The 72,089-nt window shown below is 35.0% G+C and overlaps 4 protein-coding genes and 2 pseudogenes across 4 annotated transcripts in view; 1 reads left to right on the top strand and 5 right to left on the bottom strand.

Moving 5' to 3' along the window:
• Positions 1-4,365: 4,365 nt before the first annotated feature.
• LOC113754186 lies at positions 4,366-14,840 on the top strand (annotated as a pseudogene).
• A 2,850-nt stretch (positions 14,841-17,690) lies between these two features.
• LOC113752266 (probable LRR receptor-like serine/threonine-protein kinase At3g47570) lies at positions 17,691-18,580 on the bottom strand. The gene is made up of 2 exons (XM_027296386.1): positions 17,758-18,580; positions 17,691-17,698 (listed from the first exon to the last, which is right to left on the bottom strand). The coding sequence occupies exons 1-2, from the start codon at positions 18,578-18,580 to the stop codon at positions 17,691-17,693; spliced, it is 831 nt and encodes a 276-aa protein (XP_027152187.1).
• Positions 18,581-25,420: 6,840 nt separating this feature from the next.
• On the bottom strand, positions 25,421-26,005 carry LOC113752267 (cytochrome P450 71A8-like). Its single transcript, XM_027296389.1, has one exon. The coding sequence runs from the start codon at positions 26,003-26,005 to the stop codon at positions 25,421-25,423; it is 585 nt and encodes a 194-aa protein (XP_027152190.1).
• Positions 26,006-52,210: 26,205 nt separating this feature from the next.
• LOC113753768 lies at positions 52,211-52,682 on the bottom strand (annotated as a pseudogene).
• Positions 52,683-67,925: 15,243 nt separating this feature from the next.
• On the bottom strand, positions 67,926-70,054 carry LOC113754512 (cytochrome P450 71A8-like). The gene is made up of 2 exons (XM_027298957.1): positions 69,022-70,054; positions 67,926-68,838 (listed from the first exon to the last, which is right to left on the bottom strand). The coding sequence occupies exons 1-2, from the start codon at positions 69,979-69,981 to the stop codon at positions 68,230-68,232; spliced, it is 1,569 nt and encodes a 522-aa protein (XP_027154758.1). The 5' UTR covers positions 69,982-70,054; the 3' UTR covers positions 67,926-68,229.
• A 1,861-nt stretch (positions 70,055-71,915) lies between these two features.
• The window catches only part of LOC113751520 (cytochrome P450 71A2-like), a 3,990-nt gene continuing 3,816 nt past the window's right edge, over positions 71,916-72,089 (bottom strand). The window contains exon 2 of the mRNA XM_027295557.1: positions 71,916-72,089. This exon is cut by the window's right edge and continues 514 nt beyond it. Coding sequence (XP_027151358.1) covers positions 71,992-72,089 — 98 coding nt within the window. The 3' untranslated portion in view covers positions 71,916-71,991.

Consider the following 72,089-nt stretch of genomic DNA (forward strand, 5'->3'; position numbering starts at 1 on the left):
GATAGCAAATAAGCAAAAAAAAGAGTTGTAAGTAATAATTTAATACTTACAAATTATAATGATAGATATTAGATGAATAGAAAGAATTAAATAATTAATAAAATATATAGAAAGTTCATAAAATTTAAACTTTCTTAAAACCTATTAAATACAACTAATTTTTTTTGAATTATCTCACTACTTATATTAATTATTTTTAACAGTTCTGGAACCGGCGGTTCTGGTTCTGGTTCTATTTTTTAGAGAACCAGAACCGGAACCTTTATCCAAGGTTCTACCACGGTTCTGGTTCCATGGTTTTGGTTCCGGTTCTGGTCCGGTTCCAAGCAGTCCGGTTTCGGTCCGGTTCCCGATTCCAAATGGAACCATGGCCATGCCTATGCGTATGTATCATTAATCAGCTAAACAATTTTTTTTATTATTATTTGTTTGGTTGAGGAAATTGATCAGCTTAACACTTAGTCAAGGCTCTGTCTCTACAAATAATACATGGGATAATTTCAGAAACCCTCATGAGGTTTCTAACTATTTTAATGGCCTCCCTCTAGGTTTCAAAAATTACACTAGCAAACCTTGAAGTTAATTATCTTGTAACATTTAGACCCAATTAATAATTAAAAGTGATATTATGAGAGAGAAAATAATATAATATCAGTACCCCTCATCTACTACATTATTTAATTAATTTAATACTAATACACACGTTAAATAAAAACACTAAAATTTGCTATTTATCATTAGGGATTAAATCAAATATATCATCAAAAATATATATATCATTTATATTTTCCACTTAATACAAGATTCAAATTACCCGTTTCAATTACATATCCATTGTCAAACATGATCAACAATAAATAATTAAAAAATTGGCAACCAAAATATTACAAAGAACAAACTTTAATATCATAAATATTCTTGTTAGTATATTAAGGTTAGTTGTTAAGATTTTTATGGTATTAAAGTTCACTTTTTATAATATTTTGGTTACAAATTTTTTTTGATTATTTGTTGCTAATCATGTTTGACAATGAATTTTGTAACTGAAAAGAGTAATTTTGGATCTTAAATTAAGTGAAATATATAGAATGATATACTATTTTTGATGTCATATGTGATTTAATCCATGATGATAAACAGAAAATTCTATTTAATGTTTAGGTTGCTATTAGATTAATTAAACAATTTAGTAGATGAGGAGTATGGAATCATATTATCTTCTTTCTCCTAATATCACATTTTAATTATTGGTTGGATCCAAATGTTACAAAATAATAAATCTCAAGGGATGCTAATATAATTTTTAAAACTTGAATCGAGACTAGTGAAATAGTTAGAAACCTCAAGGAAGGTTTCTGAAATTATCCCATAATGCATTCAGAGGCTAACTTATTGCAAACATGACACTTTTTCTTTTGCAATCAGTCACAAAGTAAAAGTTTTTTTTTTATTATTGCTACACAATAATAAGAAGCAAAATTTACATCACATTGTTTTTACCAATTTTTACACTTGCCCGGCCCGTGTTTGTAAACTGTTGGAAAGAGTCATGTTTACATCAGTCCAAACAAAAGAATCAACAAACTAGTTTTCGGCCAAGATTTGTGGAGGGCATCTCTTTGGCAACGTGAACTCTTAAGGCAAGAAGCATAGATTGGTTATTGGTACTGTTTTTTAATGGAAAATTGGAAATGGAAGGACTTAGTTGCGAGTAAACATGGCAACAGAATAATAAGAGAAAAATGATAGTTGAAATTTTCTGTGATTTTGTGCAATTCAAGGGGTGGGGGGTGGAGGGTCCTATTCTGGTCTCAATCATTTGGAATTGCCATTATTCATGCCAGGGCGAGGTTTGGCCCATTGGACCTTTAAACTGCGCCTTTCAGCTTGCAATAATTAAGGTTTAGAGTTAAAATATTTTACCTTTCTAACTTCTGATTATGACACTTCATCAAAGATATAATATATTGATTGCAAAATCAAATTTTAAGTAATGAAATTATAATTAGTATCACAAACATCTTAGAAAATAATAATTTTTTAGATAATAAGTAGCATATAATACAATAGTGATATATATTGATTGCCTTATAGATGTGGTATTTCAAGAATTAAACATGTAATTATACCAATTGTACCCTTTTCAGTGTTGTGCTCCAAACTCGATGCATGATCACAATGAGCCCATTTTGAAACCCAAACCCAGCCCAACATATAGGAAATTCAAACCAGCCAAGCCTACCATTTTGACAACCTAGTTTGATATTTTTTAGTGATCAAAATTTCAACATGGTGGAGATGGCATGTGACGTCCCTGTTGGCTTCACTAGAGATTAGGAAAAGATGATAAAATTTTCTTTATTTTTCTTATTTGTAGATGATAATTTATCTATAATTAAGGAAAAGATTAGTCCTTAACTTGAAATAAAAAGGAATGTCCTTCAACATGTTATCCTGCAGCTGTTAAGGTCAAGAAGGTCGATATTTATGTGCAAATGAAAAAAAATGTCCTGACTAATTTTGTTATGCTATGCAGTACATGGATTCAATAAAGACTATGAAAAGGATTACAACCTTGTAGCTACTTACAAAGCATAATGACTGATCAGATGGCATTTCTACTTGACCGCAGCTAGTTGAGATTTCTCCAAGCCTTGTAAGATACAACACCAATACAAAATTATTTTACCCAACTAGAACAAAGCAGGTTGGGGGATATATAATTGCAAGAGGTAAGAAAGGCAAACTGATTGGCTCATGGGCATGCCCCTCAAAAGTATGCAGAGAAACAAAAGCGGAGGAAGCATTAGCACTAAGAGCAGCAATGGTTCGAGGAAGGATCGAAGGCTGGAGAAATGTGGAATTTGAGACAGATTGCAAAGTGGTGTTTGACAAACTTGGCAAGGAAACTGTGGAGGATGCTCAACTTTGCACCATCATAAAAGATAGTATTAAACAACTAAGTTTAGCTTTTGATAAGTGTTGTTTCTCCTTTACTAAAAGAGAGAACAACCATGTTAGTTGTAGATTAGCAAAATTTGAGGCTGTTTGGAAGACTGACTTCCCAGCTTGGCTGACTGAAGCAGCAAAAGCTGATATCGAAGAGCAGTTGCTCTAAGTTGTGTGTTTGACTATTTTTAATCAATGAAATGCTGCCGCTTTTGATCCAAAAAAAAAAAAAAACAGAGCCACTTGGAAAAACTAGGAGAGTTGGGAAAACTACAAATCTCAGAGAGAACGCACACCTTAAGACGTCCTTGAATGGAGGGCACTTATGTACTGAAGCCTGATCTTATGTACTCGTTGATAAACACAAAACAATAGTAGTTTGTTAATATATCGTAATAAAATCACAATTCAATTAATTAGCTTGATTGGTTATGTGATTTTATAGATAATAGATCAAGACTATCAATTTTAATGATCGAATTCTCTTTGGTAAAGTTGAATTCTCTTCCTTCTTCTCCGTTTGTTAATCACGTAAAAAAGTTAAAACAGAAAATTTGATAAAGCGGAGAAGCCCTTCTTTTACCGTTGCGTTTATTCAAACACACAAATAGAGTACAAAGACATAAGTTCGTTTAAAACACTTATCCTAGTTAGATATTGGAGAAGGTAAACATCCTTGTGTTGAGTTTAGTTTGGATTGGTTTATAATGATCCAACTGTGTGGTGGATAAGCAAGTAAAGATAGGTAGAGTAGATTTGAGTTAAGTGAGGCCTTGTGGAAGCTTAGTTCATATTAGAATTGATCAGTGGGCTTACATTATCAATACAAAAATGAGTGAGTTATAATTAAAGTTTTATTATAGAGTTAATTTTATATACATTGACAGTGTAAGTGAGTTTTAATTGAAATTTTATTGTAGAGTTAATTTATATTATAGTGACAGTGTATATAGAGTCATGATTAGATGTATAGTATATTATACAAAATTTAAATTTTGATCAAGTATCATACATCCAACAAAAGTAATGCAGATATATTGTAGGTATATAAAAAATTAATCCTTTATTATATGGTTCAAAGATTCTCCCGTAGTCACTGGATAACTATTTTACATGGACATTAAATTAGCAATCCAAACAAGATTCCATTGAACAAAAATGAGCCCTTAAACTTAGGGGGCTATGGTGTCCAATAGTTTGAAACGTCAAATCAATGGTGTACAACAGATTTTCTTCGAAACTTTTAGGGTCTAAGGATAGTTCTTCAAAAAATAAAGGGGGTGCAATTTAAATTAACCAATTCTTTCCCACCTTAAAATTACAAGAAGGAAATTAATTTGCAGTAAGCCCACCTTAAAATTCCCAACAGGAATTGGATTTTGAGCCTTCGAGTCTTTGACAGAATCGGGGACGGAGATGGAAACGGGAAAGGTGGTAGTGGAGAGAGTGGGTGGAAAGTCAACTGCTACTCAAAGTATCCTCTTAAATTCATCATCCCCAATAAGGTTCCCTCTCTATTGATGCCTATAGTGGAAACCAACATTCTAAAGTAATTATATTGACATACAAGAAAGAACATTTGATTCTTGATATGGGTTTTCATTTTTATGATGGTTTTGGCAGGTAGGTCCTTCTCAAACTGACGCTGTTTGGATTTACACTATCACTTATGGTGGTGGAATTGTGTCGGTATGCACACTCTCCATTTCCCTGCATAAAGAGATGTGTATGGTTTTTGTGCTTTTCTATTTTTTGTTAATAGTTGAATAGTCTGTAATAGTTATATGTTTTGATTTGAGTGATTAAATTTGTTGTGTGTATAATAGGTGATTCTATAAAGTGTGAAATTTCAGTTGGTGATGGCTTGCACCACAGTGTTAACCACTCAAGCTTCAACAAAGGTCAAATCTTTGATGCTATGTTCCATCTTATGGTTTTTGTTTTGCGTTTGCTATTAAGTATTGTTGGACTCTGTAATGCTTTATTTTTCATTCATTTTTTATGATGCTTGGTTAATTTGGTCTACACTATTGGTATATAGGTCTACAAATCTGTGGAATCAAAGTGCTCTGAACAAGTCCTGGAGGTAATCACCATTTTGCTTGATGAATAAGCTAATTCAGCATTTATTGGTGCTTGTGTTTGATAATGTCTGGTATAACTTTTAACAGTTTCCCCACGACAGTGATTTGATTGTCACCGTGGAGTCTAGATTGGTCAAAAAGTATAAAGGAAAATTGGGCCTAGGCTGCATTTGACATGCTAATTTGGGATTGGAGTTGAACATGTCTGTCACCTAATTAAAGATAGTAATTATCAAGAAACGTTTTCAATGATCTCGTACATGAAATGCTTTTCCAGATGGTGTTTGCTTTTAATTGCCTTCAAAGTTTCTTCAGCTGTTCCTGATGCTTGCAGCATTGTACCATTATGTTACCAACATATTTGTTACTAGCATTATGTTGCCAACATTATTCTGAAGCCAAGTTTTGTATCTTTTTAATCAACAAAGTGTTAGAGGGGAAAGTGCTATTTTCTTAAGTCATATTACGTTTACTTAAAAATTTTGATGTGGGAAACCTGATTCATGAGATGGGCCAATTTGTTTTTATAGAAATTATGGATACACTCAAGTTGTCCAGTTGTCTCACTTGTTTATGGGGATACACTTCATAGTTCCTGTTAGATCTGTTCACCAGAAAAGGTTTCTAGTCCTGAATGGTCTATTTCTTTGGACATCATGAAGTAGATCTACTCGAGGAAGATCTTGGGATGGAGAGGATGGTTTGATTTTGAAGTGTAAGAGGTTGGGACAGAATAATCTGAATTTGTGGAAAAGAGAGGACGTGCAGGCTAGAAGACAGCTAGAATAAGGATTGTGATTGGAGCTATACAGTTTAGAAGAGAAGATGCTCAATAAGAAGAAATGCTAGGATGCATTTATGTTCCAAGACAAGATTAGGTCAAGCATTCAAGGGCCACATGAATCCCTTTTGCAAGTTATTGAAAGAGCACATGGGTCACATAGCATTAAAACTATTAAAAGCTAATCTATAGATAAGGACCCTGATACAAAAACTTGCTAGATTATTCTACAACGCTTTTCTACCATTCCTAAAGGAACACCTAAAACTTCACCTCATGAAATGAGGTACCTGCTGGAAATCTGGAATCTAGATTCACTGCAAATAAGTAGTATGAGGATGTCTGACTCTGAAGTAATAAGATTTATCCTAGCTTAAACAATATCAAAATTCGAATAAAAAGTTAGTAGTAAAACCATTGTCTAAACTGCTTCTTTCATTTTCTTTGTATTACTTTTCATGAACCTTTAATAGACTCTCGTAGCCCCTTGTTATGTTTAAATCACCTCTTGGATTTACCATTGGATCTGAAATACAAAAATTTAGTACTTTATGCAAGCAAATTTTTCTGATAGGCAACAGGTGGAAGTAAGATGGGTCCGAGACCAAAAAAAAAAAAAATTACTGTGCATGGCTATGAATTGTCTGTGCTGACATAGTGATGGAATTTTCATCTTGGCTTGTTCTTGTTTTGGACCAAAAAAAAAAAAGATATTATGGCTATAAAAACCTGGGTGTTTCATTTTGCTGCTTCAAAAAATAGTGTTATTGGGGAAGAGTACTTTAGCTTCTCAAGCCAAGTTTGTATAATCTAGTATCCCACTTATACAATATCTTTCCTGAGTTTTAAAGCTATTGGTAATAGCAGCTTTTTTGTGCCACACAGTAGGCAAGAATTGGAAGTGATGCACTTTTGGCTGTGATTCCAGATCCAGTTACATGCTTTTCAACTGCAAAGTATTCTCAAACTCAAGTATTCAAAGTCTTTCCCAGCTCCAGCTTGCTCATTGTTGATTGGATAACTAGCGGCCGTTATGGAAGAGGTGAAAAGTGGGACTTTGAACTTTACAAGAGCACTAACAACATTTTTCTGGAAGCTGATGAGCCTTTGTTTCTTGACACGGTATTGTCATCCTCAAGCCATGTTTTTTAACTGTGCTAGCATATTGTATGCTAAGCGTGTGATATTGAAGAGAGTGGTGAAACTGAAGTATTTTAATCTTATAAGAAATTTTTATTTTTTGAACTATTGCTTGCAATAGATTCATGTCAATCTTGAATATCTTTAGATTTTTGAAGAATGTTGTATTTTTTTTTTGTTTTAATTGCTTTTGATCTTTCAACCTGTGGTCATTTAATGTCCTTTTAGTCAATTTATGCGTATACGGCCTTAATCCTGGGAATATATGCCATGTTGGATAATAGAATATTGTAACCATGGCAACTGCAGTTTACAGGAACATGGTAAATTAATTTTGTCAAATGACTTTGAGCAAATGTTGATTAGATGCCTCAATGATAGGAAACATCTTTGTGATGAATTCCCAAAAATAAAAAAAAAATTTGGAAAATTGCTTTATTCTGATGGACTGAGCCTGGAGAATTTGTTTCTCGATGGCAATTAATGTTGTTATTAGTTGAAATAATCAAATGCAAACATCTCATGGATATACAAGCTTCAGATCTTCAAACTGATTTACTCGGAACTTTGGTGCACTTTTTGAACTTTGGCTTGCTTAAAGATCATCTTGCACTTTGTCATGGACAGGTGTTATGTTACCCAATCTTCTATTGTCTTCAACATGGAGATCATTTAGCTAATTTTTTTCCTCTATCAGGAATCTTTTGTTTTCCTTTTTCACACATGAATAATCATTAGTTGTTGGTGAAGTCTCAGAATGCTCTCTGCATTTGGGTTTCTTGACTCCCTTGTGTCGGGAGACTCTTGCTTTCGGTATTTTCTATACATCCGACTCTAAAGCAAACTCATTTTGTTTTCTTTACATCTGAACTAATTAGAGAATGTTGATCCAAGAATGGTTATCTTTAATTCAGTTCTCTTCTCTGAAAATTTTCCTTCTACAAGATTGACTCTGTTGTATCTAGATGATGGTTATCCTTCTTATTTAAATGGCTCAGATTGTTTTACTTTGATCACAGATATTGCTAGAGCAGGGAAGGTATAGCAGTATTGCTGAACGGATGCAAGATTATCAAGTAATTGCGATGGTTATACTTTTGGGGTATGCGTTGACTCGATGAATTAATTTAACCAGTGCTTTTATTCTTTATATGATTATTTCCTTTCCACTACTTAATCTTGGTTAACTGAGAGACTACAAATCTTTTTAATTTTAGGCCAAAGCTGAAGTTCATTCAAGACCAAATTCAGGAAAATGTGAAAAACTTGATGTCTCAACAATTACATATTCCTTCAGGTAGCTTTGGACGATATGGAGATGTCGATGACAATCCTTTCTTGACCAGACCGAGCTTTTTGGCCTCCTGCAGCGTCTTTGGTCAAAAGGTAGATTTTTTTCACATGGGTGTTAGTTTTCTTGCAATGGTAGGCTCTTTTTACAGTCAATATTCAATAGGTTCTGTTCCAGGGAAATTTTATTTTAGTGCTTGTTTAATACCACTGACTAATCTGCAAGGCTTTACATGTACAATTGCAGTCAGGGTCTTCTACTAGTCGTGTCATACATGCTTGAAGATCCTAGTGGAATTTTTTATGTCTTTGGATAGCTCTTTGAGAATCTTATATCAATTAGTGGGTTACACGACATGAGCAAGTATATTGCATGATTTTGCTATTAGGCATTGTGGTATATGTGAAGACTCGTAAAAATTCTTATTTTTAAACCTCTATTTTTGGCTCAATTAATTATTTATTTGGATATTTGCCCCGAATAATATTTTCTACCCATATTAGACCTAAATACATGGAATTATAGTTTCATTATATTTTTAAAGTGACTTATTTCAAAAAATTAATTTTGGGAGCTTGTTTAATGAAAATAGTGAAAACGTGTTTGGAAATCTTAACCGATTGAGAGTACAATAAGCTTGGAACTCGGGGACATGTACATTATTCCTAAAATAGGTATTTTTATGTTTAAGAGTTTAAATGTTAGTTAGTTATATTATCGTTATAAGAATTTCTTGGAAGTTTCACTTTATCGCGCTTAAATTGGAAGTACGCGTTTTTACGCGCGCGATTAATTGGGAGACTTTAGACCTTCATTTTATATCTTTAAGAGTGAATAATAATAGTATGAATATAAGTGCATTGGAGGTTTAGTGCACTGGTGAAATAAACTCGAGAGGAATCGAGCACGAAACGCGCGCGTATGCGCACTATTGAAGAGTTGACTTTAGAGTGAATTATAGCCACACATTAAAGCTTCTTTTGAAAGCCTCATTTAGATCAAAATTCCCTCTCTCTTCCTCTCTAAGACAGCCGGCCATTGAGCTTGCAAAACAACACCAAAGTTCTCCAAATATCTTCACAAAATCTTCATCAATCTTCATCCAATTCACATCAAATTTCATTCACACTTGGCTCATTATTTGGAGAGTTTATCTAGCTAAGAAAAGGAGCTACTTTCCACGGGTTTTCTTGGACAAGAGAGGACCGAAAATTCTGCTTTGGAACATCAAACCAAGTAAGTGATGATCAAACCTTGGAAACTTGATTTATGGAAGTTATCTTACACATTTAAACTCATACATGTACATGGGTAGCTTGAGTATGATGGAAAAATGGTAGTGTGGGCTCTATGAACTCCCACTTTGGTTTGAGGGACTGATTTGGTGATTGATGGTGATATTCATGTCGGTTTAGTGTTTAAATTAGTGGAATAATGTTAAATTGTTGATAGAAACTCAAGGATGGTGCAATGACCAAAAGTGACCATTTTGCCCCTGTTATGTTCATGCACTTTGATGCAAAATTTTGAAATTCCAATGGATTTTTTATGTTGTTTACATGTTATAGTGAGTGTGTAAAAAGTTTCATTGAAAAATAACTTGATTTGGTCCCCCAAATGTTGGAATTACGAAAGCTTAGAAAACTGGAAAATGTTCCCGTCACTGTTCTGGCAGTCGTCTTGTTTCAGCTATAACTCATCGCTCCGATGTCGGAATCAAGTTCCGTTTATGGAACTGGAAAATAGACATTCCCAGATTTCCGTTGGTATAAAATGCACGTCCTGGTTTCACTTGAGCAAGCCAAACCATTCATTTGAAAATTGCTGTCCTGTTTCGTTGTTTCCTGGAAGGTAGCACATGAGTTATAACTTGATGCTCACGAATGAGCTGGTTATGGACAGATTTTGATAATAGTTTCTTCTAAGAAAATATATCCTTATGAATCTACTTTCCAACCCCATCAACCATGCTCCATTCTGAGTTGAATTGAGTGAGTTGTGGCCGAAATCCCAAACTGACTCGGAGATTTCAAACCCTCTTATGGCTAGTTCAAGTCTTAATCGTTATTGGGACTTCTTGTTTCAAAATTTTTGGTGTTAATCACCTACCAAATGTATCTTGGAATTCTCTTATACATTATCTACTGAAATGAACTGTGTTTGAGGTGTTTTATTGGCCAAACGTTTTGAAAGCGGAAAAAACGGAAGTCCAAGGCAGATTTGCCGAAGAACTTCTTGGAACTTTAGTGGTTTCGTTAACCAACTTTCCATACATATTTTTCTATGAAAATTGGTATAGGAATAGTCCCTATATGGTAGTATTATACTTCTAAATTTGGTACCATTCCGAGTCCTTTTCGCGGCTCAACTAAACTTCCAAAATTCATGATTCTAGTTTGGAAAACCCTTGATTAACAAGGAAACTTTAGTAACTTTGAGCTACCATATCTTGGTGCTCAAAACTCCAAATCTTGTTCTGTTTGTTTTTTTTTAAAACTTGGATTGAAACTCTAATAGAGTTCCAAATTTTAGAGGTTAGTTCGGATCAAGTGAATTTTGCCGAATTTTCAAAGTTGGCCAAAAACCAACCTAAACCTGTCTTTAATGCCTAAAACAGCAACTTTGAGCTAATTTTTGAATACTTTTCGTTTGGAATCATGGGAAAGTGTATTCTAGGAACTTTTAGTACTTTGGAAGAGGATTCCAACGGTACAAAGTTTTCCAATTTTGGACTTGTAAAGAGTGAGATACGATTTTTCAAAAATCTCGTATCAAAACTGAAATTTCTGAATTTTAAGGAAATGGAGTTTTTTGAATTCTCCTTATTCCTTCGATATTACTTGAACGTTTTATACTTAATTTCAAAGATAAAAACTCGATTTCTCTTGTACCTTAAAACCCTACTTTTGAGCCTTAGTTCGCGAGTAATTTAGACTTATTTTAGTGAAATTTTTTAGGATTGTAGAAACGTGCAATCTTTCTCTATAATTGGGGTTTCTAAGTGACTGTTCACTATTAATTGCTCAGACTCGCACGAGAACCTTCAAGAGGATCCTACGGTAGACGCTTGAATTTCAAGTAACATTTCTCCTTGGTTGACTTAGTGAGTGTCAAGTGTATGGTTACTTGAACTCCTGTGAATTGATATATGCTTACTTGATATCCATAACTTGAGATTTTAAAAATGGAATCGAGTGTGTACTTTATCACACTCGTTCTCACTTGAAACGAATAACTTGCTTGACAATAAATGAATGACCTGCTAGACCTGACATGAATGCTTGAATGTATTAAATGCTTGCTTGACATGAAATAGTATGCTATAACTACATACGTCGCTGGAGTGAATCTCCTCAACACACACATGTACTTGGGGGACGCCCAAATCTCATCGGCTGACCTTAGATTCGAGCCGGCATGGGTTTGGTCGGGAACCTTGGCGAGCCATGAGAATCACACGATAAGCTTGATCTATTGGAGAGATCTTGCTTGGCATACTCGTTGAAGTTGACGGGTATTTTACATACGTGCAAGCTAAAAAATACCGAATTACACCCGTTCACTGCAAGTATACAGATCAACTAGTAGTTTAGGGTATATATCGGGTCGATCCCACAGGGAAGAGTGAACAATTACCGGTATTGCTAAAGCTTCTCTATTATTTAGACTATCAATTAATGATAAGAAATTTAACCTACTGCACTTATACAAGAAATTAACAAATGAAAGCTCCTTAGGTTGTGGTATCCCTAACTACTCATGCAAGTGTTATATTTGGATCATTGAGTACTACATCTAGGCTAATTATGGTGTAATTTCCTTATGCATTTGAATCCTACTTTCGTAGTGAATCAATTATACTTATAACTAATCCATACCTATTCTCATGGTTATGAAATTAGCTACAAGTTCATTTCTTCAATGAAATTACATGAAATGAATCACTAAAAACCACATAGATGCACCTCTACTTTCGTGAGTGTACTCCCTATGTTTAGCACTTCTTGAACTAGTGTTAAATCTCAATTTCCATTGCAGAAACAACACCTTAGATAATCACAATCAATGGTACCAGATTAATCATGATTTAAGAAGCCAAAATGCTAAATAACTTGCTCAAATCATAGCAGTCAAATAACCAAATAATAAACACTAACAATTATAGAAAGTTCAACCAAACCCAAGGCTTAAACTTTAGATACACATATTAAACACAAAATCCAGAACTTGTATATTAACTAAACTTGGAATCAAGTACAAAAGATAAAGATTTGGAAGGAATACAACCCTTGTCACATGAGCTTTCTTCCTTGCCTTCTTCATCCTCCATCTTCTTCTTCATCTAGCTAATAACAAGAATGGATGAACTATCCTACTCTATACTAAGCTAAACTAACACTAGGAAGATGAAAGAGCTACATTTCTGCAACTTCAAGCTTCTCCCGTATGTCTCTCTCTCTATTTTTCTGCTATCGATTCCCCCAATCTATCTTCTTGCAATGAATTTGGCTATTTAATGATGAAAGGTGGTCAAGAAATGAAGCTTTACACTTTCTCCTTACAGCTGGTAATGTTTCTCACATGTCTAGCATTGCATGTGAGTTGGTGGAGGTGAAATTGAGTTTTACGCGTACAAAGCAGCCTTTTCTGACCACAATCCGGCCACAAATCCGGCCAAGTTTCGGCCGGATTGCTACAGTAAATCTGGGCTGCTACAGTGATCCGAGCTGCTACAGTGCCTCGGATCCGTATGGATCCGAGCTCGGGTCCACTAACCCAGAAACAGCCGAGGGTTCGGATGAATAGTGGATCCGAGTGTGGATCACTTGCTCTGTTTTTGGCCCAACTTCAACCGATCTTTTCTTGATGTTAAAGGCTGAACCAGCTCATGTCTAAATCACGAAAGTTGTAGCTTTTTACGTTATCTTTCCAATGCATCAAGAATCACCTCATTTGGATCTGTGTAGGCTGAGATATGACTGAAATACCCTTGCCTGCTCCATGCCTTGTTCCAGCTTCGACCAGTAGAAATTTGCTATTGTAATTCGGCATTTTGACCTGGAAAACCTTCAAACTGGATTCAGATGTCTTCACCAAAGTTGTAGATCTATCTCTTATCTTCAAATGGGTTCAAGAATCATCCCAATCCGATCATTGTAACTCAAGTTATAGCCGAAATATGAAAATATGTCAAAACTGTCAAAATACACAAAATCCAAGTAAAATGTGATAAAAACCTCATCTAATCACTTAAAAACATTTATTCACCAATTATAGCCAAAATGATTCATTTTCTTCCAATATTATAACCAAAGTGACTAAAAATAATATAAAATATTAGACAATTATTACGTAAATTAGTCACTTATCAGAAGTATCGCCTTATAAATGACGTTTGGGCCCGGTGGGGGTATGTACGGTGGACGGATGGAAGTAAGTGGTGATCTACGGATTGGAAATACCAACCCGGTTGACGGAGTGTCATCGCGGGAAGGTATACGAATGACCTTGGCAAAGCAAGTGGAACTTAGTTCCTGAGAGCTACCATATCCTTGAATTGTTTCTGTTTACATTTTATTGGAATTGTCAATTAATTGTACTTTATCAATTAACCTGTTATTTTGGGCTTGTTACTTGGACTATGTGCTTGCATGTGTGTTCTTGGCCTCACGAGCGTTTTGCTCACCCTGTAGATTTGTTTTCCTTAACAGGATTGGACATGGAATGAACTTGGAGAAACCCCTTTTTATGTATTTTTGGCTTAGGGTTTCTAATGTAATTTAGGTTAGACCTCTTATTGGTTGTACTTTTGGGAATCTAATATATGATTTGGGTATTTGATGTATCTGGATGTTGTATATTTTAAGAATTGAAGTATCCTTTAGATATTCGAGGTAAGGTTTAGATAATCGTTATAATTGTTAAGTTGAAAGCTTCCGCATTATTTGACTTGTTGCATCTAGTTGTGATGTCTAGTATTGCATTAAACTTGAATGAAATTGCTTGAAACCTGACTAGAGTTGGGCAAGCGTTTCGCGGATACCCTTTGGTTCGCCTTAAGGAGAAGTGGGGGCGTCACAGTATATATATATTTTCTTTTATATGTTAATCTTTCATGGATCATCGTATGCCTTGTTGGAGCTTGATTAATGTATAGCCTAAATCTGCCTCGCCAAAATTTTGAAGATTGACATGCTTTCCACCTTGCGGTCATGCTTTCTCTAGAACTCCTTATTGTGAAAAATGCTTCTTTTCTTAAACTGAAGTAACATTTTCTGTAAGAGTATTTGGCATAGCTTCTGAAATTTCTGCTTCCTCTATTCTGACATTAATGTAGTGAAAATTCCATCTCTGCATTGTCAAGTCAAGGAAATTTTAGCATTTGTACAAAGTGTTTCATAAGTCAAATTTTGTTTAACTGAATATACGTGTTACATTGTTCATTTGAAGACATGCCAACTCCTCCCTGTTTTTAGCAGGGAAGAGGTGTTGTGGTTCGAATTGCTGCAATGACGACTGAGTTAGTTTACAGTTTTCTTCAATGTCAGTTGTTTGGCCTAGACTCACTGGTTGGCGTGTCACCATATCGATGATTGTGGAGGGCCTTTTTGTTGCTTAGGAAACATCATAAAGCCATCCAAGATGCTGGAAGAGGCTAATTGCTCTGTTTATATTTTTTTCTTCTAAAGAAGATTCTCTTAATTTAGTGGTAATATAATCTAAGATATTGTATCTGGCACATTTTGAACTTCTGTTATAGTGCCTAATCTTTTTTTTTTTTTTCCGAAACGATAGGATATTTTCATTGCTTTAATGAGAATGAGTACATATACGAGCAACGGCTCGAGAGAAGCTATACAAGAAAGTGTTCTAAGAACACTGAGGAAACAGTCTTTCCTCATCAACAATAACGCCTAAAGCATCATCACTTAGTTTTTTGCTAACTAACATATGTTCTTGTCTACACAAGTCAAAAGAGCACATGCAAAACAACCTCTGTAATTTAGAGATGTCTTCCAGTACTGTTGCCATCTTAATGTTCGCAGGGCTCTGCTATTTGATTTGTCGCCACAGCTCCTTGTTACAGAACTTCAGCTTAACCTTACTCCAGTTATAGTGCCTAATCCTGGTTGCAAAATTTGTAGTTGGGATAATTTTGTAAACCTCCCTTTAGGCTTCTGACAATTTTGCGTAGCAACTCTCATGTTTTGAGTGCTGTAATAATGTAAACCCCTATCCCAATAAGTAATATTAAGGATCCGTTTGGGGTTACGGTAGTTTATTGTAAAGTACTTTCTTAGTGGAGCTTTTAATAAAAGTATTTATCAACTGCTTAAGTGCTTTTAAACATACTGTTGGAGACATAATTCAACAAGTACTTATTGTATTTAATAATGTGTAATTTAAAAATTTTTAAAAGTGCTTATCTCTTTATTTGGTTTATAATATAGTATAAGATGATTAAATTTGATGTTTTATTTTTTAAATCACAAAATTTACTCTAAAAGCACCAAATTTTAGTTTTTACTAAAAGTGTTTTGAACACCAAAAGCTCTACTACTTTAAAAGTGTTTTATGAGATGATATTTTCCAAACACTTTAAAAGTACTTTTAACACCTAAAAGTATTTTTTTTACCAAAAGTACTGTAGTCCCAAACAAAGCCTAAAAAGTCGTGGGAAATGTAGGTATGTGATATCAAAATATTCATAATTCATTTTAAGGTTGTAAATGAGTCGAGTCGAATCGAGTTTTGATGCAATTGAGTCGAGACTCAACCTAAGTTTATGAAACTTGAACTCAAACTCGAGCTCGATGACCTCAAAATATAAAACTCGAGCTCGAGTTTAAAAAAAAATGATTATTTTATTTTTTAAAAAATAAATAAAATATTCATTTTTTTAACAAATAATAAAATATTAGGGATATATATATGTAATTTTATTATTAAAATAAAAAATTAAAAAATATATAATCGAGTTCAAGCAGCTCACGAGTTAACAAGTTTAATATTTTTTAACTTGAGTTTAAATTTGAATTCGACTTGATCAGTTCGACCTCGATGTTAACCGAGCTCGAGTTGAGCTTGGACTCCGATCATGAGTAACTCGATTCGTTTGCAACCTTAGTTTACCCTTTTGAGCCAAACACGAAAATGAGTTATATTTTTGACCCAAACTTGTGCATTTAAATGTTTCAAAATTTGGAAAAAGGAATGGCCCTAATTGCAACCTATCCCTTTACTTACTAATTGCAACTTTTTTGACACACTATTTATTATTTCTTTTTCCATCTATGGCTCAAAAGTAGTTTTATTATGCATGACATGGATTCAGTAATGACTCACTATGAAAAGGATTACAAGTCCTTAGGTACCCATAATAGGATTGGTGAATATTGTGAGATAACTTTATTATTACAAATTAAGGGCGATCAATCAAGTGCAAAGAAAAGAAATAAGAAAACAATTATTATAGGATTTTTTTAACGGATGTCCTATGGGCACTCGTTAAGACACTTACATTTTATCCAACTTACTATGTATATACACACATACTAATAATTACTACTTTCTCTTGCATTTATACACTTTCTCTAATTAATCTCCTTGCATTTATACACTTTTTAATTAATCTTATATTTTTTTAAATATAACACCTAAAATATATCTTAACGAGTGCCCATAGGCACCAGTTAAACAGATCTATTATTATATAGGGCATAATTGCCTAGTCTACTGTTTAATTGCTATTCTTACTTGGCCTAATCTTGTTGTCCGCCCTGCAAATTTATAACTGAGACAGTCAAGGAGGTTGCAATCTTGCTTAGAGAAAATGCATGCACCATTAAGTCCCTGAACAGAGGAGACTCATGTACTGAAGCTTGATCTTTTTCAGCGCAACAAGAACATCTTGTATGTTGCTTCTCTCTCTTGGAGACTCCATCGTGCAGCCTAGAGCCACTTTCATGATTGAGGCTATGCAGCTTAGCTTTTCAACAAAGTATTCATCACTTTCCTTTAGCAAATTAGCATCGATGACATTAGCTAATCCATCAAGTATTGAATTAGCAACCCAGCTCTTCAGGCTCAATTTTTCACCAAACATTTCACTGTTGGGATTTGTTCTCGTGAAGACTTCCATCATCATAATTCCAAAACTGTAGATGTCGCATTTTGCTGATACCAATCCTTCCAACCCATACTCTGCAAAACACATATAAATTCATCATATGTTCTTAAATTGATTGTGTTTTTTAGTTTGGAATTTGCAACAGCAAACAACTGAGGAAATAGTACTTTAGTTGTACGAGAAAATTCTTCACCTGGTGCGAGATAGCCAAGTGTGGCTAGTGTTTCGGTGTATGTGATGCTGTTCTCCTCGCCAAACAACTTTGTAAGGCCAAAATCACTTAGATGGGCAACCATGTCTTGATCCAGCAGCACATTACTTGGCTTCAGATCATAGTGAATTATTGGAGTTGAATACTCACAGTGGAGATATTGCAATGTACATGCCACATCAATCAATATGTCCAATCTCTGCGTCAGATCGGGAAAATAGTTGTGCGAATACAACCACTTCTCAAGACTCCCATTAGGCAAGAACTCAAGCACTAATGCCTTAAATTCAGGGGTAGAGCAGCTACTAATGACTCTTGTGAGGTTTCGATGGCGAAGATTGCGCAACACCTCACATTCTACATCAAAACTCTTGAACGCTCCATCGACTTCTAAATTGAACACTTTAATAGCCACAACCCTTCCATCATCAAGAGTACCTCTATAAACATATCCAAAGCTTCCAGCCCCCAGCAAATTGCTTTCATTGTACCCGTTAGTTGCTTGTAGAAGTTCAAAATATGAAATTCTTTCTGGCATTGCAACTAAGGATAAATTTGCTCCACTGGAAAGTGTATCTTTCTTTCGATATCTCAGGTAAACAAATCCAAAGGACAAGGCTCCTACTGCTATTATTACCCCTAGTAGAATAAAAATGGTTCGACGCACTCTTTTTGTTCTTGATCTGTGAGCCGAATTATTTGGACATGGGGGCACATGAAACCTTTGAGCTCCACAGAGAGCTTGATCTGAAGTGAAGGATTCGGCAGTGAAGTTGATAAAAGGCCCTCTGGAAGGAACTTCACCACTTAAATTGTTAAAAGAGACATTGAAATGTCTAAGATATCGAAGGTTCTCCATTGACATTGGAATTGATCCAGAGAGAAAGTTGTGTGATAGATCCAATGACTCCAAGCTTAACATCTTGCCAATCGATTCTGGGATTGATCCTTGCAATCTGTTGTGTGCTAGAGAAAGATTTTGTAGGTTCTGCATATCTCCAATTTGTTGGGGAAATCGGGTAATTTCCCACTCAAAAATTACAACTAGTGATTAAACCGATTCAGTAATTCCCAGGAAAGATCGTCGAAACAATCTCCTTAGACAGAATTACCATTCCAAGTAAATTCCCAGGAAAGGCTGGAGGGGTCACAAGCGGTCCCACTTAAAACCCAGTCTCCTAAACAGAACTTACGTGCACGGTGTATTATCACAACTATACCCGTGTATACATAAATAATACGTACATACGAATAAGAAAAATACACCCAAATGAACCGTATAAAACACTACAAATATACCCGACAAATATAGACAAATATATTGAATACTATACTACAATAGAAAAGAAACTAATAAACAAATGCGGAATAAATAAAAAGAGATAAGGAACGAACGCACCCGAAAATTGATAACGGAGTTCGGCCAATTTTGCCTACTCTTCGAGCACCACTCAAGCAGCCTGCTTTTATAATTTAGAAGAGAAGAAAGAATACAAAGAATTACAAAATCCTTATGGGTAATTCTTTATTGTTCTTGGTACAATTTAATTAGAAGGACTTGAGAGCTATTTATAGCTTTCAAGCTAAGGTTCTTCCAATAATCCCACCGATGTGGGATAGATATTAGGCCACCAAATTCAACAATTGTTGGCCTTAGAAAAGTCAACAATTAAGGCTTGAAGAATTCAAGACTTTGAATTCAACAAATCTCCACCTTGGCATAATTTCTAATCCCACCCAAAAAATACAAATCTTCTCCCTCAAACAAAAATCAAACGGTCCTTGTGGCGCTTCCAAATTTGCGCGCTCAGGCGCCAACTCAAATATGCAGGATATTGACCAAGTTTAAATAATGTTCAAATTTGGACCTTGTAACCACCTTGGTCAGCATATCTGCAGGATTCTCCGTAGTCCGAATCTTCTGGAGAAAAATCTCATCTTCTTCGAGAATTTTCCGCACAAAGTGATAGCGAACATCAATGTGCTTCGTTCTTGCGTGAAAGACTTGGTTCTTTGCTAAGTGAATAGCACTCTGACTGTCACAAAACACGTCAATGTGTTTTTGACCAACTCCCAAGTCTTCAAGCAATCCTTGAAACCAAATTGCCTCCTTCACAGCCTCTGTAATCGCCATGTACTCTGCCTCCGTTGTTGACAAAGCTACCGTTGACTGCAAAGTAGACTTCCAACTAACTGGCGCCTTGGCAAATGTGAACAAGTAACCAGTTGTAGAACGTCGCTTATCCAAATCACTTGCATAGTTAGAATCACAATATCCAACTACACATTGACCAAGTGATTTATCCTGCTCAAATACTAATCCAACATCTACGGTATTTTGGATATACCGTAGAATCCATTTCACAGCTTGCCAATGACCCTTGCCCGGATCATGCATAAACCTACTTACTACACTAACTGCCTGTGAAATGTCGGGTCTCGTACACACCATTGCATACATCAAGCTACCAACTGCATTAGCATACGGGACTTTCACCATGTATGCTCGCTCTTCATCCGTTTTTGGAGATAATAGGCTACTAAGTTTCAAATGAGGAGCAAGCGGAGTACTTACAGGTTTTGAATCTTCATTCATGCCAAAACGTTGTAGTACTTTCTTCAAATACTGCTTCTGTGTCAGACAAAACTTGCCTCTCGTTCTATCCCTGCTTATCTCCATGCCGAGAATTTTCTTGATTTCTCCCAAATCCTTCATCTCGAACTCTTTACTCAACTGAGCCTTCATTTTGTCAATTTCAACTTGGCTCTTTGACGCTATTAGCATATCATCAACGTACAAGAGTAAGTAGATGTAGGAATCATCTCGTAGCTTACGCAAATACACACAATGATCGTATTTGCTTCTTGTGTACTTCTAGCCCATCATGAACTGGTCAAATCGTTTGTACCATTGTCTCGGTGATTGTTTCAATCCGTACAACGATTTGCTCAGTTTACAAACCCAATTTTCTTTACCAGCAACTTTGAATCCATCTGGTTGAGCCATATAGATTTCCTCCTTCAAGTCACCGTGAAGGAACGCGGTCTTCACATTAAGTTGAGCTAACTCCAAATTCAACTGCGCTACCAAGGCCAACAAAATTCTAATAGAGGAATGTTTAACAACTGGAGAAAATACCTCATTATAATCAACTCCCTTCTTCTGAGCGTAGCCTTTAGCCACCAATCTTGCCTTGTAACGAACATCATTCTTGTCAGGAAATCCTTCTTTCTTTGTAAATATCCATTTGCATCCAATTGCCTTCTTGCCCTTCGGTAATTGTGTCAACTTCCATGTATTATTTTTTTGAAGAGATTGCATCTCTTCTTCCATAGCATCTTTCCATCTATCATTTTCTGTACTTCGAACTGCTTCAGAAAATGTGGATGGAACATCATCAATAACTGGAAGTGCATAAGCCACCATGTCAACAAAACGAGCAGATTTATGAATTTCTCGTCTTGCCCTATTGACGGCAATTGACTCTTGCTGCTGTTGAGGTTCTTGGGTTGAAACCTCTTCCTCATCTGACTCCTCTTCTGCCATGGGAGAGTCACTGATGGTGCTATTTGCTGGACTCACCATTATTTGCTAAAACTCCACCTGTTTCGGCGTACACTCCATCGGTTGAGGAGTACCACTGGTTCCATCTTGTGTTACCTTATTCAACATGGCAGATTCATCAAAGATAACATCCCTACCGAATAATGGTTTTCTTTGCTTTCTAGACATCACAAGGTACTCCTTTACTTCCATACTAAAGCCCATAAAGAGAGCCTTCTTTGCACGTGGATCCAGTTTTGATTCATTTACATGATAATATGCAGTAGAACCAAAAATACGCAAAAAATCATAATCTGTTGCAGGTTTTTCAAACCATACCTCTAATGGAGTCTTGCCACCGATTGCAGATGATGGCAAGTGATTGACGAGATGTTGAGCGTATGTCACAGCTTCAGCCCAAAACTTTCTACCTAACCCAGCATTAGACAGCATGCAACGTACTTTCTCCACTAGTGTTTTGTTCATACGCTCTGACACCCCATTCTGCTGCGGTGTTTTTCTAACTGTGAAGTGCCGAACTATGCCACATTCTTGGCATATCTTCTGGAAGGGATCACTCTTGTATTCTCCACCGTTATCTGTTCGGAGAATCTTGATCTTTCTTCCCGTCTGGTTTTCAACTTGAGCTTTCCATTTAAGGAAAATTCCTAGCACCTCATCCTTGCTCTTCATAGTAAACACCCAAACTCTTCTGGAAAAATCATCAATAAAAGTGACAAAATAATACATGCCACCAAGGGATGGAGTCTTGGCAGGTCCCCACACATCTGAGTGCACATAATCCAAAATACCCTTGGTATTATGGATACCAGTGCCAAATTTCACTTTTCTTTGTTTTCCCAGAACACAATGCTCACAAAATTCTAATTTGCAAACTTTCGTACCTTTCAATAATCCTTGTTTGGCAAGATTTTGCAAGGATTTTTCACCAGCATGTCCCAATCGCATGTGCCACAACTTTGTTGCCTCTACATCTTTCTTGCTACTGGAAGATGTTGCTGCTGCTGCTGTCCCAACAACTGTACTACCTTGGTAGTAATACAGATTATTCTTCCTCACACCTTTCAACATCACAAGTGCTCCCGAAGTTACTTTAAGAATTCCATCTCGCATCTTCACTTCCAAGCCTTTTGACTCCAAGAGTCCCAAGGAGATGAGATTCCTCTTCAAATTCGGCACGTACCGAACATCTTTCAGGATTCTGGTGGATCCATCATGATTACGCAGCTTGATTGAACCTATCCCAACTGTTTTACATGGATTATCATTTCCCATGTACACAACTCCACCATCAAGTTCTTCAAATTCAAAGAACCACTCCCGCATGGGAGTCATATGGTAGGTACAAGCTGAATCCAAAATCCACTCATCTGGATGGGATGCTAAAGGTGATACAGCTAAAGAGAAATCTGATTCCGCATCACTTTTGCATTCTGCAATATTTACGTCTTGCGGAGCTTTCCCTTTCTTCTTTAATTTTGGACAGTCTTTCTTCCAGTGCCCTTTCTCACGACAGAAAGCACACTCATCTTTGGCAACTCTGCTTTTCGATTTGGACCTTCCTCTTCTCCCCTTTGATTGACTTTGTTGACGACTTCTTGCCACTAACGCTTCATCTGCTGCAGCTACTTTCTTTTTCATTTTATCTTGCTTTCTCAATTCACGACTATACAAAGCAGAACATACAGCATCTAAAGACACATTTTCCTTCCCATGAAGTAACGTAGTTTCCAAATGTTCAAATTCATCAGGAAGGGATGACAACAACATCAAAGCCAAATCTTCATCTTCAAAATTTATATCTAAATTTAACAGATCTGCTACTAATTGATTAAACATAGTGATGTGTTCATTCATAGTAGTACCTGGTTGGTAATCGAATCGGAACAATCTTTTCTTCATTAGGAGTTTATTCTGACCACTCTTCTTCAGAAATTTCTCCTCCAATGCCCTCCACAATTTCCATGCAGAAGTCTCGTTTTTGAAAGCATATTTTTGCTCTTTGGACAAACACGATCGAATAGTTCCGCATGCCAACCGATTTATGGTACTCCACTCCTTCTCTTCTATATCATCTGGTTTCTTTTCTTCAATGGCAATGTCAAGACCCTGTTGGAAAAGGGAGTCCATGACCTCGCCTTGCCACATGCCGAAATGGCCAGTACCGTCAAATGTCTCCACCGCCACCTTCAAATTTGACATTGGAATTCTCGACCATGTGGACGAGGAAGCTGATGCCCCAGATATGATTCTTGACGTGGAATTGTCTGATGCCATTACAGACTCAAATAATAGTATTCAATATAACAAACTACAAACAAGTCCAAAAGGAGTACCTTCGGCGCTGAATACGCTTTTGGGGAAATCGGGTATTTTCCCACTCAATAATTAAACTAGTGATAAACGATTCAGTAATCCCAGAAAGATCTCAAAACAATCTCCTTAGACGACTAACCATCCAAATAAAGTCTCAGGAAGCTGAGGTCACGAAAGTGTTTCCACTAAACCCATCTCTGACAGAAATTCGTGCACGTATCATTTAGTCCAACATTACCCGTGTACATAAATAATACGTACACACGAATAAGAAAAATACACCCAAATGAACCGTATAAAACACTACAAATATACCCGACAAATATAGACAAATATATTGAATACCATACTACAATAGAAAAGAAACTAATAAATAATGCGGAACAAATAAAAGAGATAAGGAAAGAACGCACCCGAAAAATGGATAACGGAGTTCGGCCAATTTTGCCTACTCTCCGAGCACCACTCAAGCGACCTGCTTTTATAATTTAGGAGAGGAGAAAGAATACAAAGAATTACAAAATCCTTATGGGTAATTCTTTGTTGTTCTTGGTACATTTTAATTGGAAAGACTTGAGAGCTATTTATAGTTCTCAAGCTAAGCTTCTTCCAATAACCCAACCGATGTGGGATTAAATTGTGCCAAAGAGAAGTCAACAATGTTGGCTTCCAAATTCAAGAATTGAGGCAGCCAACATTTGTTGAAACTCAACAAAGCCAACAGTTAATTAAGCATAAATTAGAGAGGCTGGAATAAGTTTCTACAACCACAAGAAACTACCATATTAATTATGTTAAACAAGCTAACTTAAAGAGTGCGGTTTATTTTAGGGATAATTTTAGAAACCTCCCCTGAGGTTTCTAACAATTTCACTGAGCTTCCCTGATGTTTGAAAAATTATAGATACCTTCCTTGTCATTTAAAATGACAATTTTACCCTTACATCCTTATACTATATGAGAATGAGTTGTGGTCTAAGGTTGTATTTGAATTTCAACCGCAAGGCCAGGGAGAGTTTGGAAATATGAAAATATTTGGAGTATCATTAGAGCATTTGATAAAAGTCATGACAGTTTTAAATTTGTTGTAATCACTGCAATGACCTTTTAGATATTTAAGATTGAGAGAAGTTTAGAAATATGAGAATGTTTGGACTGTGATTGGAGCATTGGGTACAAGTCATTCTAACTCTTATTTAGTTGTAATTACTTAAATGTTGTTTTCATCATTAAATATAAGAGTAATGCTTTTTTTGCCGTTTAGTGATTGAATTAATATCTTGTTATTTTTGAGTAACAGTTTTCGACTGTTACGCAGATCTGTTCTAATGATTACTTCTCCACCTTCTTCCGTTAGATTTTCTTCATCTTCTATATATATATATATATATATATATATATATATATATATATACTTGTAAATATTGGTATCCGCTACAAAAAAAAATTCTACAATAGATTAAATGCAAAGCGGTTTGTTATAAAAGCCTATAAATTTTAGCAACCGCAAAAGCATATAATCTATAGCTGAAACTTATGAAACTAGGCACAAAGGAGCTATACTCCTCTACTATAGAATGCTACCCTACATGATGGAATGGAACTTACGGTATGTGTTTTAGGATTCTTTTCCTACTAACTTTACTTTTCCTGCCTGTTGAATAAGTTGTACATGAAGTTCTAGACTGATCTTAATATCCTTTAGTGATATATGAGTTCCTGAGAAAACCTTTTAGAAAATTAGGTGAAATCCTTGTTGTTACCATCTTAATATATATTCTTATACTACATAAAAATGAGTTGTGGTCAAAGGTTGCGTTTGAATTTCAACCACAAAGCTAGAGAGAGTTTGGGAATATGAGAATATTTGGAGTATCGTTAAAACATTGGGTACAAGTCATGACAACATTAAATTTGTTGTAATCACTGAGATGACCTTTTACACATGTAAGGTTAAAAGAAATTTGGAAATATGAGAATGAGTTGAATTAATATCTCATTATTTAGATTCTCTTCATCAAACATATCAAGAAAATCTCCTCTGCTTACGCCATCAGCTGTCTCACCACTTGATCTGCAGGAATGTTTTTCCACTGCACCATCCAACCTTTCTTGGACCACGCCCTCCAAGAACTCATCAATTTCTCTAGCAACACGATCCACTCTGGCATCGTAACCATTAACTCGATTAATCCACTTGAGACAGGGCACAAATTCAAATAAACTTCCTTCATTCAGTAACTTCAAGAATTCATCCAACAGCTGCTTGAATTTCTTTCCAATTTCACCTTCACCATATTTCCTCCCAAAAGCTGATCTGCATACAATATCATTAGTCAGTGAAAAAAAAATTTTGCTCAAATTCACAGGTGTTGAATCCAAAGAAGCGTCTTTAATCTTCTGCATCATAATCGACATTTCCTGTTCCCTTATATTGCGAAATGAATGAACTTTTTGGTTGCTCAGGAGCTGAAGAACACAAATGCTCTTTAACTGTCTCCAATACTCGCCATAGGGTGCGACCGATATACCCTTCATGTTATAGAGAAGTTTACTAATAGTGCTCGAAAATGGCCTATTGGAGAAAATCAAATCATCATGATTAGGCTAGCTCCATCAGCTGATGAAACGACAACCGTTGGAACACTACCAAATTTAAGAAACATGAATGGACCATATTTTTGGGCTAAGGAGTAGAGGGAATGGTGAAGCAGTGAGCTTAGCTGATGAAGATTTCCAATAATTGGAAGTCCTGGTGGCGATGGTGGCTCATTTTTCCTCGAAGTTGAAAATAATTTGAAGAGAAACCACAGTAAGATTAAAGGAAAAAGCGAAAAGAAGATTGGATAAAACATAAATATATCAATCTTTAGCTCCGATACCAAGCCTGATGAGCTTGCCATTGCTTTTAATCTCCCTTGTATTTTGCTCAGTATACAATAAGACTATGATTTTGGACCAAAACAGGAAAAGAAGTATGGGACAAGTTTGTTTCAGTTGGCAGTCTAAAGAGGCTGCAGGGCTTGGTATCTGTATGGATAGATTTGCAGAAATGAGACAAAGGAGGAATCGAAAAATAAGGACAAATCGTCACGGAAACCTCTTCGGACATAGTAACATATGAGAACAAGGACTCCTACTTAAGATTAAGTATTCATCAATGGGCTATTAGTCAATATTATTCAATTTCTATTATGTCTCCAATAATGTTCCTATATGATATTCTTACAGAAAGGGATATCTTTGGAAACGTGTCCTGAGGTTTTCGATAATTGCTGATATATAGTTCTCCTCCAATTTCAGTAGTTATAGTTACACCCTTATTTTCATATGTTTTTGTGACCAATACAAAATTGAGTTTGTTTGATGTGAGCCAAAAATACCTGTTAAATATTATAAAGAGTCAACCTATAAAAGGCAACTGAAAATTATGATATTTCTAAATGACAATCGACATGCACAAATATAAGAATTCTAAAATCAAGAAGATAAGATCATTTTTTAGTTTGATTTTATCAATTAATTCGTATGTGGTTTAGTGTAAAATTCTCCTATCCTGAAATGCCCCTTATAAACCATCATCACCTACATCCAATTAATCCTCGCATGATTCTCTACTATAGTTAGTGCCAACATCCTCTATCACCACCACAACTATTGCCAATTGCCTACAGATAGGGCAATAGTGTGAGTATATTTAGTTTATCTTTTTCTGTTTTTCATGAAAAAATGAAATAAAACTTGTATACATTCAAGGGTAGGATAGTCATTCAAATTCCTCAAGGGAAACAAGTCTAATTATCTCAAGTAACTTAAACGACGGCTACTTTTATTTTAAAAAATTGAAGGATTGTTTCTAAATTTATCCCTAATAAATTTGCTGCCTTTTTGGCTTGTTACTTGCAATATGTGACATTAGAATAATTAATTTCAAATTTAACTTTGAAAATATCCATTCACTATCATAGTAAATTGAAAGTTTAGTAGCATAAAATAAAATCACTACAACATGAGAAATGGTTTTTCCCTCTTTTCTTCTTTTGAGGAAAAATGACCAATTTAGTTCCTAAAATTTTTTGATAGTGCCGATTCAGACCCTAACTTTTATTCCTATCCAATTTGATACATGAACTTAGTTTGTGATTTTAATTAAGGACCTCTATGTTGGCACGACCACATAAAATTGATCGAACTCCTAATTGATGAACTAAATGGGGTATTTTGAGAATGTCACTCACGTGGTTTTAATAAATCAAGAAAATCATGTAAAAAAAATCATAAGATTAAACATTACGAAAGTTTTATTCGGAGAATTTTTACACGATTTAAAAGTTTTATCTAGTAGTTTTTTTACACAATTTAGTTGCTCTATTACAATCCCATGAGTAACCTCTATCTAGTTAATCAATTAGGAGCCAAATTAGATTTAGGTAATCATGCCATCGCGAAGGTCCTTAATTGGAATTGCAACATAAATTCAAGTATCAAATTGGTCAGAAATAAAAGTTAAGGCCTAAATTGATATCATGAAAAAAGTTTAGGAATGAAATTAGCTATTTTTCCTTAAGCATTTGAAGAAAATTTTTTCCCAGTGAGCAAACATGTACGCGTTGACCTTTTCTTTTTTTTTCTTTTTTTTTCTAGACCAGTTCTTTTAGGCAAAAGCAAAACAAGTAAAGATTATGAAAGAGAACCAATTTTAATCTATTCTAAATTGATAATCATACAACTTAAATTGAATATATAGTTGGATTTGGATTAGGAATAAAGAGAGATTAAACAGCATGTACGATTTCAAGAGGAATTAAAACACATTTAAGTCAACTATATCAATTAATTTAGAAATATGTAACGATATATAACAGAACATGGAATACCACCATAATCCTTTATACGCAAATTACTTAAGAAGAAAATATATTATGCTTCAAGATTTTATTTGGAATGAAGTAAATTTATTATCAGAATATACACTACAAGAAATTTGGTCATCAGTGACAACATTTCTTAGTGACAACAGAAAAGTTGTCACAAAATGAGGTCCTCTACCAACAACTTTGAAAGTCGTCACAAATGTCTCATAGAGCTAACTAATTAGTGACGACTTGTATTTGTCATCACAAACATATTCCCTCTAACAAGATCCAAGAGAGCCGGAGTTATTGGTGAATACTTTTAGTGACGACTTGATGAATATCATCACTATTACTAGCTCTATTTTTTTTTTGACAACTTTGCAATGTCGTCACTGAAGCTTGTGTACTTTCGTTACTGGCAACTCTCTGTTGTCACTATAATAATGGATAGCTTTAGTGATAATTATATGTTGTTACTAAACTATCTTAGAATTTTTACAACTTTGGCAATATATTAATATTAATATTGATTTGTTTCTAATGAAACCGTTTGACTATCATACAATTTCGAGCCTCTTGATTTTCATATGAATTCGCAATTTGACTAGTTTAGTCAAATTGGTCATATTAATTTGTCAAAGAATGACTTGTTAAAGGAAAAAAGACTAAAGAAATTTTGTAGTTAATTTCCCAATACCTGAAAAATGTTAAGCTGTAAGAGTTTGTAAATTGAACTAGTTATTAAAGCAAATAAATCCTAAACTCTTTAGTTAATTAATTAAATCAATTTATTGCTTTAATTATTTATTTTTTAGTCAAAGGTAATAAATTAAATGTGAAGTTTTATGTTTGACTAATAGTAAATGAATTATTTATGAAAAAATATTTTTCCTATCTAATTGATCTTTTTTTAAAAAAATTTTTAATAAGAAAGAGTTGACTTTAAGAACTACGGTATTGCAAAAGGTACTTTTTATGACAAGGTAATTTTTGACAAAAGTCTAATTCACTGCAAAAAGTCATGTTTTATGACAAGTTTCAGGTTATCGTACAATAATTTAAAGCAAGAATAGCCATCAAAATTCGTGCTTCTCAATGTAAAATAATTGAAAATACTACTGTACTATTAGGCTAAAATAATGAAAGAAACATAAATAAGTTGTAGTAATTTCACAATTTCTAGACAGTGACGTGAATATTAACACTGGATGAGCTATTTGATATCATGAAAAAGCGAACTATTTGAAGTAGAAAAATGTACATTTACCACTAGTATTAATGCAGCAAATTTCTCATCCTTTATGAATAGTTTCAAAAAAGCATAAACAAATAGAAATTAATAATATTATATATTACTAAAATTATACTTCAACTAAAAAGTAAAACTAAAAAACTTTATTTGAAATTTTGCAACTAAACAAGAAAGGGGGGAAGCTAAGGAATTGAAATTTCATTAAAAGTGAGTAAACAAAGAAGAGGCGCGGGTGTACATAAAACACTTAGAAATCGAGACCGGCTCCTAGTACTCTTTCACTATACACTATACGCCCAACACTTAGAACCAAAATGAGTTTCTCCCTCTTCATCTCTTCATCTTTGCCAAACAAAATAGAAGAACTTCTCCTCCTTATATCTGTTGATTGATTATGGCTCTGCAGTGCTGAATCGAAGACTTCCTCTACCACCAACGCTCTACAATAGAAGGTCCGCCCTTTCTCTTTTTTCTCCTGAAATTTTTCCCAAATTTTTTGCCCTAATTAATTTTTTGCTAAAAATTTCTCTCCAATTTTTTTGGGTTTCTTTTGATTTATGGATGGAGTCATCTCATGATTGTGGAATTTGTTTTGTTGTGGATTTCTACCCTAAAATTTTTTCCCAACTTTTTCTTATACAAGACAAGGGGCTTTAGAGAGATTCGATTGTGGGTACATACCGATTTGTGATGGGCCTAGGAGGGCAAATTTAGTGTTTCATTTTTTGTGTTAGTAAAATGGAAGAGAATTAGGAGTGATTTTGTGAATTTTTTGCTAGTGAGTGGTTGCATGCGAGAAAACTAGTTGGTAGAATGGTGTTGGGTTAAGAGGGAAATGAAAAATAGTGATTCGGGATTTAATTAAGTGGATAAGTAGCTCAAGATCTAGGTACAAGGTTTGGTGAAAATTTTTGTACTGTCAAAGATATCTTTTGTTTTGTTGAAATTTGGTTAACTGTAATGGGAATTTCACCAATAAACTATTTATTTAGTTGGAGTGTGCTTTCTCCTTCACATTGCCAAAGCGTGTATGGCCCTGTTTCTTGTTTGTTTGATTTGGAGTGGTAATTTTTTCCTATTTCCCAAAAAGCGATCTCATTAAGAAAAAAAGGAAAAAATAGATTTTTGTAAGATGGATTTGATGGTGGGCTTTATGATACTAACTTCAACCATTACCATACCAGTTCTTTGTGTTCCGCCTGTTGTTCTAAACATCTAAATATATAGTCAAATTTGTCACTTCACTTAATAGTTAGGTCAATCTGCATTATGTCTACCATACGAGTCCTTTGTGTTCCTATTACTGCATTATGTCACTTCACTTAAAAGATGTTGGAAATGATACAAGGAAAGGCAATTGCTATAGACCTATGGCTATCCAAACAATATTAAGTGATCATGATAATCTGCTGATTCATCTGGGGTCTTATGAACTTAAAAGAATCACTTGAAATAGTCTTGACAATAGGAAAATAGTGGAGCTGATATGGAATTAGTCACATTTTAGTTGGGTCTTAACTTGTATGCCTTGATACAAGAAAAGCTTGAGCACATTAACCTAAAATGGAAAGCCAGTTAAAAGCTTTCACAAGTTAGTTCAATTTAGTATTTACCTACTAGGAGTTTGGCTTGTTATTTGAGATTGATATATAGTGCTGCTGTAATTTCACTGTGGATAATTAACCAACTCAGATTGAATCACTTAAGAATGAGGCATGAAGTTTAAGATGAGATGACTTTATAGATAGATACATACATAGTTGTGTCTTATAGGTGGATCATGGAGTTCACCTTTGCATATTCTGAGCGGTGAAAAATTCATCCTTATCTTATTTTTCATTAATTAATTGAGAGCTTATCAGCTCAATAGCTTTTCACTTAACTATTAGGTACTTTTTAGTCTTAGGAAAGCAAAGTTAATTTGTTACAACTCTATACCAGAGTAAAGTGATATATGCTAAGTGGCAACTAGAACGGCTATCTATTTATTTAATGTAAATACAGCTTTGAACAGAATTTTTGTAGAAAAGTTGCATTGTAGTATAGACTTTCATGTAATTACGTATGATGCCTGACCTTTGCATAATCAATTAATCCACCGGCTTCTTGTACAGATTGGATCACTGAGTTGAGTAATTCTTTGCAATTAACTTGTCCATTTTCTGCTGTAAATTTAGCTTCAGTCAACGAGCGACTTATGGACAAGGCCTACAAAATACCATGAAGAGCAAAAGGTATTGGTACCAGGACATGCCTTGATTTGGTTTTGACAGATTAAACTAAGCACAAATAAGTTTTGCAATCCATCTATTTACTCTTAATTTCTAAAAAAGTTGTGCAATCCATCTAGCAACTTGTTTGGTCTATTTTGTCTCATTTAATCCTCTAAATGTTCTATTTTTTGCTTGTTAAAAAGACATCTCTGGAGCATAGATTATTTTGATTAGTTGAAATAATCTCTAGAGCATAGTCATCCCTAGTTAATAAAAATCATTTACGACTGGTTAGCTCAAATATAGATTACGCTTGACTAAAGATGATTGTAATGACTATGCTTGACTATCCTTTAATTTTTGAGCAATAATGCTCTATTCAGATTGATAGTTGTAGGTATTGCTAGATCAACCTGCATATGTACAATTTGATGTGAATTAAACTCCCAAAACTTAAATTGTTTGTACTGTGATTATTAGCTTTTGCAGTGATTGAAGCTACGGACATAGGCTCAATGTCTCACTAGGAGATTGTCATATAGCTGCATTTTTTACTTTAAGGTGAGTTAACACGAACTCTCTTTTTTTCCTTTTTCCTTTGTTTTTGTGATCACATGCGCACTTAATTGGAAATGACTATCCAATCTCAGCAGCAACTGATGGAAACACTTGTGAGCCAACAAACTTAGATGCAGAAACAGCAGAATGAAATGCAGAGCCTGCTTAAATCTCTAAACACAACTGGAAGCTAGGCAGCAAGGTAATGAGAGCACATATGCTCGAAATTCATGGCAAAACCTTTTTCTGATCATACTTTTAATAAGGTAGATTTGTAATAGTACAAATCAAGTGCAATATGAATCATGGACATAATTTTCTGCCCAATTGACTTAATGAGGGCATTTATATAGATGGTTTAATTTTGGGTAGTAAGCTAATTTAAAATAACCTTTTACGGGTTGAAGAATGAACTTAATCAAGTTATTGTAGCACAACAATTTGCAGCGAATCATTGTTTTATGTTATCCATGGCTAATTTTTATAAGTAACAATCCTTTGTCTTCAGTAGAACATATAGAATATAAATAAGTTATTGACATTACTAATACTTCAATAGCTAACTTTTGAGTTCATTTGGGATATTGTTCTTGTTATGACAATTAATCACCTTCTTTATTCTTTTCCTTACTAATTTCCTACTCATTATTTGAGTTTGTGATAAGTAAATCAAAGATTTTTTTCCTTTTCAAAATGCTTGTTACTTACTATTGTTATACTACTTTATGCAGACAAATGCTACTATGTCAGATTTTGTGCAAAATTCATAGCTACTAAGTGGACTCAAGAAGGATGAAGATAAAGCTGCTTTTTTGGCTCGTGAAGTGTTTTGGAAGTTTTTATGACTTTTCAGGCTCGGATGCTTTTTGTAAACTTGATTGACTTTGCATGAACAATTTGGGTTACACAGTACCACTTCTATTGTAGTATTTGTAGGATGACATTGAACTTAAACATTATATTTTGGTCCTTTGTAGCATAATGGATGCTTTTAGCTATTAATTAGCAGGCCTTTTATGGTTCTTTTGATTTGATGAATTGTTGGATTCCTTTTTAGTATAATGGATGTTTTTAGATATTAATTAGCAGGCCTTATATGGTTCTAATTTGATGTATTGTTGGATTGGTTGCTTTTAGGACAATCGTTTGTATCAGGTTTTATAGTGACAATATATTGTTACTAATCAGATTTCTCCACTAACAACAAAAAGTTGTCACTAAATAGGGTGTATAACAAAAAGGTATATAGTGATGATAAATGTTGTCAGTAAAGAGCCATTTTTAGTGACGACTCTAAAGAGTTGTGAGTAACCAATCAATACCAACGGCAACTATGAAAAGGATTTTACTGACGACACTACTACGAGCATCATTGATATGGTGAAATGTCGTCATTATATATGTATTTATTATTGACAAAAAATATTGTCACTAATGAATAACATTTACTGACGACATTTAATGTTGTGACTGTGTACCTTTACCGACAGAGATTCACTGACGACTTTGTGACAACTAAAATGTTGTCAGTAAAACACGTTAGTGACGACTTTTACATTTTCTGTGATAATAATCAGTTGTCACTGATGACCAAATTTCTTGTAGTGATATTGGAACTCATTAGAATTGAAGAGAATAGTTGACTGGTGAATCTGATTGATCATTCCACCTATCCTTCAGTTAAAATTCCAGCACTCGTATGCCTTATTAAAATTTCCCGAGCCAGTAGCAAAGGGTTTTAGCCCATAGGATAATAGTAGGGACTATCATTATTTTTTGGCAAAAATGTAAAATTCTTAATTACGGAATGGGGATTGGGTATCTAAATTTTACAGTGGGCTTTTACTCTCCTTTTGTGTGCTTACATAGTGTCCTAATTTGGGTGTGTTCATATTGACAGGTTGTCAGCCTGTGCAATAATAAAAACCTGCTCAACTAAAGTTAATTTCTGTAGATAGTGGTAAGTAGGGTCGAATCCACAGAGATTAGGTGTAACTGTTTCTTTTCAAATTCACAGTAACAAATGTGGTGTTTTTGTGCAGAAGGTGATAATCAAAGAATTTCAAATAAAATCTAAGAAGCTACTAAAAATTAAATAACAAATTACTAAAATCAAATGGGTGATAATTAAGAATCTAACAAAGAAATAACTTCAGCAATGGTGCATCTAATTGATCATCGAAACAAAGGCAATTCCAATTATTTACTAAAAAATATGTTATAACTGCCAAAGAAGCGATGACAGTCAACCCCTCCTTACTGTGTCGGTGATTAAGGTACGCCCGTTAATCACTACTCTAATTGAGAAATAATCTTAGGTACGCCCGTAAGATTTAATTTTCCAATTGCCTTACATATTAGAGGAGCCCTATTCTAACCAAATAACACACTACCAGGGTTATTTTAGATTAGTCCGCGTATTCCCTTGACACAAACCTAATCATGCCAATTATCACTATTTTGAGACAATTAAACAATTACGGATTTAACGTCCCAATTGACAATAGATTATCAAATTAACTAATTATCCGGATCCAAGACAATCAATTAATTAAACAATCATAAGCACTATAATCAAAGAATATGCGGATACCAATAAATAAAAAGAAAAGATAAAATTAAATTGATCTCACAGTTTTTAGGCGAATCAAAGCATCCGTTGTTTCTTGACTAGAGTGAGGAGATTAGTTCATATTGATGAAGAAAATCCACAGAAAATTGAAGGAATAACTGCGGCCATTGTACTTCGAAACTAGGAAAAACTCAATTCGTTTAATTGGTGAAAAGCTCTTGGCATGCGCAGGGGGCAACCACAAAAGACAAAAGGAAAAAGTCAAAGAAAGCGAAAGGAAGTCCATTGTTTTTCCTTGTCATCACCAACGAGAGAACTACTACTAAAAAGCTAAGAAAGGAAAAATCAAAGCTACTCTAATGCTTGGCTCCTGTGCGGCGGCCCCCCTTGCGGAGAGGACGACCCCCAGCCCTTCGTTCCTTTCCTCCTTTTATGCTGTCTTTCGCAAATTACCAAAAAAAGATCACGCCTTGATATTCCAAAAATACCCCTGGATGCCTGCCCTTTGAGCTCTATTTTGAAAATCATCAAATTGACTCTTGTTATGATATTTTTTATCTACTCTCTGAAATAAATGCAAATTACGAAAAGTGAGTAGAATCTAATAATTAATCCACATCGAGTTAGATAATAGGAGAAATTAACAATAAAATAATTGAATAAATCGCAACCTATCACTTCCCTCCACACCTAAATCATGCTTGTCCTCAAGCATGAGAACAGTAAACAAACATCAGTATTTGACAATGACTATTGCTCTATCTACCATATTGCCAAGATACCAAGAAAAATAATAATCAAGAATCAATGGCCAAGTCCAAGAAAAATCACTCCGGTTAGCTTCTGAACCATAAATTCTTCCAATTTCAGGTTAACTAATCTAAGAAAAAGGAGTGGTCGCTCAACATTTATCAGTGAATGGTCCAACTATTAACCAAAATCTCCATATTAAATCCATAAATCGGCAAGCTGACTTTTATTATACACTAACACAACCTTCACTTTTTTATCACGATTTTTTGCTTTTCTCTTTTTTTGATTTTTTTTTGCTTTTCTCAATAGTAACAAAAGATTTAGTCGCTAGCCATTGGAGCCTTTTGACGCGAACTCTGACATTTGTTAGATAAAAGAGCCCGGTTACTCAGTTTCGATCGCCACGTGACCACGTACTCATAGCAATTACTACTTTTTGACGCGAGAATTGACACTTTTGGTGAAGATCCCCTGTTACTAGGTAGTAAAGACTAGCGGATTACAGTCAACTCTTATTCACAGCCAAATAACACAAAAACTCAATATAACACAAAAATTAAAAGAAAATTTGCATCAGCTAGCCTCATTTTCTAACATGGAGAACTAAGATTAATAACTGGACCAATTCACATGAAAATGCCAACAATCATTCCCTATACTTAGGAAAGTTAACTAAAAATTATAAAAGTCACACAGTTGTCAATATTCACCACAGAGATATTCTTAGACTCAAGCACATTCACTTGATACACTTCCATTACTAAATCTTGGCAATAGCAGAAATAGAGGCAACAATCCAACATCAAACTTGGCATCACATACGAGCTAATCACTAAAAAGAAAAAAAAGAAAATGAACGAAAGATGGACAAATAACAAACTAAAAAGAAAGAAAAAAAATCTAAAAACTCAAAACTAAAGACACTAGCACCATAACTGCTCCCCTCACACCTAAATCCTACATTGTCCTCAATAGAGGAAATAAAGTAATTAAAGTGAAGAGAACAACGAAACTTCCCTCTCGAGTAGATAAGGGGTAGGCAGGAACGGTGGAGGGAAGCCGATGTGGTGGAAGTACGCGGCCAAGTTCTGAGACATCCTTGCCACTTGGCGGGTGATGTTCGTCACTCTCTCAACTACGTGGTGAATCTCCACCTTGACGACTACACGGAGTGATGGTGTGGCAAGGGGAAAGGCCGGCGGCGCTGCGGCTTGGTTGCGGACAGGAGCTTGCGACGCATAGGTGGAGAGCGGCGGCGGGTAGTTTGGGCAGCAAGGTAGTGGCGGTTGAGAGTGAGATCGAGGAAGAGGGAGCAAGGTGAGCTTTCCTACGAACATGACGCGGGCACGTCATGTAGGCACAAAGTGAAGAGCTCTCCAGGTTACTTGACGCGGGCACGTTATGAGGATAAGAACCCCTTCTGACGAATCTGACCATGAGCTCTTCATGGGATTTGACGCGGGCACGTCATGAGGGCAAGAACCCCTTCTGATGATTCTGACAATGAGCTCTTCATATGTCATGATGCAGGCCCGTTATGAGGGCAAGAACCTCTTCTGACGATTCTAATCGTGAGCTCTTTATACGTCATGACGCGGGCACGTCATGACAGAAGGACACCTACAAATCATCAAAACTAAAATTGAAACCCGAAATCAGTCAATCTCAAGGAAAACATATTTAAACTATCACACGAAATCAAACAAACAATTAAAAGAAACAATTGGATTGCCTCCCAATGAGCGCCTTTCTTTAATATCTTTGGCTAGAGATTGTCATGTTTGTTCAGGGAGGATAAAATCTTGTGGCTCGTTTCAGTGCTTCATACTCTATGTAATCCTGATAGCCCTCGTAAGTAGAGTAATCCTTGAGCACACGAGCTACGGTCTTCCATGGACTAGTAGATGGCGACAACAAGTCAACAATGATCTGAATCTCCACTCACTCCTCCATCACACGCATTTATCGATTCAAGATATTTTGCCATCGCCACTCTTAACTTATTTCTGTCATGAAATTTAAAATTTTCTAGTATAATAAAATCAATCTCAGTAACAGGAATTGAAGAATAAGAGTCAGGAGAATATTGATGAATGAATGGATGAGATGTCACCGCATTTGAAGATTGTTCACTGGATTCATTCTCTTGAATGAGTTGATACTGGGGTCTCATTTCTTGCACTTTAGTTTCCTTTTCAACAGCAGCTTTAGATCTGTTTTCTTGAAACTCTTGCAGTTCCATGTCATTTGGCCGGACAATTGCACTCTCATCTTCCTCAAGGTTGATATTGGTTTGTGCGGCAAATTCTTCAAGGTGAGAAGCTAATCACGTTATCCTGGATGAGAAGCTAATCACGTTATCCTGGATGTAGAGTTGGCAATTTGTCCCAAGTCCCAATGGGTTACCCAAGCCCAAAGGAATTTTGGGCGGGATGGGTATTATAATTTAGTATTGGGTTTAAGTTGGGACACATCCCAATTATACCCAGCAGTGAATGTGAAAGGATGGGAAATACTTGGGTACCCACTGGCCCAAATATCTTCCTAAAAAATATACTTCGAAACTCCTCTCCTTTCTTCATCCGCAGCTCCCTCAACGATTCCTCCACCTCCCTTTCTTCCTCCGCTCTCCACGGCTACTCCGACCTCCGCTCTCCCGGTAGTTATTTCATCCTCATATACCTTCCTTCCTAATTTACTCAGTTTTCTTGTTTATATTTGGGTATTTTCCTATTTGATGTAGTGGGAATTGCTGTAAATGTGTTGTGAAGGATAAGAAATATGTTTAATTGAGGAAATATAGAAAAGCACCTGCTGTGAATTGTCTGCTTCGCTATTTGATGATGTGGGCATTGCTGTAAATTTTTTGTAGAGGATGAGAAGTATGTTTATCTGAAGAAACTTGACAAAGCAGCTGAGATGATAAAAGTAAAACCCTCTTAATTTCGGTACTAAGCATTGGTACAAATATACCTATATGCTTTGATCTGTTATATACAGCTGTTTCTATCATCTTTTTGGATTGTGAAATTGATGTATGGTATATTTCAAAAACTAGTTCGATTCCAACCTTTTTCTTTTCAAGGGGACATATTGACGGATACTTGCATACTAGCAGGATGTGTGGCAGTAAACCGGAGGAACCAGGTGAGAAAATCTTCTGGAAGACTGAATATTCTGAGTAGGACTTTGCTCAGGCTCGCCAAACACGACTCCGAGTGGCTAAAACCCACAAGGTCACGGCTTACGTTGGTCCTTGACGGCTCACACAAATTCACACCTCATCCAAATTCATTTAAGTATACAACTGCTTCTAGCCTTCTACTACTAGTCTGCTAGTAGCAGTACTATAGTAGTATACTTTAAGATAAATGGTGTTTATTTTTCTATATGCCACATTTGTTTGCTGCATTCTCCTTTCAAACCAGTGAAAAGGGTTACAAGCCAACCTTGTTCTGCTGCAAGGGAAAAGCAGAGGAAAAGGACAGTGGCAGGTGAATATCCAAGCCAATGCTGCTGCCTGCCTAATGCCTAATGTTGATCAACTTTTTTAAGTTTAATTTCCAAGTGCACTTGGGTTGGTTAAATTTTAAAGTTTGATCTCCAACCACTACTCCTAGGTTGGTTTTATTTACTCAATACGTTCGTTTTTGGCAATGAATTACATATTATATTATTTGACCAAAGAGGTGCTAGGTGGTTGTAATTTTTTGGGTTGTGTTCATGCTATTTAATAGGTTCCAATGGATCAACAAGGTAGTTTAGAACCTGAAGATGACTATAGTCAAGCAAGCCATGCAAGTTCTTCTAAGCGAGGAAGATATTCTAAAGTTTGGGATGTTTTCAAAAAAAAGGAGGTTGATCCTGATGGAAGACAAAGAGCCGAATGTATGTTATGTGGTGCTGTATTACTGGTAGACGGCATATCAGGTACATCAGGAATGAACCGTCACATATCTAGAGGATGTTCGAATAGCAAAGAACAAGCAGCACAATACTTGATGGTTGACCATGACGTGTATCGAGAGCATATATCTTTGGCAATAGCACGGCATAACTATCCTTTTAGCTTTGTAGAACATCAAGGTATAAGGGACTTGCACAAATTTTTGAATCCAACTGTCCAAACTCTCTCAAGAAATACAGCCAAGTCTGATATATTAAAATTATACAATAGGGAAAAGGAAAAATTAAAAAAGGAATTAGAGATGATTCCTGGTTGGATTTGTTTAACTTCAGATTTATGGAGTTCGTTAACTACAGATGGCTACATGGCTGTGACAGGGCACTATATTGATGAGAGTTGGACTTTGAGAAAAAAAGTATTGATTTTTCGCCACATACCTCCCCCACATAATGGTCCACTTTTAGGTGATCAGTTGATTCAGTTTTTGAAGGAATGGGGTATTGAGCGAAAAATTTTTAGTGTTACATTAGATAATGCAAGTTACCAAAGTGGGATAATAGAAGCACTAAAGGATCATTTTTTGGTGATAGATTCTTTAATATGTAATGGTGACCATCTTCATGTGCGTTGTGGTGCACATATTTTAAATTTGATAGTTCAGCATGGTCTTAAAGCTATTGATTCTTCTGTGGTCAAGATTAGAGAGAGTGTCAAATTTGTTAGAGGTTCGGAGATGAGAGGCATGAAATTTGCTGAATGTGTGAAATATGTTTCCTTGGATGCTAGCAAGAAATTACAACAAGATGTGCCAACAAGGTGGAATTCCACTTATTTGATGTTGGATAGTGCGTTACCTTATCAAGCAGCATTTCATCGTTTGCAGAGAGTAGATGGACTGTACGAACACTGCCCATCAGATTGGATGAAGATTAAGAAGGTTGCTGAATTTTTACAACCTTTTTATGAAATGACATTACTGTTTTCTGGGTCATATTATCCTACTGCAAATTTGTATTTTCTCAAGGTGTGGAGAATAGAATTGTTGATTCGAAAAAATCTTCATAGTTCTGATGATTTTATACATGGTATGGCTGAGTTTATGAATGAGAAGTTTAAAAAGTATTGGGACTGCTACAGTGTCATTCTATCTTTGGCTTTCATTTTGGATCCGAGGTATAAATTACGCTACTTGCAATTTTGTTTTGAAAAGCTTGATCCTTTGACTGCTGAGGAAAAGGTTAAAAATCTTAAAGACAAGTTAGAAGCATTGTTTGAGGTATATTTACAAGGCCAGTCTCTTGCTTGTTTAGAATCCCAAGATAGGATTGCTAATGCTGAAAATGATGGTGAAATAAGGGATGAGTTAGATTTGGAGTTTGATTCCTATAATAGCCAACATGAGGCATCTATTTCCAAGTCCCAATTAGGTATTTACTTGGAGGAGAAATTACTTCCAAGAGATAAGAAATTTAATATTCTTGATTTTTGGAAAGGAAATATGCTGAGATGTCCTGAACTTTCCTTATTAGCAAGAGACATTTTGAGCATTCCCATTACAACGGTTGCATCTGAATCTGCATTCAGTCATGGAGGTCGAATCCTTGGAAAGTTTCGAAATGCACTTTTGCCAAGCAATGTTGAAGCATTGCTATGTTCTCGGGACTGGATTTATGGTGGCGAAGGTAATATTAATTTGAAATTTTAAATGTCAAATATGTTTATTTTCTTTTCTATTAATTTTGATTCTTTTTAAATAATAGCAGGTTATGATGCTTCTGAGGTAGAAGAGGACGCAGAAATGAGTGTTGATGTCCAAAGATTGGTGGCTAAACTTGGTAGTGGAGTATAAACATATTTGACAGTTTGTAATCTCAAAAGTTTATATTGCATGTTCTCAAAAGTTTTCTTTGTCAACCTCTTTACTCTTTTTGCCCCAGGAATCCAAATCTTTGGTGGATACCAAAGTCAATGGCAACAATCCGTGTTTTCCATATTGGTTGAGAAGATGTCTATTCTATAGTACCATTTCTCTGTTTCTCCCACTGTTATGTGGATTTTTATCTTTTGCAAGCCTTGGTGAATGGAAAGATCACTTCTTGATGGATAGCGTCTTGATGACAGAGGCTTGATTTTGGACTGATGACTTCTACACACAGACTAGCTGCACAGTGTAGCAATGCTTGTTGTATGTATTTATGTGCTATGATAGAAGGTTTTGAAGTTCATTTTGTTCTTATCAAAATGTATGTCTTTGTGAAGTAATTGTTGTTATTTAAAAAGTGTAGAAGATATTAAAGTTATTTAAAAAATAAAAAATGAATTAAAGGAAAAAAAATATGTAGAAAATAGATTTGGGTTTGGGCGGGATCAATCTAAACCCATCCCAAAGTGATCCCGCCCAAGTTAATCTCATATCACATATGGGTAAGGTTAGGCCCAAACCCATATGACTCGGTTCCATATTAAACCCAAGCAAATCCCGCCCATCCCGCCCATTTTGCCACCTCTACCAGGATATCAATTGATGCATTTGATCCGTCAAGTTACTAATGTTTACTTGTGTCTCCTGATGAAATCGATATGTATTAGTAGCGAATAATTCAATCATTTCCTGAAGAGACATCCCTGACATGGAAGATGGTTGTTGAGACTCTTGCTGTTGAAAATCCATTGGTCTGGTCGCATAATTAAAATTGGAATCATCCCACCATCCTTGATCATACCCGTTTGAATAAGGGTCATACCACGTTTGGTATTGAGGTGAAAAATCTCCAAAAGTATCAATTAAAGCACTCAGGTTATCTTGAAATGCAGGGCATATGTCGGTTGAATAATCTGGAGCAAAATAAGTTCCACAATTTGCAACAGCCAATTGATCATTAGGAAAAACACGAGTTTCATAACCCCATTCAGGAATAAAGTCCAGTCTATCATCAAAATACGGAATGTTAGCAGCCATAAATAATATAAAAAAAAGAGAAAAATAAATAAGAAGCAAAAACAAGATGAACTCAAAAAGAAACAAATTAATTTGGCACCAGTCCCCGGCAACGGCGCCAAAAATTGACAGGTTGTCAGCCTGTGCAATAATAAAAACCTGCTCAACTAAAGTTAATTTCTGTAGATAGTGGTAAGTAGGGTCGAATCCACAGAGATTAGGTGTAACTGTGTCTTTTCAAATTCACAGTAACAAATGGGGTGTTTTTGTGCAGAAGGTGACAATCAAAGAACTTCAAATAAAATCTAAGAATCTACTAAAAATTAAATAACAAATTACTAAAATCAAATGGGTGATAATTAAGAATCTAACCAAGAAATAACTTCAGCAATGGTGCACCTAATTGATCATCGAAACAAAGGCAATTCCAATTATTTACTAATAAATATATTATAACTGCCAAACAAGCGATGACAGTCAACCCCTCCTTACTGTGTCGGTGATTAAGGTACGCCCGTTAATCACTACTCTAATTGAGAAATAATCTTAGGTACGCCCATAAGATTTAATTTTTCAATTGCCTTACATATTAGAGGAGCCCTATTCTAACCAAATAACACACTACCAGGGTTATTTTAGATTAGTCCGCGTATTCCCTTGACACAAACCTAATCATGCCAATTATCACTATTTTGAGACAATTAAACAATTACGGATTTAACGTCCCAATTGACAATAGATTATCAAATTACCTAATTATCCGGATCCAAGACAATCAATTAATTAAACAATCATAAGCACTGTAATCAAAGAATATGCGGATACCAATAAATAAAAAGAAAAGATAAAATTAAATCGATCTCACAGTTTTTAGGCGAATCAAAGCATCCGTTGTTTCTTGACTAGAGTGAGGAGATTAGTTCATATTGATGAAGAAAATCCACAGAAAATTGAAGGAATAACTGCGGCCATTGTACTTCGAAACTAGGAAAAACTCAATTCGTTTAATTGGTGAAAAGCTCTTGGCATGCGCAGGGGACAACCACAAAAGACAAAAGGAAAAAGTCAAAGAAAGCTAAAGGAAGTCCATTGTTTTTCCTTGTCATCACCAACGAGAGAACTACTACTAAAAAGCTAAGAAAGGAAAAATCAAAGCTACTCTAATGCTTGGCTCCTGTGTGGCGGCCCCCCTTGCGGAGAGGACGACCCCCAGCCCTTCGTTCCTTTCCTCCTTTTATGTTGTCTTTCGTAAATTACGAAAAAAAGATCACGCCTTGATATTCCAAAAATACCCCTGGATGCCTGCCCTTTGAGCTCTTTTCTGAAAATCATCAAATTGACTCTTGTTATGATATTTTTGATCTACTCTCTGAAATAAATGCAAATTACGAAAAGTGAGTAGAATCTAGTAATTAATCCACATCGGGTTAGATAATAGGAGAAATTAATAATAAAATAATTGAATAAATCGCAACCTATCACATATAGTGCCCTTAGGAATCAGGTTAGAAAAGCCATTTTGAATTGCTATATTGTTTGTTCATTTTGTAACTCTAATACCTCTTTCACATTGCCTATAAGTCAAAATTGAAAAAATAACATTACATTTTGGTAAGACACGGTCGTGATGCTTTCTATAATTTATGCTTACCCTAAATTAATTTCTAATTATCAATAAAAAAATTGAAAAATTAGTTAACCTAACTAGTCAAACCGATCGGACTAATCAACCAAGAATCATCAGTTTTTTTTAACTCCTTCATTGGTCAGCTTATTTTTGGCAACATTGAATCTTGATCTTCTGAAAACGAAGTGATTTCAGTGTATAATCCAAATCAGACTATTTCTCTAAAGAAATTAGTTTAACCTTGTCCTTAATTTTTCCAAAGATCTGTATCCGAAATGTAATAATTAGCTTATCCATTATGTTTGTCTAAATAAATTTAGATAGGATTAACTCAACAAAACCGCTTAAACAATGAAGAGCATTGTAGACACCAAAATTTGTATTTACTTTTATTTTATTATTATTATTATTTTATTTTTGTTTTTTAATTATTATTTATTTATCTATTTATTCATTTCATCTCATGATATTTTTATTTCTTAAGAAAATCATTTCAATTCATTTTTTAGAAAATTAAAAAGAAAAGAAAAGAAAGGCAAGGCAGAAAAGAAAAGAAAAGAAAAAAATCAATCAAAATCAATTTTTGAAAAAAAAAAAATCCACGTGCACCATCCTTCTCTATGGTTTCGTACCAGAAGCCATGGATAGTAGTACAAAATTATGTTGCGACATCAATTTGGCCTCTTTTCCATTCTTTTTTTTTTTTTACAATTTTCTTTCCTAGTACAAAGGCCATCTGGCCTTAATCTGAAACATCAAGAAAGTTCCAGAATTAAGAACTATCTAGTGGCACAAAGATTACCAAAAAAGTGCAGCAAAATTTGCACTATCACTTCTAGGGTTGGGGGAAGGTCTTGTCTCATATAAAAGGCAGCGAAATGCAGCATTAGGGTAGAACAACGAGAGGGAAATAGAAGAGAGGCGGCGGCAACACAAAAATAGAAAGAAAAAGGGAGAGGAAAAAGAAAAATGAAGAACAGAAAGAAGGAGAGAAATTGGGCATGCCAACTACATTGTTGTTACGAATTCCCAGCAAAACATCAGCAAAATCTTCTCTACTTTTTTGTTCACTGCTCTCATTATTCTTCCCATCACCATCTAAATGCTCTTCTATAGCACCCTCAAGAAACTTATCCATTTCCTTGGCAATTCTCTCCACTCTAGCCGTTAGACCACTAACACGATCAATCCATCCAAGCCATGGCAAAAATGTCTCAAAATCAAATCCTCCCAAAACACTCACCAACTCACTCATTAATTTTCTAAACTTTCTCCCACTTTCTCCTTCACTATACTTCTCCCCAAAAGCAGCTCTACTCACCACATCACTCGTCAAGGCCATGAACATTTCATTAAGATCGACACCTGATGATGGTGCAGCAACTGATCCTTCGCGAACTTTTGTGATCAAGAGGTTTGTTTCCTCCTCTCTTATGTAACGAATGGATTGAACCCCTTGTGTTACTTAGAAGGTGATGCACACAAATTCTCTTCATTTGCTTCCAGTACTCTCCGTAGGGTGCCACTGAGACCTCCTTCAAATCATATAAAAGCTTCCGATTGACCTTAGATTCAGGCCTGTTAAAGAAGTTCAAATCATGGGTTTTCATGATTAATTCAGCTACTTCAGCTGATGAAACTACGAGCGTTTTGACATTGCCAAGTTGGAGCATCATCATTGGCCCATGCTTTTGAGCCAATTTCTGAAGAGATCTATGTGGATGTGTGTTAGGAAATTGACTTAATTTCTTTTAGGCAGGTTTCTTGTTTTGTATGGAAGTAACTAGTTCCCTAATTAATTTTACTTACTTGAAATAGTAGCCAAGGAATATTCTATTTAGTTTAGAATTAGAAGTTATTTCCTACAAGTGTAGGAATTAGAATTAATTTCCTATTGTTATTTGGGTTTTGGCCAAATAATGTTCCATATAAATAGGTAAGTTGGCATACTACACAAGAACACACAAGAGCATACAAGAGGCGCCATGTAACATTATACATGGGATGGTGAAAGAGAGTTCTTGCGAGATGAGAGATAGTATACAAGGATTGGGTTTGGGTTCAAGTTGTATTCTTGTATAGAATTTTCCTCTCATAATAAAGAACGGATTTTCTCTCCGTGAACGTAGACTCAATGGTGGACCGAACCACGTTAAATATTATGTGTTGTTTATCTTTCATGCTTGTAGCTTGTTTGTCATTAAATTGTTGTGTGCTTGATATCTCAATAATTGTTTATTCCATGTTTGAATCCTAACAAGTGGTATTAGAGCTTGATTGCGAGACTGGGCTGCTCACAAGCACTTGGATCTCAACAAACTAAATGGTTGGATCAAGAGTTTGGTTGTTCAAGATTGGATCCTGGTTAACTATTGAGATCAAATGGATTAATAGCTGTTACTCATTGAACAATTTAATGAATGGTGTCCTTATTTCAATAGTTTAGTAAAAAAACATTGATGGTGAAGGATAGGAAAATCGAAAAGTATGGAGATACTTGACGGTGAATCTAAGCAGATGATTCAAGAGTCAAGGAAAAAGTGGAGCCCAATGTTGATTTTGGACGTGAATCGGTGGAGATTTTCTCATATCTCCAACGGTTGATGCTTCATCCTGGTGGATTTTAGATTTTGATTCTGTTTTTTGGGTAGTGTGGTATGTGTCCCAAAGAAACAAAGAGATCTAATTTCCATGCGTCAGAAGACTCTGACAGTTACGAGTTTTTTGTTTTAGGTGGAGTCTTGAAAACCACACGTAGCGAGACAGTCCTGAGGATGGGAAGAAGTATGATGATTTTATCACTTGGTTGCCTCAATGATTATGGTTAGAGCTCACAGATAAGGATCATAGATTGCAAGTGGTGATGAAAAAAAATCCTGCAAAAAGAGATAGTGAATTGAAACCCTTCTCACGAGTCAACTAGAGGTTGAACTTGGGGTAACTACATATGTTAATTTGCCAATTGAATGAATTTGGTGTCAGGACTGTGCTGATTTGGGTTGTAGTTCCGTACCATATTATTTGGTAGTTGAAAGCAAATGGTTGTTAAAATAAATTTTCACCAAGGTAGAAATTTATTAGAAAATTGGCATAATTTCTTTTAGGTAGGTTTCTTATTTTGTGTGGAAGTAACTAGTTTGCTAATTGATTTTAGTTACTTGAAATAGTAGTCAAGAAATATTCTATTTAATTTAGGATTAGAAGTTAGTTCCTACAAGTGTAAGAATTAGAATTAGTTTCCTATTGTTATTTGGGTTTTATCCAAATAATGTTTCCTATAAATAGGTGAGTTGACATACTACACAAGAGCATACAAGGGCATACAAGAGGCGACATGTAGTCTTATACATGGGGTGGTGAGAGAAGGTTCTTGGGAGATGAGAGATGGTAGACAAGGGTTGAGTTTGTGTTCAAATTGTATTCTTATATAGGGTTTTTCTCTCATAATAAAGAACGGATTTCTTTTCGTGGACGTAAGCTCAATGGTAGAGTCGAACCACATTAAATATTGTGTGTTGCTTATCTTTCATGCTTGTGGCTTATTTGTCATCAAATTGTTGTGTATTTGATATCCCAATAGTTGTTTATTCCGTACTTGGATCCTAACAATGTGTCCCAAGAAGATGCATGTGTCCCACAACTGGGAACTTTCATGGTGATGGAGGAAGGTTTTTGCTGCTGGTTTTTGTCGTAAATTGCCATTTTATAAGAAAGAGAATGAGTAACAAAGGAAGAAAAGCGAGGAAGATTGGATGCAAGAAAAATGAGCTGATTTTTTACTCAAAAATTTGTGAAAAACTTGACTTCATTTTAGCAGTGAACTTGATCTCTTGTTCTACTTGTTTGGGTTGAGCTTCTCTTCTACAGCATTATGGGATTTATAGGGTAAACTTCTTTGTCTGTAGTTGTTAAATTTGTCCTACTTGCGACCAAATTTTTTTTTTCTTAAAATGGAGCAGTCAGCACGGTAGCAGGCAGTAAGTCAGAAAAAAAAGGGACCCCTTCTTGCTGCCGTGCATATTCTCTGCTTCTCTCAATCCCTCAACACGGAACGGTGGTAAAGTGGTGAAAGCTGAAAAGGGGACCCCTTCTTGCTCTACTTCAAGCTCAGAATAACTTATCACAGCTATCCACGCTTTCTTTTTTTGAGCATTGATCCTGCAACTATCACTCGGCTTCTTTGGTTGAACATTTGTTTTCCGCAGAATGTGTGAAGAGATGAGATGACGAATGCGCTACTATTTTATTCACTTTGGTATGGTTCCGTCAAATCAATTACTTTTTATCAAACAAGATCTTATGCTTGTAGTATTTGTGATTCATTCAAGCTCAGTTTCAAGATTATTCAGTTGTAGAAAGTTTTCGGATGTACTTATCCCGCATGCATATTCTCTGCTTCTCCCAATTATATTCTCCTTCTTTGTCTAGAAATTCACTATTCACTATTCTATGACAAGCACTGAAATCTCCATGTTCCCCTCCAAAAATTTCTAGCTTCCCCATGGTCCCCTCCAAAAATTCATCAAATCCTGTCCAGGAATCCTCCGAAATCTCAGTTCAATTTCTTCCTCTCCTGCAAAACGCTAGCTTGGTAACCTTCTTTTGTCTTAAAACCACAAAACCGTCAAACTCTTGAGTACAAAAGCTGAGGGTTACAGAAAACAGTTTGGTCAAGCACTGAAAACAAATTTTGGTTGACTTTTTTGTTTTTTAATTAGCACGGTAGCAGGCTCCATTTTAAAAAAAAAAAAAAAATTTGGCCGCAAGTTGCCGTGCACAGTTAGCATGGTAGCCTGCAACAATAAAAAAAAATTCCCTGCCATGTTGAATGGGCACGGCAGGTATAGTTTTGTACAATACGTTTGTCAGACATACATTCACTACAATAAAAATGACCTTTAACGACGTTTAAAAGTGTCAGTATAGATAATCTAAACTGACAGTTTACCTTTTCTCACACCTCGGACGAGTGTTGTCTCTTCCAATGTGGGGATAGACTCGTACTATTCAATGTGTTAGGAAAACTATGCTATTATAGCATCCCATCTGCCAACAAAAATCTCTTTTCTTGACAATTGAAAGTGTCAGGATATTGTCGAAGTTGTTGAGCTATGTTGACACTTTTAACTACCAGGAGTTGTTTTTTCTTTTTCTTTTTAAATAAAGAAGCAACCTGGTTGTGCTCCCTGCTATACATTCCGTCAATTAGATACCCAAAGGACTTGTAAAATTATCCCAAAGAACAGAATGCATATAGTAATTTAAAAGCAAAAGTCAATGCTCAAATATCATTTGTTGAACTAAAATCAACAACAAGTACTAACATAGCTAATCAAAAGCCAAAACCAACACCAGCTAATGTAACTAATTGTCTACACCGTCAGTATATAATAGCCAAAACCAACATCTGAAGTCCCAAATAGAAGTTCCTTTATCTCTGGAACCTTGGTGCTCAATGCGTTGTTAAGCAAAGTCTTGAACAGGAGCAGAAAGTTTAGTTCATGTACGGCTTGGAAGTAATCTGCGGCTGCTTGTTTCAAGCCTTGAGACTTGGATAGCACTCCAAGAAGGAACCACGCATGGTGGTTTGTCGGCTCTAGTCAAAGAGCAACATCAACAAGCTTCTTGCAATAGGAAGATTCTGTCTACCCAATTTTATCAGCACTCCAGCACACTACTACAAAAGTGTCCTTTTATGACATTCAAAAGCGTCATTATAGATCTATGTTATGACGTTTAGGCTATAATGACGCTCTACTGAAAGCGTCATCCATTCTCGCGTCACGATAGGTTTATGACAGTTTTAAGTGTCCCAATTTATCATTATTATGACATTATTAAATGTCATTATTTATGCCTATTATGACACTTTATAATGACAAGAAATGCTTGAGTACAATAACATATCACAACACTTTTTTAATATAAATAGATAGAAATATTATGACACTTTTGAAGAGTAACTAGATCAGGCCTTTATGACATTTTCTACTTGTTAGTATAGCATCCAAATTAAAGTGTTCCAACTTCCTGTTGCATATTATCTAACGTCAGAAATCACATTTCATCCTGCTGCACAAGCATCTCAGATCCTAAATTTTGAAGGATTGTAACGTAGCTAGTACAATAATATAAAAGAAGCAATACAATCATCCAAACTTGAGCAAAAGTACATCAACCAAAAAATCCACACCAAAAGCGTCTACAAATTACATACTAATTTAGATGATTTTAAATTAGTCGTGTACATATGAAGGACACCTTTAATAGCAACTCAACTACAAAGCAAGGAAGACGTCTTCAAAAAACTGCCACTTGACCCAATGTTGCTTTAGTTTTCTTCAATACTCACCTACAAGTGTCGTAAACCAAACAAGACAAATTACAATTCACACAGGCAAATGAGATGATGAATAAGAAACACAAGCAAATATAAGAGAAAAAGAATCCACTCCGTGACTAGCATAACTCCAATCCCCACACGTGGACAAGCAAAAATATTCCAGCTTATAAGTTAAACTGGAATAAAAATTCTCAATCAGCTCTGGATTGGCCTGCTCGGGAAGAAAGGATAATCCCAACAAAAAAGCTTTGGCTGTTGTGCATTTGCTCTGCAGTAGTAACATAAAAATTCTGAAGCACACTTGATAGTGGACATAAAATAAGTAACGTTAGATACAGAAAATCACTAATGGTGCATAACAGCATGATAACTGCTGAGCCCAGGAGATTCATCATAAATCATAAATGAACAAAAATCAAACTAAAAGCTTTTCTGTTCTAAGTTTAAAGACTATGCTAAGAGTGGGAAACCATTTTACTAATTACAACCCAAAGGTGACTGACAGGTTGTAATAAGTAGAGCAAGAAGTTTATCAGTTGAAACAAGCAATAGAAGGACACAATCACTAAAGAGTAGTCCTTCAAAGTAACCTCACAACACTTACTTTTCTTTTTTGCATGTTTACCCGCCATAAGTATTTTATGATAAGGAATATTATAAGTTATGTAAAGCATCAGAGATTCAAGTCTCTCTTTCTTTCTTTCTTCTTGTTCTTCTTTTTTATTTTTTAACACAACTACATTGAAAAGTAGGTTCATGAAACAAATATTAAAATACAAAGAAACTGGAAAGTATTAGGTACTTTAATATAAGGAACAACATATCTGGGCACTGACATTGACATTGAGCTTGCCAATTGGGTAGCAGAATCTGGGCATTGAGGAAGTCAGGCCTACCCAAGACCCTTGGATCCTCTAACTTAATACATGCCCTTTACAATGGCATTTGAGACAGTTTCTCGTAATTATAGTTTCATAATTTTACTTACTACCTTCATCTTTGCAACAAAATCAAGTTTCTTCATATCAGCTTACGATCTCTACATGTTTGTCTACTAATGGTACAGAGCTACTATGTTTAGAAAGTCAACATAACCACTAGTTTGTCAGCTACCGAAGTTCATTAATAATCATCTATCTAATGCAGGTTGAAATGCAAAAAGGCAACTACCATACTTCACTTCATGATCTTTAGGTTTCTAGTGAAATTCAAGAGGCAACAATAAATAGCAGGCTGATTTATTACAAAACCAGAAATTCCACAAGATAAGGAGCACGAATAGTAATACAATATGGAAATGCGAATTAACCCTGAAGTAAAGTTACAATAAAACATGGAGACCAGAAATGCATAACACATTCACATAGTTTTCTAGGAAGACAAGCCCCTAATTAGAGTCAAACAATCTCAGATGCAGTAGGCTTATCCCATACTAACATGTACCTTATAACATCTGTTAGAAGTACCATGTATTCTCATGAGCTCTACTATTCTACAAGGGACTCTATCCTGAAATCCCAGCAAAATGAGCAGAAACAAGCTCCAAAAAGTGAAACCGATATATGTTTCAAACAAAAAAGGCCTAAACTAAATGTAAGTTAGTTAGTTAGACACAAATATCCAACCAATAGAAGCACAATTTACAAACATCAGCAAAAAAATAGCTGCAAGAACCAACACAAATAGACAATACATCTCTTTAATCAGGACAAAAACAAGTTAAACTACCTGACACTAGCATCGCCGACAATTCTGATGGCCATTCCCGCGGAAAGGCCAGCGAGACCGCAAGCCAAGCCAGAAGAAAGATGTGCATAGCCATCAAAGAGGTAATAAGCTTTGGTCTTAGGATTAATTCCAGTACTGATGATGACAGCAATAATCAAACCGTAGATACCCAGCACACCAGCCATAACAACCGGGACGATCGACTTCATCACAAGCTCTGGCCGCATCACCCCCATTGATTCCACTCCTACCCACTCTTCGCTGTCCCATAAGCAGCTCCCATGCCTAAATTCCCATAATAAATAGGAAGAATGAAAAACATAAATCGACATGAAATTTGATAAAAAAAATGTAAACGTAGTTATCTATGTTAGGGTTAGGGATCGTACAGGAGAAGACAAGGGCGGCAGCCGCGCTGAGGAAGCCAAAAAAAGGAGCAATTTCCTCGCTGCTAAAAGTTGATGACATTTTTCTTCAGATTAAGATCGCTTTTAGGTTACAAACTAGAAAATTGATCGGAAATTTGATCGAAAGAGCTTTCCGGAATTGGGGGCTCTCTCTCTCTCTCTCTCTCTCTCTATTGCAGCGATCCGATTGGTAATTTTGGGTGTTTTGACACTGCTGCGCTGTTCCGCTCCAGATCACACGTTTCAATTGGAATGATTGGTTTTATCCGGAGAGGAAAATTTGGGGGATGAAAGAGTAAAGCTTGAGAACAGGTAGGTTCTGGAGAAGGGCTTACAAATTTTTTGAAAAAAAGGCGCCTTAGTGGAGAGTTTCAGCATTTTCTGTTTTTTTTTTTCAATCTGTTTCCAACCATTACGATGTCGTTATGGTTTCTTCTTTTTCTTTTTAATGACCATTCCTATTGCATGTCATATTAAGATTGTATTATAACATTTTTCTAAAAGTGTCATAATAGATGTGTCATTAAAGACTATTTTTGTAGTAGTGGCACTTGAGACAATGCTTGGTACATAATTTGGCTCTATGGAGAGTGAAACTGAGAATACAACAAAAGCTTCCTTGTATTGTTCTTGAGCTTCAAATGATTTACCTGCAAATATAAACGCATCTTGTGATAATCAGAGGATACGAATAAACACATCTTACTTTTTTTTTTTAATTTTCGCAACTTCTTTTAAAATTATACATTATCTTACGTGTTCTGAATCGCTTATTAAATGTTGTTATTTCTAGAATTGGTTAAGCGAAATCCCAGCTAACCACTTTGTCAGTCACTTTAATAAAGCAGGGGATTTAATTGAACAGAAAGAAAGAAGAAAAGTGCGGTAACACTTCCAATAAGGACACCATATCAATTTCCAAAAGACAAAAGTAAAAAGACTATAATTCAGAGTACAGAATAATTGCATTGGAACGCCCTCAGTTAACCTTTTTTGAAATGGCACTAACCAAACATGCATCAAAATAGTATGAACTTAGACAAAAGCAAATAATCATCTGCAACAGCAAAACAATGCATATGAGCTTCTTCATTTTCCCTTCATACAAATTAGAAAACAAAAGCCTAGTGCTTATCTTCTTTGTACGCAGCATTTGAGTTGCAAAAAATACTGCTGTTCATTCTACATTTGCCAGCCCCTAGTATTATGCCAGGCTGTAATCATGTTGTGGATTATTTTCAATTTTAGCCAGAGGAAAAACAAACAAAATACATGTCCTTTTGCCCTACTAGTTTTGGGATATTATGCCAGTTATTTCTACTACTCTGACAGGCACTGCAATGCGTGCATTGGATTCTTCCACCTATAATAAGAAGCTCTAAAAAGTAGACAATAAGGGCTTTTGTCAGGATCTTTTCTTTAGCTATGGAGTACCATTATTTTGTAGTCTTTCTTTGTGGAGAAGTCAAGAATTGAACTCATGATCTCCAGAGCATAGAGCATGCATTGATTCCTTGGGCTATCAATCTCTTTTCCACGAGGACAGACTTTGCGACCACTAATAATAGCAACAGGGTCTAAAATTAGTCATTGGCACTTTCTGAGAAGGGGGACAAAAGTTATCCACCACCATGTTTTAGTACCTACAGTTTCAAGTAAAGAAATAATTAATTACTTAACAAAATGCATATTCAAACTGGATGTGACATGTTTTAGTACCTGCAAAGGAGGAATATAAATTACAAGTGCAAATGAGAATGAAGCAGTGACAAACCCAAGGAAAACATACCCTTCTTGGCAATTGAAGGAAAGAACGAGAGGGAGAAGCCCAATGGCCACCACCCCAGTGAGCTGGGAACCTGACGATGAGTGGGAACTCATCAACGATGACGGTTTCATCTACAAACACAGGAAACGTTCCCGTATCGACCTTCTTTCCTCCACTTCGGCATCGGGGCTACCGGATCCGACCGTTGAAGAGCAGAACTGCCGGCAAAGGAAGAAAAGAGCTCTTCTCAAGCTCAAACACAAGTACCAACAAGAGATCGAACATTGGGTACATTTGTCGAACACCTTGAAAGACATGCAGCGAAAATCCCCAATTGTTATTAGTCAGCAGCAAAAATATCGACAACCCAATGACACTGCTACGTCGTCTGACTGAGTCACAACAACTTCCCCAGTCTCTCCGGAACAATCGTCGGACTCCGCTTGCTGACATCTTGTCGATGAACTTCTCTTGCAGGTGGCCCAAAAATCTATAATTGGAGATGTAGTAAGGCTGTGCGATGTGGCCGAAGCCTTGTGTAGCTCAAGAGAGGAGAATTTTACGAAATCCTTCACTGAGCTGCCGGTATGGGCGTCGAAGCTGCATGAGCTAATGACGTCACTCTACAACTATTGATTTAGTTCAGGAGTAAAATGTCTTTTTAAAGTTCCTTGTTCTACTCCATTACAGACTTCTCTGCGATCCAGGAAGGCCGAAAGGAGGGAGATGACCAAGAAACCCTTGGGTTGGGCACTTGTCTATAGCTGCTCTTTTGGATGGAAGAAATACGACCAAAAACGCCATGCCATGGGCCTTCTCACTCCAGAAATTATGTGAAATTTTAAAAAGATTCAAGATGTAATTCATGTATAATATGACTGGTTTGATTGCTCTCTTTTCTGGTTAAAAAAAAAGGAAAGAACGAGAAGAAAGAGAAGAATATGGAATAATTTAAATGAGAATGAAAAACGAAGGATGCGATGAGGGATTGGAGATTGGAGAGCCAGAGGAAGAAAGGAAAGCAAGAGCGGCGGAGGAGAAAACAAGAGGTGAACTTGTGTTTGCCCTACTTAGGGAAGAGAAGAAAAAGGAACACGTGCACCTCACATGAGTATGACGAAAAACTTGTGAACAATAACATTTTTTCAAGTGTCATGTTAGGTAGTTTAAAAGCACATTATTATTCTTATATCAGATAAAATAAAAAAATTAAAGTATATATTATTGAGTTGATAATAAGTGTCATAATAGAGGTACTATAATGACAAAAACCAACAAGTGTCTTTATAGACATGTCAGGAAAGGCCATTTTTTATTGTAGTGATTTGACGGACTTTTTTTTTGGTATATTTTGAGAAATTAACCCTAAACACCCAGTATTTGGATCGAGTCAGAGTTTGGCTAAGCCAATGACAATTTGTTTATCCCGCAATTGGTGGTCTATTAGTCAATTTCTTTGAGATTATTGAAGCCATAACCATCCTAAACATAAACTATTACTAGCGCCTTCTTGACCAATCCTTGAGTTTTTCATCACTAAAAATATTTCGGAGAGGTAAAAGAAATCACAGATGCATGTGCCTGCACTAATTTACATTTTGGGTGGCTTCTTTTATGCTAATGTGATTTAGTTAAATTGTTTGGTAATTAGTTTATACGTAATCTTTTTTTCAAACATGTAACCTCGAATAAATTCATTTCCAACTTGATTTTTGACTAAGCAACAAAGATAGCGAATGTAGTCACTAAAAATTCTGCAAATTGAAATGAGAGTATACACAAATCAAATCAAATCAAACTTTTAACTTTGATTCTGAAGTTCAGATACAAATTTGAATAACTTGAATCATATACGAGTTTTAAATTTGAGTTCAAATTTGATTTAACATTGTATTTGATATGATCAAACTCAGATTCGAAAGCTAAAATTCATTTTATTTACTTATTTTTAATATAAAACTTTTCTATATCAAAATAATAAAAAATATTTAAAAATATAAACAAATTATTCGATCCTTAACAAGCTAAATACTTGCAAGTTCAAAATCAATTCAATACTTCAATAGAATCCTAATTATCTTTCAAATTCAATCTTGAGCTCGCTAAAAATTGAATTCAAATTGAGGCCTAACTGTTTATTAAGGGCTTGATTCATTTATAACCCTAGTGTGGACTGTACAAGAATTTTAATCTCAAGACTTACCAACTAATTTACGAGAACTGGATTTCATATAATCTTCGCATTCATGATCATAAGCTCATAGTTGGTGAGTACATTGTTTGAAAAGAAAAACTAATAAATTGCATGCTTAGAGTTTTTAGATACACCCGAACTAAACTACAAAAGAAACATATATCATAACTATGCATACACCAAAACTTACAATGAATCCTCACAATTATTATTTATTTTAGTTCCGCAATTCACACACTCATCGGTATGAATTAAAACCCCATATGCAAGTGATTCAAAAGCTATTTATGAGGCCATCTTGAAATAATGTACCTTAGCAAGCTTCTATTTTATTACTTTTGGTGTCAATAATTAAAAGCTAAACATTTTAACTATTCTTCTTTTTCCATTTTTTCCACGTGAAAAAATAGTGACGTGACTACTATATTGATACGGAAAAATCAACTGTTAATGTTTCATAAGACTTTTCGTGAATTGATAATAAGTTCACACCCCCCTCTCTTCTTGATTTAGATTTGCAATACCTAATTTTAATAGCACAAGCCATACATGCACAGATTTAGATACAGTATAGATGACCGTAGGTTTTAGCCACCCCAAGGAAATTTTATAAACAATTTTGTAAGGGTCCAAGTCTCTTGCTTTAGACTTGGACTATTAGTAAACCATTAATCGATTTTGCAGAAAAACACTGGCAATTTTTATCCTTGATATGCTTATAATGTTCATATTACTTCTGTCAAAGTTATCCAGTCCAAAGCATACTGGAATTTTAGGCACTACGCCACCCTATGGATTATCTTGGTCCATGTTTCTATTACTCCCCTTTGTGGTGCCCAGAAAAGGTTATTCATGGCTACGTTATTAATATAATAGGCGAGCTAGTCCGGAAAAAGAGATCGTATTGGATTAGCTGTTTTTGAAAAACTTTGCTGTAGCAGAGTTTTTAGAATATATTTTGGAATATTTTTAGAAAATATTTTGGGATATTTAAGAGTAGAAGAGTTTTTAGAATATATTTTGAGATATTTTTTAAAATTTTTAAAAAATTTAAACTAATTTTTAGATTACCTTTTAGAATACTTTTTAAAAATTTTTATTGTATTTGAAAAACACTCCAAAAACAGGGGATCCAAACAGAGCTATCTTTAAGAGCTTGGAAACTAGGGGTGAGCAAACGGTACAAATTCGGTAATTCGGTTAGTTGAATTCGGTGAATTCGGTTATTTGACTTATAGAAATCTAAACCGCTTTTAATTTCGAATTGACTATAACCGAATTCATTTCGCAACTGATTTCGAATTCAAAAATGGTAATGAATTCGTGACAGGATTTTAATATACGTACAAGTTAAAAAAAAAACTGAATTACACCCGTTCACTATAAGTATACATGTTAACTAATAGTTTAGGGTATATATCGGGTCGATCCCACAGGGAAGAGTGAACAATTATCGGTATTACTAAAGCTTCTCTATTATTTAGACTATCAATGAATTATAACAAATTTAACCTACTGAAATTATACAAAATGACAAATAAAAACTACTTAGGTTGTGGTATCCCTAACTACTCATGCAAGTGCTATATTTGGATCATTTAGTACTACATCTAGGTTAGTTATGGTGTAATTTCCTTATGCATTTGAATCCTCCTTTCATAGTGAATCAATTACACTTATAACTAATCCATACCTGTTCTCATGATTTTGAAATTAGCTACAAGTTCATTTCTTCAGTAAAATTACATGAAATAAATCACTAAAAACCACATAGGTGCACCTCTACTTTCGTGAGTGTACTCCCTATGTTTAGCACTTCTTGAACTAGTGTTAAATCTCAATTTTCATTGCAGAAACAACACCTTAGATAATCACAATCAATGGTACCAGATTAATCATGATTTAAAGAGCCAAAGTGCTAAATAACTTGCTCAAATCATAGCAATCAAATAACCAAATAATAAGCACTAACAATTATAGAAAGTTCAACCAAACCCAAGGCATAAACTTTAGAGACACATATTGAACACAAAATCCAGAACTTGCATATTAACTATACTTAAGAATCTGATACAAAAGATAAAGAGTTGGAAAAGAGATAACCCATGTCATTTGAGTTTCAACTCCTTCTTCTTCATCTCCATCTTCATCCTATTCTAGTCAATCTACAAGAATGGATGAACTATACTAGTCTCCACTAAACTAATCTAACACTCAGAAGATGAAAGAGCTACATTTCTACACTCCAAGCTTTCTCCCGTATCTCTCTCTATTCTCCCTTCAATCTTGCAAGCTTTGACTATATCAAGGTGAAAGTTGGTCAAGAAGTGAGGTTTACACCTCCCTTTTACAGCTGGGAATGTTTCTCACATGTCTAGCATCACATGTGACTTAGTGGAGGTGAAATTGAGTTTTCCGCGTAAAGAGCAGACTTCTCTGACCACAATCCGGCCACAAATCCGGCCAAGTTCCGGCCGGATTGCTACAGTGACATTTTGGTGCACTGTTGTTCAATTTCCAGCTCTGCTCTAATTTTGCATCAACTTCAAGTGAACTTTTCTTGATGATAAAAGCTGATTTAGCTCTTGACCAAAACATAAAACTTGTAGCCCTTTGAGTTAACTTTCCAATGCATCAAGAATCACCTCATTTGGATTTGTGTAGGCTGATAAATGACCGAAATACCCTTGACTGCTCACTGCCCTGTTTCAGCTTCGACCAATAGAAATTAGCTACTGTAATTCGGCTTTTTGACCTAGAAAACCTTCAAACTGGATTCAGATGTCTTCATCAAAGTTGTAGATCTATCTCTTATCTTCAAATTGGTTTAATAATCATCTCAATCCGATCATTGTAGCTCAAGCTATAGCCAAAATACGAAAATGTGTCAAAACTGTCAAAATGCACAAAATCCAAGTAAAAAGTGATAAAAACCTCATTTAACCACTTAAAAGCATTTTTCACCAATTATAGCCAAAATGATTTATTTTCTTCCAATAATATACCCAAAGTGACTAAAAATAATATAAAAAGTCATACAATTATTACGTAAATTAGTCACTTATCAATTCTGTCTAACCGAATTCATTTATTAAAAAAAAAAAAAACTGATGAGATAACCCTGTTATGGTCCTGAAGGAAGTGATTGTGTAATTTTTAATTTACAAATTGGGGCTCCTAAATTATAATACGTTCATTATGCTCTTCAATAATTTTAAAATTATTATTGATTTGATCCCCAAACTTATTCATAATTTAACACATTACTTATGTTCTAATCATTTTGTGGTTTAATTGGCATTTATTTGGTCACTTATACCTAGAATCCTTAGTCTATGATTTAAGGAACACATAAAAAGTGATTAATTTAAACTAGAATAAACCTTAGACTGTATAATGATTAGTAATAATTTATGAATTTATAATTTGCCATGATTAATAATAAGTAATGTTAGTTACAAACTTACAAATTACAATGATTAGTGATAAGTTATATTAGTTACAAACTTATAATTTATTTCAAATCAAAATAAAACTTTTTTAGTTACATATGTTATTGTGAAAGTCAATACACTAATACATTGATTTGCAATTCATATGCATTCACTTACACTGCTTAGTTGTCTTGTCTATACTTAAAGCCTTAAGATTAGTGAATAGAGAATATGAATTTTTATGTTAAATATGTAATGTAAATTTAGAGCATACTAATACTTGCAAATTATAGGTTACGCATTCAAATATTCAATAATTCAAATATAAATGATGTATCAAATTACCAATATCTAAATTCTAATTACTAATTATGTTTATTGTTTAGTATTTAGTATTATACATATATGTTATAATTATTATCTAATTCTAGTCATGTTACTCATGTATAAAATAATAAGTATTATAGTTATGTTATATTATTATGTATTACTATATATTTGTATTATTATAGTCATATAACAATTAACAAATACTAAAATATATTGCATATTATTATTATAAGTACATGATTATTATTAATAGCATTTACCTATATAATATAATAATATATTAGTAGTATATACTAATACTAAATAGCATTTATCTATATATTATATAATTTTATAAACTAATTTGGTATTCGAATGTTGTAATGCGGTACCCTATTTCATTTTACCGAATTTGAATGCGAAATCGGTTATTACCAAATTCATAATCTCATTACCTATTTCATACCATATTAGAATTTGGTACGTACCGAATTTGTACCAAATTACCAAATATCCGATTTCAAATTACCAAATTGAATTTGAATTGGATTATAAATTCGATGTGTGCCGAATTTGCTCACCCCTATTGGAAACTATTCCAATAACCAATCACTACAGCCATTATTTTCCCGTCACTAGGGGGAAGACGTTAATACCAGAGCTATAGATACAGGGATGTTTATCGTTTGATGTAAATTTGGTAACATGGTAATTAATCCCGATCAGCAAAATCCACTCTTGGCTAGAGTTAATATTTTAGCATCTTTGCCTAATAAAAAGTTTAAAGATCTAAGCTAAAAGCAAATGAAAGCATTAACAAATTGATTTTTTTTGGTCAAAATCAAAATCTAAAATAGTATATGCTTCTCCTTGTGTTGCCCATTCTACTAATTTGGAAGTCCGTCAGAAGAAAGAATTTGGATGTTAACAAGAATTTGCCCATTCTACTATTGGGAATTCTCTTAATGTGATAAAATCCGTCACCACTTAGGGTGTTAACAAGAAAAGATAATCAAATAAAAAAGCCGGTAACTTGGAGAACTGAATTGGTTCAAATAAACAAATAGGGTAATCAATTCAACATTTTGAAAATGGTTAGGCTACCCAAACCTATTTGAATAGGTCAGGGAATGGCTTCTGATTTTTGAAAATCGCTTTTATCCGAGCCTATCCACATATGTATAAGTTGGTTAAACCTCGAGTAGGAACCATTTAGTCAATCACCATTAGTAAATCAAGTTAGGAAGCCCATTACACATTTATATTTATTTATTTATTTTTGGCTGTGAACATAACAAGTAGTTAATTTACCTAACCTCCCCAATTCTTACATTCACCGCCACTAATTCCATTCACTCTACTGGCTCTTGTTTCTTTGCCTCCTCCAAATTTTCTTTTCTTTGCTCATAAAGTTTGCATGCTTTTTCACTATACTCATTTTTGTTTTTCCAAATTTTAAAGCTTTTATACTTGGTTGTGGACGAACCTATTTGCATTACTGAAATACGAGTTTATAGTGTTTTAAGAAGTGAAGAAGGTAAAAACAAATGTTCGAAGCATTCAGTATTTTAATTATGTAATGTGTCTTGATCATGTATTATTTGTGGGATAAAACTTGTAAGGTGTAAAACTCGATGGACCAAACCTTACTTGGAACTTGCAGAGTTAAAAAAACTGAGAGTAGTCGACAACTATAATGCAGGCAGAAGGTTTAGTTGAAAATCGATGCCATTCAGATGTCATGCACCTAGATAATATGTAAAGAACATGTTCTGTATTAACTCATTATCGCAAACAGCAGGTGATTTATATATCAAACTATGGAGTTTTTTCTTAATAACTCAAATGTAAGTCAATTATTTTCCAGTAAAATTGTTTATGGTTCGGAAATTTGTCCTAATGCCGCCATGGTAATTTTCTACATATAGTGAACTCCAAAGCAAATCAAGCGATAAACTTAAGAATGAACGGCCAACATAATACTTGGTCCACAATAAGCCGACCAAGTTCCTTGAAACTAATGTTGAGATGGAGTAAATAAAGTCATTAACAACCCTTTAGGTTGAAGGTAAAATGGGAAGAAGAGGGACCCAAAAGAAATAAAACGAAGGGAGTGGAATTATACATCTATAGCATGAACAAAAGTAAGAACTGGAAGGTGAGCATTTAGGTTTTTTCTTATTTGGTCCATGTAAAAGAAGATATGAATTGATGACTTTGCCCCTCCATAAGCTAGTGAGTAAAAAGCAAATTGGTCCAACAATCAAAGTACGACATTGTTCCACGTAGAGGTGCCAAATTAGTTTAATTACAAAAGTTAAGGGATAATATTATCCTAAATTAAAGTTGAAGAACCAAAAGTGGTCCCGTAAAAAAGTTGGAAGATGATTTCGATCATTTGCCAATAAAAAAAAAAAAAAATCAATTGAAAGGAGCGCAAATGTAACATCTATTGCATGAAGAAAGATATGAAATTGAACATCTATTGATGCATGCATTACCAGCACCGCAACTCTGAAGATGGAAACTTCTATTTAAGCTGAATTATCATCATCATCATTATTAGGGCAAATTACATTTTACCCCCTGTGGTTTAACATTTTTTTTACATAATCCTCCTTTGGTTTCAAAAGCTATACATAATCCTCTCATGGTTTGGATTGAAGTATCAAATTGATGGAAATAGTCATTCATAACGGAACTTCTAAAAATGTCAAAATTACCCTTATAAATACATGACACACTAACCCCGTATGATTTTTATATTTTACCATATAACCCCCTTATGGTTTAATTATTTTACCATATAACCCCTTATAATTTTTAAAATATACACATAACTCCCCTTGGTTAATAAATAATTTTCAACTTTATATAAGGGTATTTTTGATATTTTAGGTGACTCTGTTACAAATGATCATTCTCGTCACTTTGACACTTTAATCCAAATCATGAGAGAGTTATGTATAGCTTTTGAAACCATAGGGGAGTTATGTAAAAAAAGGTTAAATCATAGGGGGGTAAAGTGGAATTTGCCCTCATTATTATTGTTATTTAGGTAAGCTGAATTATTATATCACCAAATTGTCACCATGTTAAGCTGCATTATTATATCACCAAACTGGAGTTGCAACAGCAAGAAGAGGAACTTTTTTGTGAATTATTAAACCATGCATTCAGTCATGTCCAAATCTGTGCCCTTAGCTCCATCAGACAAATAACTTAAGCATAAGATTAGCTAAAACATGCTCATCTGTAGCCATCGCGAAAGAGATTCCAGGACAACCGCTTCTTCCGGCTCCAAATGGAATCAATTGAAAGTCATGACCTCTGAAATCAATGCCAGAATTCAAGAATCTCAGGCCTAAACTCATCTGGTTCTTCCCAGAATGAAGGGTGTCTTCCAATGGCAAAAGCATTGGTAATGATCACAGTTCCAGCTGAAATGTCAAAGTCCATTACTTTAGCGTCGTCGATTGCCTGGCGCGGGACCAGTAAGGGTATCGGCAGATATAAACGCAGTGTTTCTTTAAGCACTGATTTCAAATACTTCATCTTTTTCCAAATCCTCATCAGTGATCTCTGGTCTGCCACCAGCAATTCCTCTCACCTCCGTCTGTAGATCCTCATCGCTTTTGGGTGCCTTAAAAGCTCTGTCATTGCCCATTCTAGCACGGTATAGGTAGTTTCCGTTCCACCAGCGACAATGTCCTAAAGCGAGAAGTAAAATAACAAACTTATAATTATCTTGTCTTTCAATTTTGGAACTGAGATGCACATTTCACCAAGCAAAGATTAAAGGATTGAAGATAGAAAATAGGAAATTTTATCTTAGACTATGCTCATCATAACACCAGTATATGGAAGTCATAAATTGGTCCCCCTGCGTATTTTTTAAAATCCCTCAAAGTCCTTTTTTTAAAAAAAATAAATAAATCCCTCACAAGCCATGTAAATTTTTTGTTCTACATAACCCAATGGAAAAAAAAAAATTACTATTAGAAGTTTTATGCACTAATGAGTCTAAATGTATATCAGAAATGTGCAAAATTTAAAAATCAAAATCATTTATTCGAGTGTGTCTTCATCTAAAACCATTAGTCAATGTAACAAAGTTTAATCCTTATATTATATGGTGCTATAAGAGTCTGAAGAAGTACTGTAGTTAAGTGAACATTGAAAGGAATATTCATGTATGTGCAGATTTCATAGACTAGCCCTGGCTATTACAGTACACTACTTGTGGAGAACCAGAAACTTGGTGCTATTTCAGAATGGTAGTTTATATCCGGTGGCTATTGTACAGCATATCATTGACACTATTCGTCATATTGGAGCTTCACGGAGGGGTGTACCAAAAACGTACGAAAACTGGAAATTGATTGCTGAATGGAGAATTCCCCAGGAATTGCAGAAATTTTGGGAAAATATAGTAAATAGGGAGGGGGTAGAAAATCGAAGAGATTATAAATCCCAACTTGTGAATAACTCTGATGAACACCCTCACTTGACTAAATTAGGAAAATAGGGACAAATTGAATGAACACCCCCACTTGACCGAATTAGAAAAATGGGGACAAATTAAATGATCCAAAAAATGCCGAAATATAACCACTTCAAGGATGAAAAAGGGCCAGAAATCATCCCTACAGGGAGACAATTAGAACGGTGGTTTTCTTTTATTTTTCTTTTGGACAAATTATACTTTACCCCCATGTGGTTTAGAGTTTTTGTACATAACTTCTCTATGATTTCAAAGACTATACATAACTCTCTCATGGTTTTTATTAAAGTGTTAAAGTGATAGAATTTGCAATCCATAACGAAGTCATCTAAAATGTCAAAAATACACTTATGTAAAATTGAAAATTATTTATTAACAATAGGGGAGTTATGTGTATATTTTGAAAACCATAAGGGGGTTATATGGTAAAATATAAAACCCCACGGGGTTAGTGTATTATGTATATTATATTTATATATTTTGATCATTTCAACCATTTTAATTTTTAAACAAGACTAATATTGACATTTTCAAAGGTTCTATTACGAATGATCATTTCTATTGTTTGGATACTTTAATCCAAATCATGAGGGAGTTATGCATAAGTTTTGAAACTATAGGGTTTTATGTACAAAAACACTAAACATAGAGGGGTAAAATGTAATTTGTCCTTTTGCCAAATTTAAAGTTGTGGTTAAGGTGAGGAATCGTTGGACGAACTTAAGAATGCAGGGAAACCGGCAGAGAATTTTAGAAATTCTGGATGGAGAAAACGATAGAGTCGTATGTTTTAAGTTATGTAATTGCCGCGAAAGTCGCTCAAAATTACAGCAATCTCCACCATTGATGCTATGAAAATTGATATGAAAATTGATAACTAATATTGCTAAAAATTATAGCAATTGCCATTGAAAAATTGGACCAATCAGTTGCCGGATAACATCCAATCAATTTTGTATAATTCAGCAATCCAATTCCCACTCATTCACGTCTCGTCTTTATAGTAGTAAGGATATATATATATATCCTTATAATATATAAGAAGACGTTTGGAGGGTTACTGTTCATTTTTTTTCAACCGCTCTCTACGTTTTGTGGTCGTAGTTTTATTTCTTTCTTGGTTGTATCTTGGATGAATATACTACTTGATTTTGCATTTTCTACCTCTGAGTATTGATGTTGGACACAATTTTTTGTCTATAATTTTTTTTTTTTTGGATAAAAACATGATTGCAATTTCGTTAACCTTCTAATAAATCCGCCATTAGAAATGGCACAACAAAATCTGAAGGATCTCTCCTCCAAAAGAAATCATCACATATGAATTTTACCCAACTGAGCGCTTAGTACTTAAAACCCAAATTGATTAGATGCTAATATTAGCTATTGACTTGAGTAACGAATACAAACAAAGAAGATAAAGGAAGGATAATGTGAGTGGTCCTTGAGGCCTGCCATGCATCTCTCATCTCATCAAAAACTTTCCGTCCAATGTAGAAATAATTAGACGAATAAGGATTTGGACGGCTAGCTTTCGCTACTCCTAAATGGTTCACATCATGATGTTTACCTTTGGCCAATTGCTTGATAAACACGTATACAATAAGAACTTATCTTATTCTTAGCCCTGCTCTTAAATATTAACGACTGCGTGTGCTCTAATTAAGTGAGGCAAAATATGCTTGATCATTTCCGTTTGGATTAGCTGTTTTTAGGGGTGTTTTTGAAAAATTTTATTGTAGCAAAGCTTTTAGAGTATATTTTGGGATATTTTTAGAAAATATTTTGAAATATTTATGAGTAGTAGAGTTTGGAATATTTTGGAATTATTGAATTAGTTTATCAGTAGCATAAAGTGGTGATCCAGAATAATTAGTTGTTGATTCTTTTTAAGATTGAATATTACACAAATATATCTCAATAATTGCTTCACCTACTTCCAAAATATATACACAAAATATATGTAAGACATTTTTATTCTTTTTTTTTTTTGGCTTTGCCTACTTCCCTCCAGCCCAGTGCAAAAAATTTACTAAATATCCGAATTCTTCACACCCATTTCTGATATGTTATTATGCTCATCTAGGTGTCCAGCCAAACTTGATGTGCCTCAAATATACGTCGTTCAACTTTTAAAATAAAAACAGCCATATTTTTACAAAAGAAAATTGAAATTGTCCAAATCGTGCCAAATTAGTTGTTTTGATTTCTTGTCAAGAGATGTAAAATAAGCTATCTTTAGATTTTGTTCCAAATGTCTAGCAGCCTAAAAGGATGCCACGAACAAAAAGCTTCAGCAATTATCTTAGAAAGCAGTCTTCTGCCCTCCATGGAGCTGAATTCCAAACTTCACCCGCCAAAATTAATGATATTGCTTCTTGGTTGGATTTGATTATCATGTTGTGATTGCAGTCTTGTCCCTTGGCAAGTTCAGATTTTCAATTTTCTGACGGCTAACAAAGAGTGTGTTTGAATTGCAAGTTATTTGAGATATTTTTACTGTAGCACTTTTTGTGATGTGATGTATGTGAGATAAAAAGGAAATTGGAAAGATAAAAAGATGTATTGGAAATTGTAATGATGATGTAAGCAAATATATTTGGACAAATAACTTATAATTCAAAATTGTTTAAATCGATTTTATACACGGGATTATTTCATAATGTTTTGCTTGCATAATAGAGTACTGTCGTGTCCCACATCGGTTCTTAGGGGCGTGTGAGTTTAGGATTTAAGTCCCACATCGCTCCATATACAAGATTGTTTAAATCGATTTTATACGACGGGATTATTTCACACGACGGCATTCACAAGTTATAATTACTATTGTACTATTCACGATAACAAGTTTGGTGCCTCCTCATTTTCTATACTACAATTTTTTGAAGATGAAATGAAGTAGGATTACTGCATAAACTAATTGTAGTTGAGCCGGAGACTTTCAGTTCAATTGGTTGGTTTGGCTTATAGAGCGAACGAGACTTTGATCTAGTAACTAAAACAATAAAGGTTGAAGTCCCAAGAAAAATGATTCCGGTCTTTGGCATTCGAACGATGTGATTACCCTCTCAATAGTCCCTTTCCATGGAACAAAATTATAGCGAAGATGAAAGCTTTTCTTTATTTTCTGTGCTGTAACGAGGAAATTTGCAAAGGCCATAAATACATGAAGTTACTTGTTTTTATTACAAGAAAGAAGCGGCCTGGGGAAAGTGCATGAAGACTAAGAATCAAGGTTTCGGAACATCTGTAACCGCGCTGTGCAATGGACGGTCTCAAATCTGGTCAGAGATTAGACCTTCTATTGCACAGTGCAATTGCAGCCCTTCTCAAGAATCAATCCAACATTTGTATCAAGACAAGAATACAGAATCTGCAGCATTCGGCCATGTGAAGAATTCAAGAAAGTGGAGATGGAATAACAAGAAGAGGAATTTTGCGACGAACTGCAACGCCAGGGCATTCTGTCATATCCAACTCTTTGCCCTGTGCACCATCAGGAAATTGCCAATCAAACTTGCTTACCAAATTTGCCAACACAAGTTCATTGCTGGCAACAGCAAAAGCGATTCCAGGACAACCCCTCCTACCAGCACCAAATGGGATTAACTGGAAATCATGCCCTTTGAAATCTATAGACGAATCCATAAATCTCTCTGGCATAAAGTTCACAGGTTCATCCCAATATGCAGGATCTCTACCTATTGCCCAAGCATTGATGATCACCATTGTACCAGCTCCAATATCATATCCCATTATTTTGACATCTTCTCTTGCTTCTCTAGGAACCAGCAACGGAATTGGAGGATGTAAGCGAAGAGTTTCCTTGATCACTGCTTTCAAATAATGCATCTCGGCCAAGTCATCCTCGGATATCTGTTCTTTGCCACCAACAACCCCTCTTATTTCAGTTTGCAATTTCTTTAGGATAATGGGGTGTCTTAAGACCTCTGCCATTGCCCATTCTGCAACTGTAGCCGTGGTATCAGTTCCAGCAGAGAATACATCCTACAGTCAAAAAGATTTACACTTAAAATCAATGATTTGTTGATTGTTCGTGAGAATGATCAGAGATGAAGCTTAATGATTTTATATTCAGAAAAAATGATTTTATAGAAGCTTAATGATTTTATACTCAGAAAATGAAGCTTAATGATTTTATATTGACTGCGCAGAGAAAATTGTGCTTACCAATATTATAGCTTTGACGCTGTCCCTGTCCATGGTTACACCTGTTGCGTTATCTTTATAGATTTTCAGCAAAATATCAAGAAAGTCTTCTCTGCTTTCACCATCAATCGTCTCACCACTTGACCCGCAGGAATATTTTTCCACTGCACCATCCAACCTTTCTTGGACCACGCCCTCCAAGAACTCATCTACTTCTCTAGCAACGCGATCCACTCTGGCATCGTAACCATTAACTTGATTAATCCAGCTGAGACAGGGCACAGATTTGACTAAAATTCCTCCGTTCAGTAACTCCAAGAATTCGCCCAACAGCAGCTTGAATTTCTTTCCAGTTTCCCCTGCACCGTATTTCCTCCCAAAAGCCGATCTGCATACAATATCATTAGTCAGCGAAACAAACATTTCGCTCAAATTCACAGGTGTCGAATCCAAAGAAGCGTCTTTAATCTTCTGCATCATAATCGACGTTTCCTCTTCCCTTATATTACGAAACGCCTGAACTTTTTTGTTGCTCAGGAGCTGAAGAACACAAATACTCTTTAACTGTCTCCAATACTCGCCATAGGGTGCTACCGATATATCCTTCATGTTATAGAGAAGTTTATTAGCTGTGCTCGAAAATGGCCTATCAGAGAAAATCAAATCGTGGGTTTTCATGATTAGGCTAGCTCCATCAGCTGATGAAAGGACAACCGTGGGAACACTACCAAATTTGAGAAACATGATTGGACCATATTTTTGGGCTAAGGAGTGGAGAGGATAGTGAAGCAGTGAGCTTAGCTGATGAAGATTTCCAATAATCGGAAGTCCTGGTGGCGATGGTGGCTGATTCTTTCTCGAATTTGAAACTAATTTGAAGAGAAACCACAGTAAGATTAAAGGAAAAAGCGAAAAAAAGATTGGATGAAACATATATACATCAATCTTTAGCTCCGATACCAAGCCTGATGAGCTTGCCATTTGCTTTAATCTCCCCTGTATTTTGCTCAGGCTACAAGACTCTGATTTCAGACAAAAAATTGGAAAACAAGTATGGACAAGCTTGTGTCAGTTGGCAGGCGTGTGGTATCTATATGGATAGACTTGCAGAAAAATGACAAAAGAGGATGGAAAAATAAGGACAAATCTATAAGGACAAAATTACACTTTACCCCCCTATAGTTTAGTATTTTTGTATATAACCCCTCTATAGTTTCAAAAATTATATATAACCCCTCATGGTTTGGATTAAAGTGTCAAAATGACGAAAATGATCATTCGTAATGAAACCTTTTAAAATGTCAAAATCACCCTTGTTTAAAAATTAAAATGGTTGAAGTAAACCAAAATATAAAACATAATATACATAACACACTAACTCCGCATGGTTTTATATTTATCATATAACCCCCTTATAGTTTAATATTTTATCATATAATCCCCTTAAAATTTTCAAAATATACACATAACCCTCTTGTGGTTAATAAATAATTTTCAACTTTATATAGGGGTAGTTTGACATTTTGTATGAATCCGTTATGACATTTTAATTCAAATCATGAGGAGATTATATATAACTTTTGAAACCGTAGGGGGTTATGTACAAAAATACTAAACTACAAGGAATAAAATGTAATTGCCCGAAAAATAAGGACAAATCGAAACCTCTTACAACATGAGAACATATGAGAACAAGAAGGACTGGTTTTTTTTTTTTTTTTTTTGTTTTACTACGTGCATCGAACTAAAGAATTTCAAACAAAACTACAACTTAAAATTTATAACTTTGGGATAGTTAAAAAAAGGGAGAGAAGCTAAAACAATTTCACCTGAGTTTTTTATATTTTTATATCTTGATTAATTGTTTGTTTTATTGAATCTTGCTCGATTCCCGTCACAAATGAAAAATATGATTAAACAACAACTGCATTATAATCAAAATAATAGTACGATCCAATACTAAAGAATGGAAATTAACATACAAAATGAATCCATATATCCATATGAATTTGGCAAATAGAGGGAACAAAAATAAAATCACAATTATAGGGTAAAAAAGAGGAAAATAATTAATTCTTCCGCAGTTCAGCGTCAGGAACATAATTTGGCGATGGAAAAACGGAAACCAATAAAACAATACTATTGGTCCAAAAAGTAAACACCACGGATCGTAAGCCCCGTTCTGTTTGCCTCAATGGCCCAAGTGAATAACTGTTTTTCGGCCGAGGTACTTCTGGACAAGAGTCACAGGGCTCCACACGCGTCTCAGCCCATCACATAAATGTGATTGACTCCCAAGTCCAAGAAGTTTGCTTGTTTCCAAGCCTGTATCTCTACAGTAAATGGCCCGGGGACTTTCCTGGGCCTGGCCCCACATAGGTGTTGACCTTGACCCGGTCACTTCGTCCACGGTGCAATGCTTCGACGGACTTCAAAACATAAATTAAACATGGGCATACTTCTTAAGAATTCACGATGTGGGCGGAGTTAATTTCTATTCTTAAGCTATTGAGCTAGACCCCTAGGCAAAACCTCAAGGTAGAGAAGTAAAAGAGCAGGGAAGGGAAAACCGGCCTTCTCAGTCAATTATTCTAGCAGAAATTCAAAGATTGAAGAATCCGAGGTCTGACGTGATTGAACTTTCCGCATAATGCCAAGACATTGAGGATGCTGCAACTATGCTGAGGAGGAGCAAAGTTTCGGTACTTCTAGGATGCGTTATTATCACTTTATTTCTTTAAAATTATATTACTATTATTAATTTACTTTCTAATATTATCTTTTAATCACTACACTCTTATAAGTAATTCAATTCAACATGTTAATAAATTCTGAATAAAAATATATTTTTATTTTATTATATTATTACATTGTTATTATCACTTTATCTCTTTAAATTATATTGATACAGTCACTTATTAATAGTATGAGAACTTCCACTAGAAATAAGACCACAAAAATAAAAAAAGAAAGCATACGAATACAAAGCCATTAACATAGATATGGAGTGGCAATAGCTTGTAGAGGATGTTCTCTGTGAACTGTGATACCAGATGCTTCAGTCATGTCCAGATCCTCTGGCTTGATTC

The sequence above is a fragment of the Coffea eugenioides genome, chromosome 11 (assembly GCF_003713205.1).
Source record: "Coffea eugenioides isolate CCC68of chromosome 11, Ceug_1.0, whole genome shotgun sequence".
Lineage (NCBI taxonomy): Eukaryota > Viridiplantae > Streptophyta > Magnoliopsida > Gentianales > Rubiaceae > Coffea > Coffea eugenioides.

Bases quoted from the DNA above. Each gene is read 5' to 3' on its own strand.
- LOC113752266 (XM_027296386.1), bottom strand. From the start codon at position 18,580: ATGCAGAACCTACAAAATCTTTCTCTAGCACACAACAGATTGCAAGGA.
- LOC113752267 (XM_027296389.1), bottom strand. From the start codon at position 26,005: ATGAAGGGTATATCGGTCGCACCCTATGGCGAGTATTGGAGACAGTTA.
- LOC113754512 (XM_027298957.1), bottom strand. From the start codon at position 69,981: ATGGCAAGCTCATCAGGCTTGGTATCGGAGCTAAAGATTGATGTATAT. The intron at 68,839-69,021 runs GTAAGCACAATT...TTTTGACTGTAG, and splicing joins GCGTCAAAGCTATAATATTG to GATGTATTCTCTGCTGGAAC.